General features: G+C 42.2%; 2 protein-coding genes across 3 annotated transcripts in view; one reads left to right on the top strand and one right to left on the bottom strand.

Annotated features, from left to right (window-relative positions):
• Nucleotides 1-10501: 10501 nt before the first annotated feature.
• Nucleotides 10502-34064, bottom strand: GCLM (glutamate-cysteine ligase modifier subunit). Of its 2 annotated transcripts, XM_018559212.1 has the most exons (7): nt 33673-34059; nt 25119-25184; nt 17904-17988; nt 16327-16383; nt 12280-12482; nt 11610-11724; nt 10502-10961 (listed from the first exon to the last, which is right to left on the bottom strand). In XM_018559212.1, exons 1-7 carry the CDS (start codon nt 33790-33792, stop codon nt 10789-10791), a joined length of 819 nt encoding a protein of 272 aa, XP_018414714.1. In that variant the 5' UTR covers nt 33793-34059; the 3' UTR covers nt 10502-10788. The 2 variants fall into 2 exon arrangements, with proteins under 2 accessions (XP_018414714.1, XP_018414715.1); XM_018559213.1 differs by lacking the exon at nt 25119-25184 and having other exon boundaries at nt 33673-34064.
• Nucleotides 34065-50869: 16805 nt separating this feature from the next.
• LOC108789250 (very-long-chain enoyl-CoA reductase-like) overlaps nt 50870-60200 on the top strand; it is a 51429-nt gene continuing 42098 nt past the window's right edge. Inside the window, exon 1 of the mRNA XM_018559214.1 lies at nt 50870-50919. Within this exon, the coding sequence (XP_018414716.1) occupies nt 50893-50919 (27 nt within the window). The 5' untranslated portion in view covers nt 50870-50892. The remainder of the gene's footprint in view (nt 50920-60200) is intronic.

Consider the following 60200-nt stretch of genomic DNA (forward strand, 5'->3'; position numbering starts at 1 on the left):
TCGAGTCCCGGGGGAGTCGCGGGGATTTTTTTTTTTTTTTTTTATTAAATGATTTATTAATTGATGACTGTCTGTTGGATTTCTGAATGTTTATCATTGATACAAATCATAGCATTGGCACGGTAGTTCGAACAAGAACATAGGACAAGGTTAGATTAAAAAGTAGATTTAATATGTGGATTACATGACCAGGACTGTCAAATTGTTGTGTTCTGCTGCTCTGCCTGTGCAGAATTTGTGCTGCAGTTATTGCAGCCATCCTATTTGTGTTGATGTTTTCATGCTTGTTTTGCAAAAAACAAATATGCCAACACACAGAAATATGCATGCCAACACAATCTAGATATTTTATGTGCAATCGGTATCACCATGTATAGAACATTTATAATTTAAAAAAATGTAACCCCACTGCAAGGGGTAAGATTTTATTTTACTGGAGTTTTTCTTTAAATTATTTATGCCATCTGGGAACTAAGGTGACTGCAAGATTTATTTTGTGGGAGAGGCCAGGGGAAGAAGAGCAGTTTGCTATGAAGGGTGCCAAAACTCTGCATCGTAATGAAAGAACCGGACAGCGGTAAAATAAAACACCAAAAACTGTTCACAACCGGACTGGTGGCAACCCTATTCATCAATCTGTATCAATGGTTTTCTATTCAAAGTACAACTGCACATTGAGCTCCTCTCCACACTTGCACATTCTGTTGCAACCCAAACGCACGCACACTCACACGCATTGTGCTAATCCACCGTATTTATTTAGAATGGGCTGCCAGCACATGGCAACAGAATTAAAAAAAAAACATCTCTGCAACAATTTTTAGCACGCCACAATCCAGGATGCATCGCAGGATACTGTACTTGTGTGTTGGGGTGCCAATCTTAAATAACACCACAACACATCATATGTGTTAACATGTAACAATAAAACATGTGAAGGCAGCCTTAGTAAAGTTGTTCTTTAGGGCTTGTTCACACCGAAAGCGTGTGCGCCCTAGAGCGGTAGATGCTGGAACGCACCGCGGTCTTTAAAGGAGAACTATGAGGCGAGTGCTTCTCACTCACCTCATAGTTCTAGCCGACCTGTGACAATGAGACTGTCACAGGTCGGCTCAGTAGATCGGGAGGTGAGCGAACACATACCGGCGTTCGCTCACTTCTCGATCCTGTCACAGCTCTCTGCCGTGACAGGGGAGGGGCTGGATTCCCCACTCCGCCACGGACGGGGGAGGGGGCGGGTACAGCTCCATACGGACGGGGGCGGGTACAGCTGGCTCTGCCTCTAGATAGGCAGAGCCAGCTGTCACTCACGCAGCTGGGCGGATCTCGACATCGATGTCGGGATCCGCTGCGGCATCTCAGTATACCGCGAGCTGTAGCTCGCGGTATACTGAGCTTAGGGTAACAGGAGGACGCTAGTTTGTGTCCTCCCGTTACCCTAAGGAGAACTATGGGGAAAAGCCCTGACCCCATAGTTCTCCTTTAAGAAACTTCCCCCCGGTCCGATTGCCACGTGTCCGATCGCACTGCGGGAAGCGGTGCCATTGAATTCAATGCACCGCCACGACCCCTCCTGCCCCAGAACGCAGGGGGAAGTTTCTTAGCAATCGCAGTGCGTTCCGCTTTGGAACGCACACGCTTTCGGTGTGAACAAGCCCTAACAGTCACCCCCTCACTTCCTGTGTAATCCCCAGTGAAAAATATATATCTGCAGTCCCGCTACAGAGATCTCCAATGTACAACCTTACCCTGTGCTTTATAGCCTTTCATTGTACAAAGTACTCGCCGTGCGAACACTGCGCATGCTTGCTGCTTGCCCCATTTCATACAGTATATGGGTCCATACTCCTATTTATGTCTGTGTCCATCATAAATATAAAACATTTTTTTTTAACTATATTAAGGAAAAATTATTGAAAATTTTGAAAAAAATAAGTAATTTTTTCATTATATGAGAAAACAATGATTATTACCCATATTTTTGGTAAAATATAAAAGATCGGGTCAAGTTGGGTAAATAGACACCAAACATGTCAGTCTTTAAAATTGCGCGCACCAGCGAAATCGCAAAAAAACTATCATACCCAAAATTGACCATAGGCGACGCTTTAAAAGCTTTTAGCACTCATCAGTTTAGTGTCATCAGTGATAGATGGCCCTAGGATTATTGCTCTCATTTTGACATTCGCGACGATATGCAACATGTGTGGCGTAAGGGGGCGCAATCGTCGTTTTCGCATGTATGCGCACCCAACGCCCGTTTGCATGCATGTATGGGGGGGGGGAGGGACTTTAAAAAACAAAAAAGTTTTTTGTAATTCTTTTTTATGTGTAACTTTAAATTTTTTCCCCCTTAACTTTATTGCTATCCCATAGGGGGCTAAGTAACCCCATTATGTGATAGCAAAAGAAGTGACAGGTCCTCTTTATGGAGACATCAGGGGTCTCCAAGACTCCTAATGTCACCTAGGACCCCCCTGAAGAAGCTGATGAAGCGGAGGTCGGCTTCATCAGCTTCTCTCCAGCGTCTAAAGCTGGAGAGTGTACCGACCTCCCTCTGATCCCCTGTCAGAGTGAAGCTGGAGAGTGACACAAGAATGCGGAAGTGATGTAATATACATCAGTTCCTCATTCTGACACCGGAGAGGGGACCGGAGGGAGCTCGTGAACCGACCTCCCTCTAATCCCATTGGAGTGGCACTATGCTGGTCCCGGGCTCGCACCGGGCACAGTGGAGCCCGGGACCAGCGGGAGGGGAGCGCACGTACCGGGACCTCATACAAGCTTGTATGTTAACAGGCATCGCTGCCTGTTTTTAAAAAAAAAAAATCGGCCTTTTCCCGCTCGCGAGCGCCGTTTTTTTACGGCCGGGAAGTGGTTAAACTAAAAATCAGTGTGTAAAGCCAAATGCTTTTCGGTGGTTTACAACTCCCCCTTCATCAGGGTTTGGATGCTAGCAGTGATCGGAGAAAATACAGGACAATGTAAGCAATGGTTCAACAACAGTGGCGTAACCAGAGTTCTGGGCGCCCGGGGCAGAATTTTTTTTTCGCCCCCCCATTATATAAACAACCACTGGAACTGTACGGTGTGGGAGGAAAGACACCGGCCGCACAACAATTAGAATGATCATAGTATGGGCCCCCGTTTGGGAGATAGACTGACTCTTAGGACTGAAAATTGTACCAGATCATGCTTGCCTATGCGACCAGTGCTCCACAAACACCCATTTTGAAGGTAGAGAGCAGTCTCTAAGACTGGCATTATACCAGATCATGCTTGCCTTTGGGTCCAGCGCTCCACCAACACCCATTTTATAGGTAAAGAGCAGTGTCTTAAGTCCTCGTTCACACCTACGCGTTCCGTGACTGCATGCCAAACTTGGGGAAAATCACTCGCTTTGACACGCGTCCACGGAAGGTGTAAAAAACATACAATGCACTTGTGGTGGCATTACTAGTTAATGGCACCCCAAACGCAGCCAGGCAAACACACGGTTTTCCCATGCATTTTAAGCATGACAAAAAAAAGTCCACAAATGCATGTGCGTCACCGTGACACATGTTTATGGAACGTGATGGCGTGAACAGGGCCTAAGACTGGAAGTTACACCAGATCATACTTATCTTTGGGTCCAGTGCTCCACCAACACTCATGTTGTAGGTAGAGAGCATTCTCAAAGGTTGGAAATGACACCAGATCATACCTATCTTTGGGTCCAGCACTCCTCCAATACCTATTTTCTTTTTATTGATTCTGACCCTTGTAGTTCTCTACATGAATAAAAACGTGTCCTTCCTACATGAATACTTTATGGTTTGTATGTAGTGGAGGTGTGACTGGGAACCTGTTCTTTGCCAAAAGATGTGTGTGCCCTCAAAGGTGTTCCTAGATCAGAAATGTGGGAAGTTTGTCATAGATTGACATGCTGCCATTATAGAACAATGATGAACAGACACTTTGACTGAGCTGTTTGGAGAAGCCAGGGGATGGATTTTCGTTCACTCAATCTTCTGACCTAAGATAAGAGCATCACCCAGGGAGTGTATTCCATTTACACATTCACCCATTGTAATAGAAAGCTCAATTGTGTAATTATTATTATGTGGGAAATGGCCATTTATCTGATCATTTGCCGATGTAACCCGCACTTGATGTCCACACTGCAATGGAAGTATAAGGACTATTAAAGAAAAAAAGACTAACTCCAGTTCCCCCATTCAGCAGATTTTTCCTCACATCTATTGCCTGTGACACTCGTACAAGGAATAGAGGGTGCAGGAGTTTTCACAGATCAATAATCCAGCTGTTTTGAAAAATCTCTGAAGAACCGGAGATATAAGATTCCACACACACACTGTAGATTGATTTACACATCAAAGACACATCTCTCATGTTAGCGATGACAGCTCCCACTATTGAGATAAATGCAAAAGAGGCCGCTGCGGAGCTGAAAATGCTGGTTGCCGGCATTTTCCACCAATCTGGACATTATGATTTTCACTCTGCATTTCTTTTCATGACTTTACTGGTTTTTGTTTAAATTGTTTTACTGAAAACAAGTTGTATAGTGCAGCCCGGGTTATCAAATATATATCGCATTCCTTTTTCTCACACCAATGTTCCCCAAGTTGTAGATTCAGTACTTATCAGGGGTTCCTGATAATAAGTACTGAATCTACAACTTGGGGAACATTGGTGTGAGCAAAAGGAATGTGATATATATTTGGTTCCATGACATTCGAAAATAATTTTAAGGGTTCCTCCATGTTAGGGCCCATTCACACCGGATCCGTTGCATCGTGATCCGTTTTTCGACGGATGCTAACGGAAGTGCAATGTTCCAGTGGGTGTTGTGAAGTAGCCACCGCTTCAAGTTCACTCCCGTGATGGCCTACATTCTAATGTATACTTTACTTATTTGTATTGAGATTGTAGTTCATCAGGCCAGTGAGCTTGGAGCGGTGGCTACTTTACAGCACACGTAGGGACCATGGGGAACACAAATGGCCATCCTCCAGATGGAAGGTGTCAGCATGAATTCAGAGATGATTTGAGGATCTACAGCCGAGTGATAACACAAATGTATCTTATTTGTGTAATAGTTAAAAAGGTACTGGATTAAATTTTTAAGGTTTAACTCCCGAGTTTAGTGTCACTTTACATATAAAATATATGTACAAAACTACTACACATTTGCTTTTCGTTTTTTTGAACTCATCTAAAAGTTACAACATACCAGATTAAAGTGGAAACTTGCAAGGTTTAGTGGCCTTTTATTAAGCAGGAAAAAGACACAAAGCTTACAGAACACCAATATTTCAAAATTAAAACGTAATAAATTATTTGCAAAACAATCAAATCGATTTTCTTGGCGACACGTGAGGAAAGAAGAAAATGTTCAAGCTGTAGTCTGCAATAGTAGCCGTATAGCGCTGAGTCTGTAGTCTGCAATAGATGGCTAAACTATTCTCTTACCAGTTTTGTTGCACACTGGCAGGTAACCACACCACCAGCACTAAATGTAATGTGCCCCCTGCTCAATGGTACAGTTTCTGATGACCAAATGCAATGCAACCAACTAAACGTTCAATATTATACACGTCCAGTACAAGAAGCAATCATTAACATCCATTCATCTACATTTAACAGAAGTGTGCTCACATACAAGACATCAGGCCTCATTTCAAAATGTTTCCCCAGACATGCCAAGTAAGGTCCATTTAGATTCAGGAATCAACACTAGTAAATGCCCCCTATCCCCTCCTCCTCATCATTAGGTATACACAACAATAAAACATACCCTTTGTGCATTCTCATTGCCTGACCTGTCCACAGCCAGACGGTGATTTCAGGTTCCATCACAATGGATGATCTCTGGTTATTTCGTTTGAGCAGTACATTCCCATATGAAGGCAAACTTCGACCCTCCAGCTGTGGTGCAACTACAAATCCCATTAGGAATTGCTAAACTGACAACCACGACTCCCAGCGGCAGATGCATGATGGGATATGTAGTTCAAAAAGGAGAATTATGAGGAGAGTGAAATACACTCATCCCCATAATTAGAGCCGACATGTGACACTGAAGTTGTCACATGTCAGCTCAATAGATCAAGAGCTGAGCGATCACACACCGCTGATCGCTCAGTTCCTGATCTTCCTGTAGACAACAGTGACTCTCAGTCTCCGCTCCCCACAGGGATTCCCCCATCCCCTTTCTGTTCCTCCAGCGCTGATTGTAAGGACAGACAGGGAAGGGGGCGGGCACAGCTAGCTCTGCCTCTAGAGGCGCAGAGCCAGCTGTCGATCGAGTGGATCCCAACAATATTGTCGTGATCTTTCCCGGCCACAGCGCAGATCTCTGCTGTCAGCATATAGCAGGCATCAGCCCGCTATATGCTGTCAGCATATAGCAGGCAATAGCCCGCTATATGCTGTCAGCATATAGCAGGCAATAGCACGCTATATGATGAGTTTTGGGTCACAGGAGGACATAGTGAATGTCCTTCTGTGACTTTAAAGAGAACTATGGCCTAAAAAGGTTGGGCCATAGTTCTCTTAACCTCAGCTGGAGGGCCGGAGCTTGCCTACCCCTGCAAGAGGGGGTAATGGTAGTATAAAGGAACAAGAACAAAGTATAGCTTGAAGCACTATAAGCTTGAATGTATGGGCTACAGAGTAGGACTGGCCATACACTGATCTATTTTTCTCGTTCAGTCCACAGGTGCAATGAGAAAAATAGAGCAGATTCTTCCATCAACCCTACCAGCGTGTCAATCAAGGAATCCCGCTGTATGCATTGCATTTTTACAGCGTCCGCTGTCATAATACCCAACCAGAGCCCACAGCTCATTGGCTGCCAGCTGCTATCGTACAAAAAGTTTCCAGCCATCTCCTTCGATCAGCCGATTGAGGGATGTCAACCGAAAGGGTGCCAACAGCAGCGCACACTGCAAATTTCAGCCGGTTCCCCAAAAACTGGCTGAAAATTTGCACAGTATATGGGCACCTTAATAGTGGCCGAGGATTCCACGGCCTTTAAGGACTGTCCTGTAATCAAGGAGCCTGTTGGGTAGTTTAATGTATGGTGAAGAAGTGCAACAGGCAATGGTTGCATCAAAGCTCAATTTACATTGTAAAGCAGAAAACATTTTAAAAACAAGCAGTGGTACCCAGATTTTAATTTTGATTCCCAAAGCCAAAAGACAGATACCTAATGATCTAAAATGGTAAGAGCTACACAAAAACAGTGAACGTACTAGTCATGGTGAGCTCCTCATCTGGAAAAAAGGAACAAAATTATCCATGGATAAAACTGCCACTTTAAAAAGTTTGGAGTAATTATAGAATCAATAAGTTAATGCTAATGTCTCCAGCTCTCATTAGACTACAGGTCCTTTAATGGGTTGGGAGACACTGTAGCTGTCATGCTTTGTGCACTAGGCGCTGTGTACTCGGTATGCAAATATGTCCAATTACCCGCTGGATTCTAATGCCAGAGCAATGACGTTACTCATGCTGTAGCCAAAAACATTGACATTTTGCAGTTCAACCCCGCAGACATTGGCCGCATTTGCATGCTACTCCCATGGCCTCGCCAGAGAGAGGGCTGCAGACAAGCACACAACTTTGACAAGAGTGCACATTACTGACCGCGGGAATACAGGACCTGCTGTTGACTTCTTCCTGAAAATGCTAGCTGCCTACTGTCATTTTATTTTACCCGTAACAAGTAAGCAGCAAGAGATGTCCGAACACGATCTATATACTTGTTGCATGTCAGTGACGTAGAAGGTACTGAATTCAGTAGATCATGTCACCCAGGCAACTAGTCTTGTCAGAAGAAGTAGTCAGCAATAATACCCTAAATTTGTCCTCAGTACAGGTTTCCGTTCATGTGATCACTGGACCATTTGGTAGAATGAATTTTCCTTCATCCCACAACACATCTGCCCAACACTGAGGATGTCTATAAACTACAAGCAGAAACAGATGAGGTGTTGCCTTTTGCAACCAGATTCCAGCTGATTTTGTTCAGTACAGGTCAGATCAACTGAGTGTATGCAACACCTTTACATTTGTCATTTTTAAATACATTAACACCCTTTGTAATAAACAACAAAAACACCTTTATATTGAACAAGCAGCAAAATTACCGAAGGCTATTGATACAAATAAGCACTAGCTTGACAATACATATTTTCCACATATACACAAACAGGTTATCTTTGATGTAATAATAATAAAATACCTTTAACTACTATGGTGCTGCAGGATTCTGGCAGCACAATCAGTTCTCATGTACATAATCTGCCATATAAAACAATTAACATTAATTATATTAACAAGTTCAGACTGAAAACAGGAACATCTGCAGCAGCCTGTGCAAGCCGTCAGACTAGGATATAGTCGTACCCACTCAATGTTCCTTTCTTAGGTGGCTAGATCAACAGGAGAGGGGGGGGTCAAGCAAATCTCTCCAGGATATAATATATGTAAAATAATCCTCAACTGTCTCTATTGCTAATTCCACTCTCAGCATGCAACAGCCACAAACGTGTATTACGTCGGCTTTGTCTAAAAGGTTATAGCAGCTTATTTTCTTTGCTTCAGTTTCTGCCAAGAGAGCTTTTAATAAAAAGAGGTTTAAAGCATATTTTGTTTCCAGTAACTTTTCTTTAGAGTTAATATTGAAGTATTTTGCACTGTGATACATCTGAGTAGATCATTTCGGTATGGATTATCGTAGCTCAATAACTTGACTCAACACAGATGAGCACAAGGTATGAATGCATAAGAAAAAATGTATGTATCGGGTTGGGAAAGTTTGCTCAGTCACTACCTCTCGGACACTCAATTAAAAGATAGGGAGTTCACTGGAGGTAACTGAGTAGGGTTGTTTTCCAGCCAGTATCTGGTAGAGGTGGAGTGATAAACAACTCATACAAGCCAGGAGAAATAAAAGCTAAATTGTCAGTCAGGTCTTTAAATAATCAAAGACTTGTTTTCTAGATAAGTACTAAGGTCATGATAATAAGATTATACAGCTTCGGAGATAAGGACAAGAATACCAGACTAACCTTCAAAACGTAATGTTTACATTGTACCTTAAGGCTTCCTGCGGTAATACAAATGTTAATAGATCTGTTCACTTTAAATCAACGTGGAACAAAAACTGGCCATACACTGTTTGAGTTTGGGCAGAGTCCTGGTGAATCTGACAAAATCTGAGTCGTGTGCCCCGTCAGCACCCTTCCTTCGACAAAACCCAATATATCAATCAACGTTTTTCAAAGGAGGCGGCCTGAAAATCCTCAGCTGTACAGTGACTGCAGTCACTGTGTGGATATTCTGACAGCGGCAGGAGTGCAGCTGTTAAAATGCAAAAGCCCAGGGGGATTCCTCCATCCATGTCATTTAGCATGGATAGGGGGAATCAACCACAGGGCTGAACCATAAAAAAAAGATTTGTATATGGCCAGCTTTAAAGCTCCAAAACCGGATAAGAGATGGGGAGGACCATATTGTTACAAGAAGAGCTTACCATATTTCTTACACTCTTAAACCAACCATGAGTTGTCTTAAAAAGGTCTCTAGCATGCTAGAAAAGCTTCTAATTAGATCCTTAGAGTTAGATCCGTAGAATAACGGCACCCAAAGCAGAATTATTCTCTGCAGGTTAGATGGAGAAAAAAAATATTATATATATATATATATCTATCTAAAATAGACTTTGGAATCCTCTAATGCTGCCCTCACAACTATTACTGAGTATTATAAAACTTTTACCGGGCTTCGCTGATAGATTATAGGGCTAAAGCCAGTTTTATAACTGTTTTTGGGTGCCATTTTCATACTTAAAGAAACCCCCACCTTGCTCATTCAGGGCCCCATTTCACTCAACTCAACAGTGCTCCCTCACAGCTGGCACATAAATTCCCAGTGTCATCTGGTGCCTTAGGTTAAGGGGTGTAGTGACATCACTCCCCCGTCATGTGACAGATGGTCACATCACGGTCAAATGGGTGGAGATCCCATGCCCCCCCCCCGACATACCCAGAAATACCAGATATTGTTGCTTGTGGGGATGCAGGAAGGAGCAGCAGGGGCGCACTGGCAAGGTATCAGTTGCTCGGGGGGGAGGGAGGGACGACAGTCACTTTAATAAAAACCTGGAAATATGGCTACTACGGCTGGCCCTTCTATCTGTAAATCCTAGTTGGCTGGCTTGCTGATATATTGGCACTGACACCTTCAGAAATACTCAGCCAGGCAACTACTACTTTCAGAAGGAGGTCAGCAATGGTTGTCTTCATCTATGCCTCATTACAAGTTTCTCTCTCACTCCCAGTTGAATTTGAGTGTAAGCGAGGTCACGCTTAACATGCGGGATGTTTTGAAGCTATTAAAAACATGGTTGTGACTTGTCACATTATACAAAATCATGGAACAGCTCAGCAGCCAAGTACTGGAGATAAGTAAAAAAAAACAAAAAAAAACAAGTAATGCCCTGAACAATAGGGATGTTCCCTCCAAACAATCATTTAAAACAGAGGCACCTGGTGATATCAATATAAACACAATGGACCCTTTGTCAGAGATAATATTTTTGTAATATTTTTGTTTATCCCTCTGCAGATTGGAGCTTGTAAACATCACTGTGACCGCAGATATTGCATTGACATTGGTGTCCTAGTCATTTGGTCTTAGTAACATCGCTTTCTATGTGTAAAGATGTTTGTGTGCCTCTCGTAAAACATTTCAGTGGTTTGTCCAGAAAAATTGTTAGTAGGGAGCTTTCCTCTTCGCTTGCACCGTGTAGCCTTTTGATTTGATAATCCCACGGGTTTTAACAATGACTGAGTATCTGAGGACCCATACAGGCGACCAAGCATCCGCATCACTTCCCTCAACAGTGTCTCTCAGAACTTCTTGAAAACTTTCTTCGGGGAGGATTTCTGCATTGTGAAAAAAGAAGAAGCAGGAAAAAAACAAATGTTATATAAGAGAAATATTAAGGTAAACCAAACACTCAGCCTTATTAACGTGCAATAACAACCATCCGTTGTTACATAATGGAGAACATGCAGATGTCTTATAGACCTCTGCTCTCAATGAAACATCTCGTTATGTAAAATCTCTTCTGAAAAATCTTGGCAGGTGAGAGGTAAGCTCCAGGTTACAGTAACTGCAAACCTTTAATGTAAAGTCACACTCTGGGCAGAATGATCATTTACACACCACGCTGGGTGTGTAAATCTTCATTAAAAAGTTGGACATTATGTGCAGAGGGTGGCTGCAAAGTAGAAAAATCTTACCTTGCAGCATGGTCTCCCCGCACAAAACACGTAGCTCCCAGAGGGTAGCTGTGATTGGAGGAGATGTTTTACATTTTTGCCCCCCTCCTCCAATCACAGAATATCTTGTATTCTTTAAACAAAATACAAGACATTTTGTGAATGAAGGGGGCGGATTATGTGACCAGAGCGATGTATAGCTCAGGACGCATCTCTACCTCTTCCAGCACAATAGAAGCCAAGCAAGGACATTATATGACCATTGCTTATTGGAGACCTATAAAGCAAAAACAAACATTTCTCAGTTACCTTTAGAATCGCTGTGCGTTAGTAACTGAATGTCAAACTCCTTGGCAAATGCAGTTAGATCAGGAGGCATTATACAGCACGATGCAAGATTCACTTGGTTACTACTTGGCTTTATCTGAAAAAAAAAAAAAACTTGTTTAAAGGCAGAAATACATTGTTAAAAATTAAAAACCATTCATACAACCAACTAGTAATACTGAGCAGCACAGTGCCATGACTACCACATTTGACAGGCATTCAGCCTATCTTCAAAAAAATGAAAAATACATAAAGAAGCCATCCTAACTAATCACTTGTACAAACCATACACGACTGTTACCAACGCCATGCTCCTCCCAAACTTTTTTACTGTCAGAATAGCAGAACTTTTTATGCAAAAAAAATGGATATACATATATGCTTTTATGAACCGATTCTAAGGCAGTTACTGGTTAAATGGTCAGTAAACCTAAAATGATAACTTTATTTTATATACAAGGATTTTGAACATTTACAAATAAAGTGTATACAGTATGTAGAATACTTATTTGGTCCTATAGTGGAACATCTGAAAACTGTATGCAATGGAACAGGTAGCTGCCTCTTTAATGCTATCAAGATCTCCATAAATTATAAAGAATGTGACATGTTCTTTTCACTCTTATGACTACCAGTGGGTGCCGAGCCTCACCTGTGCCCAGAGGTAAAGCTGTTCCAAGAGTGGTTTATCTAAATCCGATGTTCCTATAGCAACAACTTTATTGTCTTGGACGAGACTTTCCAGCTCTCTCCAGTAAGGCTGTAAATGTTCCAAGGTAAGAATGACTCCATCTTCCAGAGGGGGTGGTGCAATGATCACCGAATCCAACTGGGCAACAGCCAGGGTGGAACATGCTAGAAGAACAATTAGAGGCACATAAGCAGATTATCAGGCAGTGAAATAACACAGAACCTTTACACACTTGCTATTGCAGGGGCACATAGTAACTGAAGGGCTGTACAGGAAAAGAAAAAACCTTTTTCAATGGTCTTTCTCAAGCATTTCAGATATCCGAAGAGAAGATTTAAACAAATTAAACCAGGTTTTGTCTCAATGGGTACATAAAGGGTGCCTGCTATGGCACAATGATGGTGCTTCGTGACATTTGGGATCATGTCGGTTATGATTTCTATAGCCTCAACATTACATCCAATGACGCTGCACAAAGTAAATGTTGTAACAAGGAAGAGAGGGTAGTGCATGTAATACAATACATAAAAAGTGCCAGACACTAGTACATACAGTTGTTTAGCAAAGCATAGTAATAACAAGTAAGGGAAGTAAAGGATCTGCTTATGTGGGTGACAGCAGGGTCTTTTCAGACAAGGAAGCAGTGATGGATTAATTACCAAACATAAGACTTTACTTCAGACAATATGCTTGATTTTTTGAAGGGTGCATCTGAAGATTTGCAGGTTACATGTGCGGGGATCCCAGAGAATCACTCACAATGAGCCCTGAGCCTGAGTGTGAAACGATACTACATTAGAGTAGAGATGGTCATGTGCACGAATGAGGTTGTGTTTAGGATGGCACCTGGAAATTGGCAAGGAAATGTATGGAGGGGCCAGACTACTTAGAGATTCACAAGTTAGAGGTATGAAATATCTCAGTAAATGGCAACCAGTGGAGGGATAGACAAACAAAAAGCAGCATTGGTAGAGTGAGAAGAAATAGAGATGAGCTGAATGGGTTACAACAATCAAGCTGGGGTACGATGAGGGCATGCACTGACATTTTAGTTGTATTGAGTTTAAGGAAAAGACAGATGTGGAATACACTTGAAAGTGGAACAACAGGAGTCGGTTAGGGAGTAAATGTAAAGGTTTACATGAGAGCAGAATCAAACATTTGTACGAGGAAATGAGCTGGAATTATTGGAGCGTTAGCAGCCATAATTTATGTTTAATGTGTGAGAGAGAAAATTAAATAAAATTTACAGATTATATTGTATAGAAGTATAAAAAAAGCTAGATGGTATGAACGTTGAGGCATAAGACAGTAGGTACCAGGAGCAATACAACAGCTCTTATTTACATTCATATAAGAGATATCAAAGTTCAAATAAAGGAGAAGATATGGAGTAGTAGAGAATGGTCAACATTTTCCTAAGCAGATGAGAAACTGGGCAGTTTCCATTAGATTTTCCACATATACAGCATAAATACCAGGCTTATCTGAACTTTATTTTAGAATTACTACAAAAGTTATTGTAACTAACTTTATATTGAAAACTTCTTTAATATAATGTGTGCCAAACAAGAAGATGACAATATAACCATGTAAAGTGGGATAACAGAATTCTCAAGATTAAAAGTCTACCTGGCTTGAAATGAGACCCAAGAGCTTTATGCACATTTCCGAGTTCTACTTGTTCCCACAATGCAGATCAGCTTTAAATGCACAACGTTCATAACGCCTGTACTCATTAAGATAAGGACAAGCCTAGGTCATGCCCTCAGAGCTAAACAAAGAGGGATTATAGAAAAAGTGACTTCGGAAAGCCAGTTAGACAAGCATAGCTTGTCTTTAGTGGTTAGCACTTCTGCCTTGCAGCACTGGGGGTCCCCAGGTTCGAATCCTGGCCAGGTCACTATCTGCAAGGAGTTTGCATGTTCTCCCTGTGCTTGCGTGGGTTTCCCTCGGGTACTCCGGTTTCCTCCCACACTCCAAAGACGTGCTGGTAGGTTAATTGGCTCTGTATGTGAGAAGGCGACCTTAAATTGTAAGTTCCTTGAGGGCAGGGACTGAGGTGAATGTGCAACTATGTAAAGCGCAGCGTAAATTGTCGGTGCTATATAAATTCATGTAATAAATAATAAATAGCTGCTCATATGTTTCGGCTGAAGAATGTTATACCTGTACCAGGTATTCAGGTATAACATGTGGTATGGGCTAGAGCCCTGACTTTAGCCCATACCACTCGACCCGCTGCATTCAATTTCCATTTTTTGACTCCCTCCAATTTCGTGTCCTCTACTCTATCAGTAATCTATATTCTTTTCGGTCTGCTCCTTTTTCTTCTTCCTTCTGATTTCCATTTGAAAAAACATCTTTATTTGTACGGAGGTCTCTGAAAGAATGGCTCAGTAAGCCTGAATTTTTGATATCTGTGACATAATCCTGAATCTTATAACAACATTTCTCTCCAACTGCTCTCGCTTTTCTATGCCAAGAAATCTTGTGTCTTTATCTATTAAAGACCCCATGAGCTCATACATCTTCCATAATTCACTATCCACATTTCCTTGGTCTTTCCTTTAGTTTTTCTCTTCAGTTAGAAAGCCCTGATTTCTCACCGTTGCAATATATTTGGCATATGCTAGGTACTGTACTGCTGTATTATGATGCCTTAGGGTTATCCGTTATTTTTCTCATTACATACTCTATAGTAGCCCTTCTCAAACAGAATGAGGGTGACCCTGATGTGAAAGAAGGGGGACTTTGATGTGAAAGGGGGACCCTATTTTGTGTGCGTTTTGCATGGGGTCCCCTCTTAAAATCCATACCAGACACCTATCTTGGAAAAATATATGTATTTTGCACGGGCCACATTTTTTTAACATTTACGGCTTTTACATTTTAGACTGGGGTGCCTCAAAATTTTGCATACTTTTAAAGGGTGCAGTGACTGGAAAAAAGGTTAAGAGACGCTGATCTAGACTAAAGTTAAACAAGGATTGTAGAAATGTGATCCTTTTCTTTCTGTCCTATACCCATTATAAATTCTTCCCTCAGTTTTCCCTGTAAACATATTTTGTATTCTTAGACCGAGTGCAATCAATGTTACCCATTTAATTGGCATTCCCTGTACAATTCTGACCATATGTGCACAGCTGATTAGAGCATAAACTGGATTAAAATCTACAAATATCATACAAAGTTTTATAGATAGAAGTCTTTGAAACTGTTAAAATCATCAGTATTCTGAACGTATCACAATGAGTGTAAAGAGAAAATACTGTTGAAATTATCTATTAGCTTTAAAAAAAGACTAGACATCTTACAAGAATAAAAGACCCTTTACAAGCAAGCTACTTTTGGTAACCATTTGTAAACATGAATGCAGTCTTTAAATACAGCCTATGGTGACCTTGACCTACATAGTATATACATTAGTAAACTTTATTGATTCCCTTTAGGCTATTACATTGCACGGGAAACAATCTGAACTTCTGTTCCCAGTACATCTAACTCAGCAAACGGTTTAATCACAAAGGCTAGGGATTCAATGGCCTCCAAGCCTTTTTGGCAGACACTCATGGAATCTGAACTTGTATACAGCATTACCAACATGTGTTTGCTAATCTTTGCTGCTCTGAGTCTTTAGTGTTGAAGCCAGCCACATGATCTGCCAAATAGCTGTTTATTTTCAACGTGGTTTACATCACCATTTCCATCCCTCTGACCACAACAGGCTTTAGCGTAAAGAGGGACGAAGTTCAAATAAGGTAAGTCTTGCAGCTCTATGTACACGGCAGCACAAGAGAATGCTGTCCACAATAAGATCATTGGCTTCAATGGGTTAGGAAGCTTACTGAAATCATCTAGCCTGCCATAGGTACCACAACAAATTTAGAACCCTTTATAATCTCATGTATAAAATAAAATGATTATGACCAAAGGGCACAAATACATGATCAAATATAAAAAGAAACGTTAAGAGAACTATATAACTGCTCAAAATGATTCACTTACCCATATCTACTGCATGCCTAATTGATGAAAGACCAGAATCCAAAATAAACAGTTTTGCTGTAGAGTATAAAAAAAACAGAAGGACAGGAGGTCAGACAAACATGAGATTCATGAAGAGTACTTTGCTTGTGTATCAGAAAGCATCTAAGGCTCACGTTTCCTTATCAAATGGACTTTCAGCATATGCAGAATTGCACAACAATCTAAAACTAACAGGGTTAAGAAGGTCAAGATTCTGCTAATGGTAACACTTCATACCGATGCTCTCAGTTCATATCTGTTACATAAAGAGCAAGGTCTGGAGGTGCAAAAACATCTAAAGATAATAGGCTTCTCAACAACCAATGACATGTTTTGTGGTCAATTTGACTTTTTTACATTTTCTTCTCTTACTATAGATAAGGCCCACTGCGGACAATGAACACTGACCCCATATAGGCGGTGGAGTACATGATGTAATCTGATTAACACTGCACCTCAAGCATCTCATTTTCTGTTAAAACATTTTATGGGGCAGATGTAAGAATCATCTAGCAAAACTCCTTTAATCCCTTCTCACTGCAATCCAAGTTTTGACCATTTCCCAGCACCAAGTTCCATGCTGGGTATTCATTAAATAAATATCTTCCCTTTCATAGACATGAGATGACATTTTGCATGGCAAATCACTCCCAATCCAGTCTCCAATGATATTCAGGAACTAATAAGAGTGCTTCTCCATTATGCAAACATTATATCCGCTATGACATAGTGACCGCATGCAAAATGGAGACTTCACTTACAAAAAATGCCTACAACCTAGGGATGTCCCGATACCGATGCTAGCATCGGAATCGGGCCCGATACAGGGCATTTTGACAAGTACTTGTCAAAATGCCCCGAAGCCTAGCGTCGAAGCTTGCGCTATGTGTTTTTTTTTTCCTTCTTACTTACCTCGCCGAGCGTCGCGTCACTGCTGCTCCGGTGGGCGGCGCTCCGAGCGGGGTCATCTGGCAGTCTCCGGGTCCTAATTTAGGTGGCCGGAGACTGCCAGATGACCCCGCTAGGCATCGGGACATCCCTACTACAACCTGTTCACAACACTGCAGACCGGTGTCGGGGGAGGGAGAGGGAGAGGGAGAGGGAGGAGAGAGAGTTTCTGGTTGCTTGAGAGTTACTGTTAACTCTCAAGCAACAACCCCGCCCCCCATTCATCTATTGGCTATCTTCATCTTCTGCTATCATCTATTTCAATTTGCCATAGCCAATAGCACATGCCCTCTGCCCATCTGCGGAACCAGATGTAATCAGAGAATCTCATTAGCAACTAAATAAATGTAGTTGCTAACAAAATTACTTAGTGTGCACATGTCTATCAAGCAACTTGCAAAAAAACATTGAGGACATATGATGTCCTCGATTTATTTTTGTTTTGTTGCTTGAATGCCTGATAATGGGGAGTTTACCGTACTTTGTTCCTTGTAAAAGTAACAGCTCTAGGTCAATGCAGCCAGATATAAAAGCCAAGACCATCCAACTCATACAATCAGTAAGGTAAAATAAATCACTTATTTGATACACCTCTTGTGAGTACTTACCGGATACTTTCATCTCCTCTCTTTCTTCAGGGTTTATGGTCTCCATAGCCTGAGTAACAGCACACTCCACGGTCTGTGAAGAGTCCTAAAAATGTGTGAAAATACCAATTTATGACCAGGAAACTAAAAACAATATACATCAACTATGTTTTTTTTAACTTGTTGGAATACCAAATAACATAATACACAATTAGTTGAATTCCTGTTATACAATAGGACTCTGAGGAGTCTAGAAGAAGGGGTAGGGCTGTCACTAGTAGCCAATCAGACTCTGCTGCACATGCAGACAGGGCATGACTGTGCTCCTTAATTGGCCAATCAGCAGGCTGGGTGTATGTTCCTGACCAAACTGTGCTGCTGTTGATATAATAAAATCAAGGACCTAACTATGCCATCTGGCAGGGTTTTGTGGATTTTAAGACTAGATGCAAATAAATACAAATTATTTGACAGGTAAGCAGTTTGCATGTTTCAAATGTGTATTTAATTGTTTCTTATGCATCTATCTTTAACCATGTGTGATTTATACATAAATGCCCATAACATCCACTTCAGGGGTATGTTTCTTCCCTTTCAGTGGGTGAACCAAGTCATCAGTCAAAATATGCCTGGTTCTAGAAGCCAGAACTGGATTTGTAATAAAGCAAAAGAGAGGAAATTGTACAGGCTTCAGATCCATACACAGGCTTCAGATCCATGCACAGGCTTCAGATCCATACACAGGCTTCAGATCCATACACAGGCTTCAGATCCATACACCTCACTTTTGAGAAGCTTTTTAAAATTTGGTTAGAGTAGAGTAGAATACACAGAAAATTGACTAAAGCTGGCCATAGACCTATAGATTATCTGCAGATTTTCTATGGTCAGATGGTAAAAGTGCAACAGATTCCTCCATCTACGCTACACTGTGTGGATGGAGGAATCTCCCACTGGGCCAAGCTTCAGTATCTAGCAAGGCGGCTCCGCTGGCTGTCAAAATACCTGAACCTGGGATTGGCATTGTTCAGGTAGCAAGATACTGAAGCTTGGCCAGTGGGAGATTCTTCCTTCCACACAGTTTAGCGTAGATGGAGGAATCTGTTGCACTTTTTCCATATGACCATAGAACATGTGAAGAAAACCTATAGGTGTATGGCCAGCTTTACCCTAGTAGTCCACCAGTTTTTTGATTGAGCGTGTAGAAGTTCATTTCCTGTGTTTTTGATGGGTGTCAGCCATAACAAGGTGTTCAGTTTTTTTAAAAGTAGATTGGGGAAGGGTTTAAACTTCAGCCTGGTTTGGATTTGTTTTCCCATCCTGTTGGGGAAACTTCCCCCTCACTTTCTGTGTCAGCACAGGAGGCGAGAGGATGTCTAGCCAATGGGGATGCAGATATTAAGACCAAAAGGATATCCTACCAAATTACAAAAAATTTTTTTTGCTGGAGTTGATTTTAAACATGAATTATGCATTTTATGTTTTACTTTAGCACAGTTTCGGTGTTCCCTGGATAGCATTAATACCCCACTGACTGGTTTCAGAAGAACTACTCTTTAAAAGATATCAAAAGCATGTGCATGTAGACTTTGGGTGTTAAGAGTTGACCCCGAGACACAAAAATATAAAATGTGAATTCTGATGGTTTAAACAGTGGACTATAAGTGCAAGATTTGCTTAAATTATTTTAGTAGCATGTCTTTTGTGTAACTTTGACAAACAAGGCCATAAAAATGTGAACATTTTTCACTGGCATTGTCAATTAATGTGTGATCCAAAATAGTGATTACAGTGGCAGGGATGAGAAAAAAAATTCCTTTCAGCTAACACACACACACTGACAAGCCATGCCTGGGTAAAAATAACTGGGCTGAAACAAAAGACCTGTTACATACCAGCTATCCATCACTGCAGACAGGCTATCCAAATACTTCCAACTACAAGACATTCTGGTTTATGAGCAGAAAAACTCTTTGTAATGAAACTAATATGTGGGGTAGAAAATTTAGTGAGAGGTCTATGCAGTGCAGATCAGATTTATGATGCACATAATTAGGACGTAAGCAAGAAAGGTACAATGACACAAGATATATAACTATACTCACACGATGACAACAAGACTCACTTTACAGTGCACCTGTGACCAGACTATCGACATAAAACTATTTACATATTCTTAACAAGCAGTAAAATAACTTTATGATCAGCCATCCCTGATCTCAAATAGCTGCTTTACATGTTACATAGTATTTGCGGTTGAATAAAGACACAGGTCCATCAAGTTCAACCTTTGTGTGTCTGTGTATGTGTGTACACGAGCCCCTGTGAGATCTTGTTTTTAAGTGTACCTGTATGTTACGGTCCCTGAGGAAGGTATCCAACTGATTTTTTTGAATGATTCAATGCTCTCAGCTGATATCGCTGCTTGTGGCAGCGAGTTCCAGACTTTAACCGATCTAACTGGGAAACAAAAGCCCCTACGCCCCTTGTGGTTAAATCTTTTCTCCACCAGTTTTAGGCGGTGCCCTCTAGTCTTTGTTATGGCGTTTACTGTACACAGTTTATTGCTGATGTTGCCATCACCACTAAACAGTTTGTACATCAGAATCATGTCCCCTCTAAATCTCTCTTCCAGCATGAACAAGTTTAAATTAAGTATCCTCGTCTCATAGCTATGATCCTCCAGCCCCTTAATTAGTTTGGTTGCCCTTCTCTTGACTCTTTCCAGCTCAAGGACATCTTTTCTGTGGATTGGTGACCAAAACTGAACCACATACTCCAGATGAGGCCGAACCAATGAACTATAAAGTGGCAAAATTATTGCTTTGTGTACAGTACATTCCCTTTTTAATACAAGACAGCACTCTGCTCGCTTTGTTTGCCGCAGCCTTGCATTGCCTGCTGTTATTCAATCTATGGTCTACTATGACCCCCAAATCTTTTTCTATTTCTGACTTCCCTAGTGGAGTACCCAATAATATGTATTCTTCTTGCCTATTTTTAACCCCAAAATGCATTACTTTACATTTTTCAACACTAAACCTCATCTGCCATATAGTTGCCCACTCCCCTATTTTATCCAGGTCCTCCTGTAATGTTATAATGTCTAAGTCCGTGTCTATTACCCTTCTAAGGGTTATTCTTTCTCAAAGATCACAAATAGGACTCTAAAAATCACACTAGAAGGATGGCAGGATGCCAAAGTTCTGTTATTATAGAAAAATAGCTAGGATTTCAGAGAACTTCTAAAACACCATTCTCTCCAATATCTAAATATCGTTGTGAGGAGAATGGCTCATATTAATACAAGTCGACAAAACACAGGAAGCGGCCACTATCCTCTTCTGATGCCCATAGTGGTCCTCTGATACTTTCCCCCGCTGCACAGCAAAGGAAGGAATCAGTCAGCTTGCAGGAAGTATTTTTCCATACTGTGTCAGTATGTGTCGGAGCTTACACAGGATTACTAGCCTGCCACTATGCACAACATAGGTGTTTCAGCCTGGTGACTGGCCACTAATGGCTAAGCACTGCATGCTTGGAGAAGAGGATATCACATGCTCCCTCATACCCAGACAAGCCGGCATTTCCAAATGATCCAACAGATGAATGGAGAGGAGGGGGAGCGGAGCATAGGAGAGTATCAGTGGATAGGTGGACGCAAGAGAAACCGTCACTAAATGGGCAAAGTAACAGACTCCCTAAGATATCCAGACATGAGAAGAAAGTTGCATGATCCAGCTACTTTCTGATCGATGCAGCAATGATATCATGTCTTATTGGGGGTGGGGTGGGGGTGTTACAAATGCTATTTTACTTCACACAATAAGCCATTGCTTCTGTCTTTTATCCCCCACCCCTCCACAGGGAAACACTGCAGTCTTCATCCCACGCTGTAGTTTGTCTTACCTTCTCTGGCCATACTTATGCTGAATTTACACAGGATTGGAAGCAGAAGTTAAATAACCATGTTGAAGCATTTATTTGGGTCTCAGTTATTATTTTGGCATGCTTTTTGTCCAAAAGCAGAAGCTAAAGTTACAGATTAATAAAAATGCTATGCAGCACAGTGTAACAAAAATCCAAAGGTCAAAGCCTGTCCTTCCAATGTGGAATACGTATACACATGAATCTAGCAAATCTAAGAAATGTCACTTCTGTATAAGCAGCACTCCATATACTGCAGATAACCTGCAGGGAGGTCATTTACATTCCTACAAAAAAAGGTAGAACTAGTTTTGTTTTTTTTCTGCCCTAAGCACCAACTCTCCAACTATAAAAAACACAAATTTGGCAACTACCTGCCCCTTCAAATTGCTTCCATTATTACTCAATGACAAAAATAGTAGTTATAGGACAGGTATTCCAAATTTTCACAATACATACTATGGGGCTGTTCCTCACTCCATTCTGTCTGTGCCTAAAGTTTTTGGGATGGGGAGGAAAGTCGCACTCAACCAGGGAGAAATCACTGCTGAATTCCTGAGATATAAGAAGCCTGTTGGCCACTCAACTCATCAGCAACCATCTATATATATATATCGGTTTTGGTTGGCCCAGTCACATCATCAGGTACATTTTATAAATCACATTTCCAAGACAAAATTTTAAAACAAAATTTAGAGCTGTGAAAATGTGGAATAGACTCCCCCAGGAGCTAGCTCAGTTAACTGTTTAAAAAAAATCTGGATGTATTCCTAAATGCACAGAATATTACTGGATATTGAGTTCTTATAGGTACATTAAGCCTCAGAGATTGTTGATTGATTTTTTTTCCCCTGTTAGAGCAAATTGAACCATGCTTTATAGTGATTTTTTTGCCTTCCTCTGGATCAACAGTGGGTAATTGTGGGCATAGTGTTTTGTTTAGTCTTTTCTTTTTTTCTTCATATCTCTATCGGGTGAACTCGATGGACATGTGTAGAAAAATAAAATGCCAATTTAACCTCCTTGGCGGTGTGATCTCAGTATTTTTTCTTATTTTTACTTTTGAATTTCTCGCCCGGTTCCGCCCGCCTGCAATGCTGGCGTTTGCAGGGAAGGAACCCGGAAGACGCCTGAGTGTGGCTCGGGGGTACCGCTTTTGGTACGGAAAATTTACCCCTGAGCCACACTCGGGATTACCGCCAAGAAGGTTAAACTTTTTTACAATCTAAATCCCACGTATTTTAGTAAGGTCCTCACCATTATTAGCACTAAAGCCCATACACAGCCCTGGAAAACCTAGTAGGAATAAAAAGCGAACACTAAAGAGTGGCCGATCATGAAGGCTAGAAAATAATGCTGTACTTTACACAGTAGTGATCTATGCATTGCCTAGCATTTTCCCTGCAGTCATATAGAGAAGGAATAGGAAAGTAACTTTTGTAAACAAAAGCTTTAGCTGGGCTTCCATCCATATGGAATTGCAAATACACACAGAAGCCAGTTGGAATCATAACTACGCTGCTGGCAAGCGTACAGAGACAACCCACTCTACTCCCTGTCCACCTACACTCAAAACTAATGCTAGCAATATCACATACTATACAGACTGCATGTACCATGAACTCAACCCACTGAGCTGCAGCACTGAATTCTCAGGAGATGTCCCTCAGACTAAAGGCAAAATGCAGATTATTAAATGACAGGTTCTCAGTGCATAATACCAAAGTCTCACTTATGACAACTTCATTGTAGGAATATTTTAAATGCCTATTCATAATCTGATTAAAAGTTAACAGATATCCATGTTTACCATAATCATTAAGCTAAGAAAACAACATTCTTCAGGTTAATCTGTGGCCAGACAAAAATATGCAACAGAGATTGTCATACTGTAGTTGGCACATCCAGGTCCTGCATCTATTCAATATGTTTTCCCAAAAAGTTGGGGGCTCTTATGATGATGACAAAGGCCAGCAACCGGTTGATGACTTTGGCCCACCCCCTCCCAGCACACTACTGGTTGGGTTGTGAAGCCACACATTGTGATGGGCCAATAGAGACACACCAATAAGCACCTGCATTCAGGTCTGCATGCCCTGTACAGTACCTAGGTGCACCAAACCCCAGACTGCTATTTTTTTTTGTGAATCTGGAGAGGCTCCTGAGATTGGGAGTTCTGCCATGTTACTTTTTAGTATCTCTCTGTTGGACAACTAATTTGTCCATCACAAGTATAATCCTGAAGGAAAACATGGCAAGAGGTAAGGGGCTGAGCTATTTGCTACATTCGCTCCCTTCTGGGTCTGTCTGTACTCAACAGATATGGTAGCACAGATATGGTAGCACCTGGTACCAGAAGAGGTATACTGGGAGATCAAAATCTGTATTTTGTAAACTGGAACTTGGCATTCCCAATCACGATAGATCTAGGAGCATATTGTTTACTTTGCTGTAAAACAAAGGAGTGGTTATATCCAATAAAACTATGTATGTGGACATGGGGTGAATGATCAAACCAAACCTACATCTATGAAGTGGGGGGCGTGGCACAATATCCGTTACAATCTAATCACTCCTCCTGCATTTAATCCAAGTTATACAGGTGGAATAAACTTTACATTTGCGCACTTTGCATCCAGGAATATATAATGTAGTCATTACATTTGCATGCATATAAGTGAGATTGTGGGACTATGTACAATAAATTAAAGTCACTTTCTTTATTTTCAGGGCTTCTTGGAAATATTTAATGTGATCGAATAACACCCCCTGCAAATATGCAGGCAAGCCCCCAATCACCTGCAGGCATTGGCAGCAAGAAGCGCACTCCAACTGTAGATGGGGATGCCGTTTTCATCTAAGGATTGTTTTGCGATTACCTGTACAGCTTCCACCATTGTGGTTTCTAAAGCTCAAATTTCGGCAGAGCCAATAAGCTGCAGTCACTCTTCGGGTATTCCGACAGCTGCGGGGCCCAGTGTTTTTTTTTTGTTCAGCCCGCAGGGTATTAAAAATACTCCCAACATATGGCCAGCTTTAGGAAGTGTCTGAATCATTTTATTTTGGAAAATCATTATTTTCGGACTCCACTGTACTTTTCTATTCTTATCATGATGGTATACTTATACAGGCATTGCGAGTATAATAATGAGTATCTGCAGGGGTGGTGAGCCACCAGGAGAAAGAGACAATTAAAACTGTAACCCGCAGCAGTCTTCAGGGTTATGGGGCAATGAAACAGTTAAACAGAAAAAGCGACAACTTGAACCATTCATCCACCAGATAAGAACATAGATGTAAACAAAGTACCTGTACATGTTCTGGGCTGGCTTTCAAGCTCCATTCATTCAGTGTTATCCTGATGCTATCACCCAACTGTAAAGAAAAATACTTTATTAAATATTTATAAAAAGTAGTCTTTTATGCTGTGTAATAATGTTCATTACATACCATTGTATGAATACAGACAACTATACATTTCATAAAATCCCAATAGCTTGGTTTGTGGGAGTGCAAAAGACCACAGCAGACTCCTCTCAGGCCTTGTACATACAAGCTTCAGCTTGTCTACATCAGGCTTTTACAAAGCATTTGGAAGGTCTCAACCAATTTCAGACAACCTTAAAGTGGAAGCTCACCTAAGAATTAGTCTATAGACATTGAAAAGCCATATAACACATCCATGATGTCAGTCAATACATTATGTTTTTAAGTCAAAGTGGACCTCTACCCCCCTTTGACTAAAAATCACATCAGCATTCTGCATGCTGATTTGAAATCAATTTTCATTAGTTAAATAAACATTTTTTGCTTTTTTCTTTTTCCAATTACAGTTTTTTCCACTTCCTGGTCCTCTTAGGCGCCCATGCCTAGAGATGCATCCTAGCAAGGTTACCCCACTGTGCATTTTTGGGAAATCCCATATGTAATCTCATAAGATCTCAGGGAAAGGTAGTTTTCCTCTGAGATGATGTTCATGGTCACATGTTCTAGTCACATGTGCCAGAGTTCCAGGAAGTAAAAGTACCGATCTTCCCTTAGTAAAAATGGCCACTGTGAGAAGAATGGGGAGCAAAAGAAAAATATGATATGCAAAGAATAAAAATTCGGCAATTATCTAGAAGTATCTGTTTTGCTGTCATTTTAAAGATTCCTCCTTAAATAGATTGATGAAGAATTATAAACCTTGTTAGGTTTTCACAGGTATACGAGCCTCCTTTAGGAGAGATTTCCCTCAGTCCTGGTGAAAATGGTTTCAACAAACAGGAAATGAGGATAAGGCCTCATTCACACGGACGTGCAGAATGCAGAGACCTGCACCTGGGAGGGGCAGGTGATGCTGTAGCCATGTACTCTACAAGATGCGGCTGCACACCGACCCCAACCTGCACATGTGTACAGGTACAGAAGCACGCCCTTGGACACAGGTCTCTACAAAGTAGTGCAACAGCAAGAAAGAAAAATAGAATTGCTTTTTTTTCTCCAGTGAAGTTGGGGTAGGCTAGAATCCCATTGGCTTCTTTTTTCCATCTGTGTCCTTGCTGTAGATTTTCCCTCTCTTCCTTTCCCAGGCAGCATGGTTTTACCAGACAGGAAGTGAGGTAAACAAAATCTGTAAAACATTCCCTGGATAGCAGGATTGTTCTCCAAGAGAAGGTAACACCGAGCTGTCTGCTGTGCACACAGGCATGCAAGCTTCTACAGTATAAAAGGCTACAGTTTTGTTTTTTAAAGATATACACAAGAAAAGGATAAGAGTAATGTAACGGCTCCTAAAAAGCTTTGTATGAATGGTGTGTGACGATCTATTTACATGTGGCCAGCACTTTTCATCCCCTTATCTCATTGTTGATTAAAATCAACAGAGTCAGCAAGAATGAGTGACAGCCAGAGAACACATGACCTGGGACACCCGATCTGTATATGTACATAGTGTTTTATTCATGACAAGGACGTTACATTCTTTTACCCAACATAAGAATGAGATGATGTAATGCTGACACGTGTCCCATTTTATCCCATGAAGCATGATTTTCACCATAGCTCTACTTGAAGATCCTTGCATTGAATGCTGTGCTGCACTAGGACTGGCGATGAACACCCATCAGCTAAATTAAAAGTGACACTAAACACAGGAGTTAGATCTTAAAAATGCATTCAAGTACCTGAACTGTGGGCTTGACACATTTTCTTGAAATCCAGGTGCCAGCTAAAAAATGTAGGCGCCATGTATTTTCCCCGGGGACATTACATTTTTTTTGGTATTTTTCTTTTGTTACTCATTGGAGATGACATATTCTCTCTAAGTTGACATTAGGGGTCTATTAGACCCCTAATGTCACCTTTCCACTTCAATAGCTTTTACCTGGGGAAATGACAGCTGTCTGCTGAGACAACTGAATGTAAACAGAGCAGGCAGTGGCTGGGAGCAACAGCCGGCCTGCTGTTGGCTATTTATTTCCCACTGGAACTGAAGGAGAAAGTTCTCCTTCAGGTCTTCCTCTGCTGATTGACAGCAGGCAGTGGGCATTTGCAATAGTCAGCCTGCATTGGCTATTGCAATTTAAAATAGCCAATAGCAGGCTGGTTATTGCTGCTGAATGGGAGACTTATCAGCAGTGGACAGTTGATTGTAAGAAGAGTGGGCAGCGGGGGCACGGCAGGGGGGTCATGGAATGCAGAGTCACAGTGGTCTCTCCTCCCTTTCTTCTGCATTAAATGACAAAAACTGGTTGGAACATCCAACCCAATATTATAACTCTGCATGTTTAAGCATTAGACAAGAAGCAGGGATGTTCTTTTTTAGAAGTAACTCTGTATATTAACTGATGCATATCAACCCACAGTTGTCTTCCCCTGGATGCTATAGTACCAAACCCTAGATGTCAGGAATGTAATCTCTGTATGCACGTCTGATTACTATAGGTCACGGCATTATGTAACTCTCCTTGCAATGCCATATCATCATGACAGCACAGTTTTGGCTTCCTGTATTTGACATAACTACTTCTATACTTTACTACAAACTAAGGGTTACAAGCAGCTTCCTAGTGTACAACAACAAAAACTGCCATTCACAAATACATTGATAAAAATAAACCAATCAGCTTGCAGCTTCGTATGATTGTGTCACCAGCCAGCAGTATAAACAGCACATGGTGACTTGCTAGACTTGAACTTAGGCCATTCTCACTAGTGGGTTGTAGTAATGCACAATACACAGCGTGGTGAAGTCATTCATTTTGATCTAGGCAATGTTTTATTTTCGACACATCGGTGTGTTGGGCACACTACATTGACCAAAATGCTGCAAGTCAATGAGAACCTGTATTGTGGTGCATTGGCGGCCCATTCAGAATGGAAAGGTTACTTTACTGCAACACACGTTAAAGGGCATCTATATTAAAAAAATAAAAATAAATGTGTATATTGCATTTCTGTGAGTTCTATCCCACTCCTAATAACCATATCCATCTAGAAGTTTGTAAACTTAATACTGAAGATGCCCACAGGATTGACTTCCTCAATGCACTGACACAATTTCACTCAGCTCTGTGAATATGCATTTGCTTATGTCACAACTCTAAGCTCACTGACTGAACTGCAACTCAACCTCCGAGCTTCCCATAATGTAACGTTATCATTGCTTGCTGGAAGCAATGCATGATGGGATATGTAGTCTTGAGAAAGCCAGATTGCACCACATCAAGCAGTAGAGAAAGAGACACAAAGCACACTAGGAATCCAGGAAGTTGGTGAAAGTGATGAGCAGATAGAAGGCAACACTCACCACATAAAAGGGATTTTTTCATGTAAGCTTTGATTTCATTATCAAAAACAACTCTACTATGTATTCCTAGTACAATGCTGATGTTATAACAGGATAGTAAGTGCTGGGAATTTGTATTTGCACTGGTGGAAGTGCATGTATAATGAAGTGCATGGGGTCTTATCTTGAAGCAACACAGGGGACTGGTGAAATCCGAGGGTGGACAAATGAAAATACAATTCAGGAGCCAGTCTGTCCAATTTAGATGCCAGCTGCACCGACAACTAGAGAAAACGTTAAAAGTTCAGCACTAGGTGCACGGACTACCTGGTTCCTGGGATTTGTCCAGCCCTGGTGAAATCTTCCTAAAAAATGATAACTGTTGATCATAAAATCAAGAGGGACTCCTCATGGTGAAGCATATTAAAACCATTAAAAAAAATATATCCAAACTTACATTTAAAAGTCAAACGTACATGACTTTTAAATGTAAGTTTGGATACCGGTATATGTTTTTTATTAAATGGTTTTAATATGCTTCACCATGAGGAGTCCCTCTTGATTTTATGATTTCTGGGTAACATCATTCGGCTAAACACCTGGAGGAAGTACCAGAGAGATATATCTGATCCTATACCTGCCTCATACTGACTGCAAAAGTTCAGAAGGATTTGTATGCGGTGAGTGAGCACTGCCTAGGGGGTTTTGTTCGTGTGAAACACTCTGAAGATCATGTTATGCACCAATAGTGGAGACACCAGCACGTTATTTAAGAGATTGGAGGACGTTTATAAAAAAATTTTTTTATCACTATATGAATTCAGATTGAACTGATTGTTGTTTTTTCAATTGATCACCAGTTGTTCACGGTTTCTTTGTATGTCGAGAGGTCTGTATAATCAGACAACACATCACTATCACTTGCAAAGTGACTGTATATTTTAATTTTTATCAATTCATTTAAGTCATTAAAGGAGAACTATGACATGAGTGATTTCCACTCACCTCATAGTTCTAAGCCAACCTGTGACAATGAGACTGTCACATGTTGGCTCAGTAGATCGGGAGGTGAGCGAACACATACCGTGTTCCCTCACCTCTCGATCCTGTCACGGCTCTCTGCCGTGACAGGGGGAGGGGCTGGATTCCCCTCTCCCCGCTCCGATCTGCCAGCGCTGACTGGCGGAACGGACGGGGAGGGGGCGGGTACAGCTGGCTCTGCCTCTAGATAGGCAGAGCCAGCTGTCACTCACGCAGCTGGGCGGATCCTGTCATCTAAGTCTGGATCCTTTCCAGGTGCGGCGTCTCAGTATACCGCGAGCTGTAGCTCGCGGTATACTGAGCTTAGGGTAACGGGAGGACGCTAGTTTGTGTCCTCCCGTTACCCCAAGGAGAACTATGGGGGAAAACACTGACCCCATAGTTCTCCTTTAATGTTTTTGGTCAGTGTTCACACTGTTTATTTATTCATTTAGTTATCACAATCTCAAGAGACCACTTGGTCTTTTGGTTCTTTTTTCCACATATACAATTTTAGATTGACAGCTCTAGAGGAGAGGTTTTCACTGATATAGAATTTATATTGATCACAGCACATATGAGTCAGTTGTTTTGTTTAGATAATTACTGGTAGTTTGACACAGTAGGGGTTTTCAGCGCCACAAAATCTCTTTTTAATTTAAATCTTCCTGAAGCCTCTTCCCCTTGGCTGAGATCAGTCAGCCAAGGGATACCTGTACAGATAGGTGGCTTCCAATACACAATCATTTCCCAATCAATCCGGCAATGATTATGTTTAGATTTTTTTCCCTGTAATTTTAAATAACATACATTGAAGAAAGCAGGGGGAATATTGTGGTATTTCTATTTAAGAACATGTCCACGTGCCAATAAAAAAAAAAAAAACATAGGGAGAGTGTAAAAGGAACCTGTCTTCACTGAAATAACGAGATTGCTTCTGCCACCGCCTTCCATTTTCATGCCAGGTTAATGTAGGATGGGCACAGACAATTATCCTGGCTCTCTGGATTAGGAAATCAGCCATCTTGATTATTAGCCAGTTTGAATATTAGCCCACCCTGCTTTGGAAACTGAGACAATTTATTCCATATAATCTATTTAGAGACCTAAACAGCTTTCCAGTTAGAAAACGTTCCAATCAAGAGTTCTTCTTTAATTGTTTAACATATAGAAGAATATGACAGCGTGCATACACTACACAGCATATCAACATAGAAAAAAAGCGGAAGACAAGCAAAAACAGCAAGTCATCCTGACACAGGAAGTAACTAAGGAAAGTAAAAGTAAAGTTTCATCCAGTGTTGTTTGTATATGTATCACTGAAACATTCCTCAATCACACATTCCTTGTTAAAGGGAATAAATTAACCTTTAGAAAAGCCAATGTCTAGTAAAAGATCTACAACATCTATCACGTGATTAACTACCAAATCCTTTTTTTGCTTTTACACTTCATGTGAAAATGTCTTTACTGATCTTGTATGCTGCCTCTTTTTTTTTCCAAGTTTGCCTTTACAACGGTCCCTGCCGGACCCATAATTGCTGCCCCAAACTTTCCTGTTTTCTAGTGTCCCCTATGATTTGCTGGTAATGTGTAATTCACAGCACTGCTGACCGGGATCCCATAAGATAGCTGGGTTGGGTGCTGGTACTACCTGCGGATGGCACCGTGTTATCACAAGAATGTCCAAAAAAGTCACCTGCACTCCAAGATCAAATGTGTTGAACGACCCTCTTTTATTCAGACGTTATGCAAACATGGTGGCAGTGTAAAAGCAATGTTTCGGGACCGAACATGGTCCCTTTATCAGGTGACTGTGTGTTGCTTGATGAAGGGACCACGTTTGGTCCCGAAACATTGCTTTTACACTGTGCCACCATGTTTGCATAACGTCTGAATAAAAGACACATTGGACCTTGGGATGCAGGTGACTTTTTTGGACATTCCTATGATTTGCTGGGTCCCACAAAGCCACCCTTACGTGCATGGATGCACCTTGATATTATGGCACTAGGGCAGGGGGTGGATATATTCCAGAAGTCAGGTAGCCAATGCTCCTTAAAAATACCCATAAACATCGGGCTTCCGATCAGGTTTACCTGACAGGTGGACCTAAAATCGGAAAGCCTGTGTGAAAGGAGCCTTAAGGTGCCCATACACTGCACGATTCTCGTACGAGAATCGCGGGAAATGCAGTGCAGTGTGAATGAAGGTGTGTGACCGTTCCTACTATATGGTCGCACGTCTTTTGTCTAAGGAGCGTGCTAGAAAACCAGCCGAAAATAATTTCTGATTAAATACCAAATCCAACTTCAGGCAATGACAGTCAGTAACGTTTTAGAGCCCTCCGTTCAATCAGATCCACATGTCAGTATTTCATACAGATCTGATCGGAAGCTTGATGTTACTCTATGGGCTGAAGGTTCTAAATGGAAAGGTGTCCGTTTACATCTGTATACCCCCCCGGCTCTGGCCAGGTCTGGAAAGACAAATGGATCAGGGTTCTATTTCACAGGATCCGACTGTGCCAGATTGGGGGTAATCTGATGTAAAGTGACACATGTCTGTTTACATCTGCCTCTCCATAGACCGACATGGGGTCCGGTAATTTCAGTTTTTCCCCTTCATCGCAAGAACAGCAGGGGATCCGTGCACAGATACCCTCCTGATCAGACTGAGATTATAGTAAGACAGACAAGAGGGCTATAGCCAGGAGATGGAACACACAGACCCAGTAATATCTGGCTACAGTAAACCTGTGCTCTTTACATATCATTTAATTCCACTATGACTGTCCTATGTTGATCTGCAGATGTCAAACATCATATAAAACCGCATACTCCTTTCATCTCCACCGTCTTCTGTTATTTCTACTGCTGAACATCTATAAAGCCGGGGATTACCCTTCTGTGAGCACACACTTACCCATACATTGAAGGTGTGCCCACTGACCGGCCAATGAGAGTGTCCTCTGACACATGGCACCGCCCCTCTCATGTGTTGTGTAATTGGAGATATACAAACCACATACACTACACTATCTTCTTGTACAATTTTCTTTGTCACCAAAACAATGTCATACGAGGTCAAACCAAAGCAATCTATTCAATTAGTATCAAATCAGACAGGCTCTTGCATCACAAAGTTGATGTTAGATCAGGCTGGGCAACTCCAGCTGTTGTGGAACTACAAGTTCCATGATACCGTGCAAGACTGACAGTTGCAGGCATGACTCCCAGAGGCCAAAGCATGTTGGGATTTGTAGACAAAGCACAGCTGGAGTTGCCCACCCGTGTGTTAGATCTAAAAGGTGACCATACACTATACAATCGGATAGTTTATGGTAGATCTAAATGGGATTGTACTATGCAATACAAGGTCTCATCTGATTTAACACTAATGCAATAAAATGTTTAGGCTCGCCCTCATAATATATTGTTTTGGTCACCATGCACATTACAATCTGGTAGGTTTACCAAACGATGTAATATAAAGATCTACCTAAACTATCCATCAATGTGTATCCAGGCAGGCTCTTGCACTACATAGATGTTGGTAGATCATACAATCAAATTGCAGCATGTGGTGACCTTTAAGAAGATCATGCAATCACTGTCTAACTAGATTGTATAGTACATGGCTAACTCTAAGAAGATTGCACAGACCATAATGTGTGGCAAGCTTAAACTGTATAGTATATGGCCATCTTTAAGGCAATTGTACAATTAGATTGTATAGTGGAGGGGTTGGCAACTTCAGCACTCCATCTGTGAGACTACAAATCCCAGCATGCTTCTGCCTCTGGGAGTGATGCCTGCAGCAACTCAGTCTTGCAATGCCTCATGGGACTTGTAGTTCCACAACAGCTGGAGTGTCAAGGTTGTATAGTGTATGGTCAACCACCGGCTGCAGCCATATCTCTTGATGTAAACTCTCAATACTAAGAGATCAAAAGCGGGAAAGTCACAGAAATTGCTGCCACCATCCGAAATGAAAGTCTGACTTTTAGGTCTATTTGCCCTTAACACAAGTACACACACACAGTCTACATAGAAAGGTGATAGGGGGTCTGACCTCCTCGCTGGGGGTGACAGTGCACTTCTTCTTCAGGCGGCCCCAGTTCATCAGGTTGCCGGTGTGTAGGATGAGGGTGTTCGCGGTGCCCAGCATGCTCCTGGCAGTGTCGGTGCCCATGTCTGCTCGGTGCTGTGTACAGTAGGCTGAGCTCCTCTTCTCTCCTGTGCCGTGCACGGTCTGCTCACCGGTGTCTCTCTTCCTTCCGCTATAAAAGCTGCAGCACGGTGACTCCACAGTAAAAGTGCTGCGTAATAATGACTCACCACCAGCGGCCCCCTCTCCCTGCCAGCCCCGGGCACCGCGACATGTGCGCCTCACACTGATACCACACACCGCTTGTATTAGAATGAGGCGGCAGAGTGGAGCGGCGCCCCCTGTTGTCCGGGAGTGTCACTTACATCATCCTCACCGTGCTGTACAATTCTAGAACGGGGCTGACCAGGATTATAAAACTGTCCATGTCCCGGGGAGGGGGATTTACACTCACTTCCTGTTCAGGTGACAGAACAGGAGAGAAGACAACATTTAAACCCGGACGGAAACCCTTTCCCATTCAGATAGGCTTTAAAATGGGATTGAACCTAAAGAAGAACTCTGGCCATATTAAAATTACCCCTTGTAGTGGGGCTACTCCTGCACTGCAAGGGTTAAGTGCTGGTTTTGGTCTAGGTCTAAAATAAGAAAGATCTACTCATCCGATCCTCGATCCCAATTAGCTGCTAGACTGATCCCCACAGCCTCTTCTTCCCCGGGCACCGGTGGTGTAAGGACCTGTGATGTCATCACGTCCATTGACTTGCATTGGAACGTGAGGACGCAGAGGGACTTTCCACAGCTGGAGAGGAGGGGAAAAGAGCAGTGGTGGAACTATTGCCATAGGGACCTAGGTGGCCGCTTTTGGGCCTTGGGCACAGGTGGGCCTGGCCAGGACATGAAACAAAGGGGTCCCCCTGACGCCGTGCTGGGTCGCTATGGCATCTCAGGTTGCTGGCTGTCACTGGCGGCTGTAAGGAGGAACTGCCGAGTCAGTGACAGCCAGCAGCTATGGTGGAGGAGGCCAGGGCCTGGCAGCGGTGGAGGAGGAGAAAAAGGCCAGACCCGGTGGAGGAGGTGGGGTCCACTGGCGACCGCGGCAAAGGCTGGGGCCCGGCGGTGGAGGAGGCTGACAGTGGAACGGGGCTGACAGGTAAGAGGTGTGCCCAGCCCACCTGAGACTCTGCAGAGCCCACCATAGAGACTCTATGGTGGGCTCTGCAGGGTCACTCTCAGGTGCGCTGTGTGGGATCTCAGGTGGGCTCTGCAAGGGGCGTAACTAGAAATTGCAGGGCCCCATACAAAATTTTGCTATGGAGCCCTGTGATTTCTAGTTATGCCCCTGGGTTAGACCCTAGACCAAAAAAATGAATCCTTGCAGGGCAGGGGTATCCCCACTTTAAGGGTTAATTTTGTACATACCCAGAGTTCTTTAAAAAGTGAACATTTGCTTTGTTACAGGAAACATTGAAAAACTACTGACCACCAATGAAAGGAAGCACTCACCACTGTGAAAGACAGCCGTTACCACTGACCACCAATGTAAGGGTCAGGGACACTCATCACTGAAAGCCAATTAATACCAATGAAAGGGAGAGCTTAACACAGACCACCTACACAAGGGGCACATCAAACTGACCAACAAAGGGGGCTTTGTGTAGAGTGGCCTGACCACTCTACACAAGGCAAAGCAGGGGCGGACTGGGCCGGGGGGCAGGGTGGCAATTGCCCCCCGGGCCTCTCTGATATGGGCTAAAAGTTGCCAGTCAGCCCCTGAGGCAAAGCCTTGACATACTCCTGACCGCTGCTGTGCTGTACATTACATGCTCCTGACTGTTGCACTCACAAATGGAATACACATGAGAAAGGTAGTTTAGTTTAGAAATTAGTGAAGCTTTCCAGAAGACAAAAGGATTGCTACGAAGCAAAAACATTCTTTCTTTCTTTCTTTCTTTCTTTCTTTCTTTCTTTCTTTCTTTCTTTCTTTCTTTCTTTCTTTCTTTCTTTCTTTCTTTCACAAAGTAAGTAATTATATATAAAATATGAACTAAAGAAGAAATACATTTCATTCTGTGCTTAAGAATCAGTTAGTCATATTGTTCTGAATATAGGATATTAGGAGTTAGACCTTCTTAATAATGGAGAGCCCTTTGTATATAAAACAGCACTCTACAACGTGATTTCATTGTGCCTTGCTTCTGTTACACTGCCTGGTTTAGTATTAATACAATGGCGTTTATTTATTAAAGGAGTAGAGAATTGTAACTTGGCAAAGTAAATGTTCTGTTAGGTTAATGATTGGAAAGCTTATGTGAAAATAAGATGTTATTGTATTGCTCGCTCACATTTTTTATCCCAAGCATGCTCCCATGTTAGTCACACAGTTTAAATGTGCTTTGCCACTCAGTATATCCACAATTTAAATTCAGGTCCAGTCACTAGAAAACTGGACTTGTACAGTTTCTTATCATATAAATGTTTGTATGCATTGCATATGTTCTTGTGAAATCTAATAATGTGTCCCAACTTGGCTGCATTTCACTTTAATATAAGATGACCTTTAATATGCTTGATTCTATGGTACGTGGTACACACTAGAATAAACAGCTGCTAGTACGCTTTATGATATCTGCTCAGGAAGTGGATTATGTTTCTGAGGAAAATGAAAATGTTATAGAAATTCTATGTCACAGAAATCTGTTCTATGAATCACTACTGCTGACTGCGCTGCATATAGAGATTGAAAATTTATTTAAATGGAAAAATATTTGCAGCGTTATATTGGAGACATTTGAACTTCTTAACATGGTTTGATTGACTGGACCTAGTGTAACATAATGCATCTTATCCTCTCTTCCTAGAAAGGTTTTAATGGGATGAGATAATTCACTGACTCAAGCTGGCCATACACTCAGGATTGCCAATACCAATCATTGGGCCCCGTACAGCATACCTGAAAGAGCCCACCCCCCAGCAAGAGGGCAATAAAGCTAGTCGGTTGATCTGTTGTGGATTTACCGCCTCCCCCCGGTCAACTGTTGCGACACTGTGAACAGTGCTGCATACAATGCAACTGCCGTGATTTTTTTGCATCTGTCACGCCCAGGTCTAGCGAGTTTTAGGAGTAGGATCGCAGCTGCGGAGCTAGAGGGAGCAAAGCTCAGGGTGAGTAGTGTAACGGCAATTCAGGCTTGAACCTCTGGCGTCACTCACAAGCTTAAGGTGAGTTAGAGGTTCGTGCTTCATAGGCCGTACATAAAACAAAGTCCTTAGTAGTGGCTATTACGTCATAGACCACAGCTTGGTTGATTAAACAAGTTGACGTAACTCAAATTTCTAGATGCAACCTGAAGGTTACGATAGTTCGTGTAACAGGATAGTTGACAGTAATGAATAGGTAACGTAGGTAACAAAATAACGTCAAGTAGTCCTTTTAGAGTAACATAGGCAATGAACATGCACAGTGATAATGGACTGCAGGATCAGGTGCAGTGTATTTAATATAGAGTAACATAGTCAATGAACTTGCACAGTGATAATGGACTGCAGGATCAGGTGCAGCGTACTTGCAGTTTTGAGAAGGAATGGTGCTGAAGACAGTCCTCCTGGTAGAGAGAGATGTGGCTCAGATGTCCTGAGGTAAATATTAGGGCAATATGCTCCAGATCGCAGGTTCTCTTAGGGAAGTAGCAGGGCGTTTGATCCCCAATAGTGGAACCCCCTGCTAGCATTATAGGTTTGTTTAAATAGCCTGCAGGCGCGGGAAAAGCGGCATAACGCCAGTTCCGCTTCCACGTTCCACCGTGGAACGCATCGGATGGCGTCCTAGTGAGGGGGCGTGACTGCGGTACTTCTCTTCCTTGTGCGTTCCACGGTGGAACGCACTCTCGCCGCTCGTTGTCCCAGGAACCCCTTACAGCGCCGTGGCAAAAAATATGCAGCTTGTTGCATTTGACGGGCGCTGTTGCTTGTCAAACCAGATAATTGAAATAAAAGTGCCGCAACCTCGTGGGTATGTCTTCGTGGCACGGTATTGCAGTAGAAAATCCGTTACTCTATCGCGTTAGCCCACCAACCACTGAAAACGATCTACCGTGAACCAGTTTTCAGAGAGCAGTGGAGGCTGCCACCCATGTAAACAAGGTCTCAAGGTCTGATCTTACCACTAACTATTTCCCCCTCTTCTTGTACACCAATACTTTGATCCAGGCAGCCCTGTGCAGGCCGGAACTTTCATTTTTATTGTTGGGAACCGCAGTTTCTAAAATTAATCCCCCCCCTCTCTCTCTCTCTGCCCCATCAGTTCAGAAAGGGGGCCCGGAAAGAGGAGGGACTATTTGATCATTCCTCTCCACTCAGGTGCAGTAATTCCGGGACTGCGGCACCCTGCCTGCCCCTAAAGTAAGTTATTCAATCACGTCTTTGACTGCGCCTAAAGTAAGTTATTGAGTCCCCTCCCTGCCTGCGCCTAAAGTAAGTTATTGAGTCCCCTCCCTGCCTGCACCTAAAGTAAGTTATTGAATCCCTTCTCTGCCTGCGCCTAAAGTAAGTTATTGAGTCCCCTCCCTGCCTGCACCTAAAGTAAGTTATATGAACGGTGATGGCCACCAATTAGCAGCTGTCACTGTGCAGGTATTCTTTGTCCATCCACGCTATTGAGTGTGGATGGAAGAATCTGTTATTTTTCTTTTATTCATGCCGCAGTTTGAGTGAAATAATATAACACTGTATGGCCAGCTTCACTTATTGCTACTTAAGTTGCCCATACACTGGTAGACTGAACATTCGGAAGAACTTTCATATGTACAATTTCATCAGAACATTTGATAATGCCATCAGAGACTTGGCAAAATTTAATTCAAAAGTTTGTTTGTTTTTAAAATGCGATTTTAGAAGGACTAAAGTTTCTCGAACAGAAACCACATTCACTGTTAGAATTTTGTTCACAAAAAAATGTCCATCCTGCTTCTTTCATTTTTTGGGTCAAACTGATCGCCAATTTGACCCCATTAACTATTAGAAAATGAAACAAACGTTCTGAAATTTTTTTTTTTTCGAATTAAATGTTACTGTTGTATGGCCAGCTTCATAGCTGTTAAATGGACACTATTATCAATAAAACTATTATAATTTACCTGTCTTAGAGGCCTCTGATTGAAGCTGCCATTGCTAAATTCTGGACTGCCTAATAGTTTCAGTATACTGACCCAGGAAAAAGGAAAATCCTGACATATTGCTTGAGACCACGAGCTGCATGTACCCAAATAAGATCCTTCGGGTGGACCGATCCATTCTAGAATTCAGTATTTCCATCCTATTTTAGTATATCCATTTAGTGCATCTATTTAGTACATTCAGTAATGTGTGAGTGAGTAATGAGTAATGTCTAACAAACTCCAAAGGGTGGAGATAGGTTTTACGTTTTGGATGTGGGAGGGGTGTTAGTATCCCTGTTTATCCTTTTTATTGCTGTCATCAATTTCCCTTCTTTCCTTGTTCTGGTCATTGGGACAGGAAATGAGGGGGCATGACCTGGCAATGAAAAGTTTAAAAAGGTTCTAACTTTTTCCCACTCCGTTTGAAATGAAAAAATGTTCTTTATATTCAGACGGAGTGGGAAAGAGTTCTTTATATTCTCCTTCCTGTTTATCCTATCCTCTCACCCCTGGCCATATAATATTTCTTTCTCTTCTCACTAGTTTTTCTTTATCTTAATCTTGTGTTTATATCTTATCCTATAGTGATGAATGACACATTCCACAATACTACATTTTACTCAATGTACTGTATGTCACTATTATGCCTCCCACCTGTCATCACATGATCTATTTGGTTTACATACCTTTTATTCATGGTAATCCATGTACCTTTATGTGTGTTAGTTCTACTTATCCTTTCCTTAGCCTTCTGTTTTGTTTAGTGACAACAGCTAAGATTTTTTTTCAAAGAGAACTATCGCTCAACGCTTTTTGGCCACAGTTCTCTTTAGGGTCACAGGAGGACATTTACGTTACTTTGCTGTGTCTGGGAGAAATCCCGACAATATTGTTAGCATTTACCCCGCCACCTGAGTGACACCTGGCACTGCCTCTCTAGATCCAAAGCCAGCTGTGCCTGCCCTCTGCCCCGTCTATCTCTCCAGTCAGTGCTGAAGGATCGGAGAGGGTGGAATCCCAGCAAGGAGCGGTAACTGACAGTCACCGCTCTCTGCAGGGAGAAGATCGGGAACTGAGCGATCGGTGGTATGTGATTGCTCAGTTCTCGATCCATAGAGCCGATCTATGACAGCTTCAGTGTCACAAGTCGGCTCTAATTATGGGGATCAGTATATTTCACTCTCTCCATATCCTTTAATATCCTTACTATTGTTTGGTTAACTAGTCTACAAAATGATTATGCTAAGCGTGCACTGGGGTATTTCTCTGAAGAAAGATGTGGGAATGTAAGCGAATATAATATGGCCGCCACGCGTGATCACATAGAGATTGATTTAAACTAAGCCGGAAAAATCTGATTATTTTAAAAATAATACAAAACTGGAAATTTGCTTTAAAATCCTAAATACCATAGTAGAGAGGTTTCCCTTTGAGTATCCCACCACTTCTCTCATTATGGCCTGCAAGCTAAGAGTCGTGGGTGGCCGCATAAAGTTTGGACTTGTTTCATTATCGCTTTTCTTTTTTACAATACTCAGTAGAGGGAAATTATTACATTAGCATTTCATATTCTTACATATTAATTATATAAAATATTAACCCCTTCATGACTGAGGCCCTTTTTTCCATTTTTGCACCATGTCACTCTAAAATAATGCAAAGCCTGACAACTGTAATTGGAGACACTGAATGCTTACCTCTGTGACGGTTGGTGAGTCCAAACTCTGTTGTCTTCAAGCAGTAAAGAATTCATCATTTCACCCCCCCCTTGTGTGTTGGGATTCTTCCCACTGGCCCCTATGGATCCGGATGTGACATAGGGGCTGGAAGTAACCATTGATATGTTGTTAGCGCCACCCTAATAATACATTTCTTACTCCACAGTAAGCCCTAGGTGCTGGTACCAAATCTTTTCCACCAGAACATCTTACAAGATTGTATATTAAGGAATATCATCTCTCTTCGAGGAAAAGGAGCGGGTGACCCTCCTCTGAGTTAATCCGCTGAGTTTAAACTAAGATCTTGCTATTCAGGTCTGTACAGTACAGCTGTAGACTGGCTATCTGAAATATTTGAGAAGTAGACTCACGCCTCTTTTCATAATTGCAGCAAAGGGTAAATGTGAAATACATAGTGCAATATTTGATCATCTAAATAATAAAAACAATGTAAAAAAATGTAAACATTTTATTTTTTACTCCTGAAAAGGGGTGAGCAATTTTAGTGGAACACACTGTAGTCAATTAGAACAGAAGAGAAGAGAAATAAGACCTTGCCATTGTTCTGAAAAATATTATTTTTATCATTTATATTTTTATTTTTTTATTTTTGCTACTCTGGCTTCAAAAATCAAAATATACAGGTGAACATAAATATGCAGTTTCCAGACACATGAACCAAAGAATTTCCTTAGAGAAGCACGGCACAATAATATAATAGAATATAATATAATAAACAACTATTACTAAATGTGCTAGGGGGGCAGTGTATGTTAAAACACTGGACACAACAACGTGGCAATAAATCTAATGATTTCTATATTACCCGTCCTGCAGACCTACTCCTGACACGGTTTCAACATATTGGAAGTCAGCACAAGGCAAAGTGGAACAGTTGCAAAAAAAACTGTTTAGTAAAGAGGCAAGAGAGAAAAAGCCATTTAAAAGAAATCACTGCCTTGCTTAGTATGGACGCTGGTAGTGCAATAAAGTAATATCAATCAGCATTAATATTCCCAAGAGACACCCCGTAGAAGGCCTGCGGCTAACTTCTGATGCAGGAGAAAAAATGTCAAAGTATATTAAAAAACGAAAATTACTGCTTGTATGAATTAGAATGATGTGAATGGTCAAAGCACTGTAAAATATGTGTACTTGGTGATATTAAAGTGTAAATTGTAGCCAAGAACTTCTCTTTTTTGCTCCCTTTTGGTCATTTAGATTTACTATTGAAAGAATTTTGTTATATCTGTTTGATAAGTTCAACAAAATACTTATTGATTGTGTAGTGCACAAGGGGCGAAGGGGGTTCTTCACAGTAAGATCAGTTAGGGTCTGGAACTCACTGCCACAGACAGTGATTTCAGCAAAGAATGTGGAATTGTTCAAGAAACTTTTGGACGATTTCTTAAGGGACCGTAATATACAGGGGTACGGGTACTCCTAGAATGAGATCCCAATAGGTTGGACTTGATGGACTAATGTCTTTATTCAACCTCAAATACTATGTAACTATGTAACTAGTGCTCACCCCTGAGGGAGCCGCCGTATCTTTAGGGTTCTTCTGTGCCACACAGAAGAACCCGAAATCACCCAGACTAGATCCGCAGCACATCAACACGCCTTGTAGGCTTCTTTGATAGAACTTGTACTGAGTAAACTATGGCTTGAAGGTACAGTGAGCAGATACCTATACCCAGTAGATTCAGAATAGGATATACATGTAACATAACACATTCATGCAGTCAGATTTCCACTCAGCTGTGGCTGTCTAATCTTAACCACATGCAGTACTAAACTGACTAGAAGTAACTCTGTCAGACTATAGCAAACCGTGAAGATGAAGTCTCAGTCCAATTATACTCAGGCCTCTAAGCTACTGGCCAGTGGTATTTGAATTGGCTAGCCAGCGTTGGGGCCCAAGGTCTTACTTGCGAGAATAAGTCAGACTCGACTGATGACCTATCTCCACTCCTGCAGCAGATGGACCTGGATGGTGATTCCCTTGCTGGCCAGTGAAAGGGACATCCCGCTTTCCAGCAGGCTATTCCCTGGGCTCTGGAGGTGGTCAGGGTTGTTGAAGCAGCCAATCTCTATCTCTCCAGCAGTGACAGCCAAGTGGTCTCTGCAATGTTCGTTCATTCAGGAAGGCAGCGTTGTCTGTCTATGGTACAGCAGGTAGCTTCCCCACAACAGCAGAAATGGTAGTCGCAGTTCAGAAGATCAGGCAGTCTACTCACCGATGTCCACAGCTATTTCACAGCAGCCACTGTTATAACAAATGCTAGGTCTCTCTCTGGAGTGACAAATCAGACAGCATCCAGCAACAGGTCTGGACACTTTCAGTATCTTCCTCATTCTCCCCCAGCTCCCTCAGAGTCCACACCTCCTTCAGGTTGTCAAAGCCTCATGGGAACTGCAGTTTTTTCTGTGCAAGTCAACATGATCTCTTTCAATCTTAGCACTACATGCCCCAGTCACTGTCCAGCGAAGGAATTCGTCATCCAGGTCCATCTGCTGCAGGAGTGGTGAGAGGCCATCGACCATTTGTGTTACCCAGTCTGACTTATGCCTCACAAGTCCTGATGGTGATAATTAACTCTTTACAGGACAAAAAAGGCTTTAGTAATGTAGCAACTGTACAGGGGCTACACTTGCATCAGAAATTTAGAGCTGGCCTGTGTCATTTTCACACTCCCTGTTTTATCTCAAGGAGTCCCCAAAGTTCTTATGTTAATGCATGTCAACACAATGTTTGTCTTGTGTTTTGATAGAAATCTTTCCTATGACTGTGCATACACAGCCTGTCACCAGCTATTCCCTGTAGGGTGCATAAAGGCAACATATCTTAAGTTATAAATAGAGTGGGGAAAGGTTAGACCATCTGTTAAATTTTTATTGCTGTTTGAGTCCCCACTGAGGAGATGTATCCCTCTGTTTGTCCTGGTGATCATTTTTACCAAAAAAATTAAAGTGATGGGAAACACAACATTGTAAAATACCCCAAAATGAGATGAGTGAAAATCATGAAAGAAGGACTCCTGCTCTGGTGACATCTATAAAAAAAGGGGAAATTCTGTAAATGTTGGGAGATTTCCTCTCACTTCCTTTTGCATCTCCAAACAGGAAGAGAAGGGAAATCTCTCCAATGGAATACAGATGGCAAAAAAATTACCTGATTTGGTTTTAAACTCTTCTCTATCCACAACTGGGGAAAAAAATGTTGTTTTTTTTTAATCTTGTTAAGATAGATAAGCATGGCATGGGTGCCAGATGCCAGCATTCTGTGATCAATTGTCGGGTTGGTAGCAGGGCATGTACCATGGATTGGAGGATGGAAGAGATTAATAGTGGTGAAACATGGAGAAAATAGAGACATAGTTTGATAGTGATAAACCTTTGGGGAATTAAATTAAGGTAATATGACCCTCTCTAATCAAACAGCACTGTCTTGACAATATGTAAACAAAAAATTACAACCCTTACAATATATCGGTATATAATATGTGGGCTATGAATGGGTAATCGGTACAATACATTGGCACAAAACAGCCAACATGTGGGTAAAATCTAGCAGGTTCCAAGCTTTGAACATCAATTTCATTTAACCTTTGCATTTATCTGTTTGCATAGAGAAGATCCAAAACTAATAAGAGGATATTTATTATCCACCAAAAAATAGTGGTCCACCACATTTTATCCACCACAAGGTGGGACTATCTGCAAAGGACATTTTAAGAAATTCTCCTAGTACTAGTAAGGATGTCTAGTACATATTTTTACTTACAGTGAAACTTTTTTTTTTAACCAATGTAACATATTCATGCTGATAATGAATTAACCACATCCTGGGAATCAGAGCTATATTTAAATAGGAATAGTAGAGGCATTTCATTGCACACCTCTAAGAACACTTGTCAAATCTTGTGCTGAGCTTGTGAATTAGAACATATTTTTGGAACTAATGTATACACTGTGATTGCCAAACACATTTGCAGCACATTTGTGTTATAGGCAGAGTGAACTTGTCATAACAAATTATTTTACATGTGTATGTCCTTCGAGAGGGCTTTCTGTGTAATTGTCAAAAATGAACTCCACGTGTAAATACAGCTTCATTTTGCACACAAAGGAAAATGTAAACCGACTGACGCTTACAACCTTATTCTATAAATAGTGCAGGGAGCAAATCACTTGCTACAATAACCCATTGGAAATGTTTGTATTACTGAAGCATGACCAGTACAAAATGGATTCTGCCTTTTGCAATTAGCTCCCTGCTCTATTTTATTGAATTAGCCCACATGTATAAAACCCGGAGAAACCGGATATTGCAAACCTTCTGTGTGAAATATTTGAAGTAAACAATACATGAGGAAGTATTTTTTTAAAGAAAGAACTAATGACATGTCTACCCCTAGTGGTAGGTTTCTGTCCCTACATATCATTTCTGGTTCCACCTTCTGCTATTCTGTAGTTGACAGTTATGAAATGACAAGAAAGATCTTGTGAACACCCACTGGCTTGGTTTCCCATAAAGAACTAAGAGGATTTCAGTATGCCTGCCTAGTACTGCCAGTATTACGTGCTCTCATCTATGTTGGAGCCTGGATCCCTAAAGCTCCCCATTTAGCTCTAGTTTCCAATTGCAAATACAGAGAGTGTAGTGTTCGGTATGCTTTACCTTTTAGGTCAAATTGACAAATATTTCTCATGTTCATGCATCAGTGATCTTTAGGGTGGCATCATGAAACACAAATATGAAAAAACACAATAGTCAGAAACATAGATAAAGTGTATGTAAAGAAATTTCTTCTTTTTTTTTTTAGTTTTGGATAATATTTGTTTAAAAAAAAACAATTTTCAGTCTGAATAGCAACTTGAACAATATAAAAAGACAGTATACAATTTGTTTTTCTTCTTTTTTAAACAAAAAACAATAAAATATAAAAAAAATTGTACTCTCTTTTAATTTTTTAGTTGCTATTTGGATGTTTGAAAAACAAAAAAACACCCAAAAAACATAAAGAAATTCTTGAAAAATGCCCCCCCTCTCCCAATTTTGTAGACATTTCTAAATTAATTTTAAGATCACACTGCGATTGAGCTTTTGAGCTGTTTGTGTGTTTGTTGCGCATTTCTTCTTGCATAATTTTGCTTTAAAATCGCGGTCATATAGGGATGTCTGTGGGACCACAACCACGCGATAACCCGCCCAAAAATTGCTCCTGCACCTTTTTTGCACGACAGGTGATTTTGCCCACGCGGCAAAACACAAAGGTGTGAATGGCCTCCATTGAGTTGAACACGAATCTGTGTTTTGCGTGTGTGTGAACCAGGCCTCATTCTTTTTTCATCACAGCATTTGTAATCATGATGCTGTGATAAAAAAGTAACATAGAAATAAAATACCCCAAAAATGTTTCTTTTTTTTGTTGCTTTGATTGTTTTTAGGGTTCTATCTATACATGTTTTCACACAAGATTCATACAACCAATTAAAGCCAAATATAAAAATGTGTGAATCTTGTGTGAACATTATGCAAATTTTGTGTGAAAAGATTTATACATAGACCCCTTAGTGCATTTTGTTGTTATTTGAGGTTTTTCAGACATTATGGGAAAATAGGATGAAAAATAGCAGTCTTTGCACTTTAATGCTGGATGTGTGCTTGTGTTCTATCTATATTTTTCAATTTGCTATTTAGAATCCATTTTTCTTCTTATTCCCTAAAAATCTTTTTTAAATATTTTATTTAAAATGAAAGAAAGGTCAGTGTTATGTAAACATTCATGTGGTGCTCTTCAGTGACGTGAGGACATTGGTGGGTCATCAATGTCCTCACTTAGAGAACTATGGGGTTAAGGCTTTTAAAGGAGAACTATGGGGTTAAGGCTTTTCCCCATATTTCTCCTTAGGGTAACGGTAGGACACAAGCTATCGTCCTCCCGTCACCCTAGGCTCATTATACCGCGAGCTGCAGCTCGCGGTATACTGAGACGCCGCAACATCAGAATCTAATAAATGAATTTTGTTGTAATTCCGGATCATTCATAAAGAACTGCAATTCTTTAGAATATGAGTCAGGACCTAAAGAACTCTTTTCACAAGTGGAGGTTGAACTCACTCATCAGAATGAGCACACTGCATTTATAATAGGACAAGAGAGCTCAATGCTAAAGATATGTGGCAGAGCTTTTCTCACAAGCATGATAAATGCTTTGTTAAGCATTTTGTAATCTGTGAATGCACTTATGACCGCAGGACAGCAATGTAACAAATCTAACAGCATCTGGTACATTTTGAGACAAATAAAAGCCATTTCATGTTATTCACATGGGAGAAGAACTTTTCCAAAATGTGATGTCCTGGTAAACGGCTCAATAAAGAACTAAACCCGTGAAGAGCAACCTAAAAACTATTTGTAAATATCCACGGGTAATTTATAAAGGGCTCACTGGAAAATTAGTTTATGTTTGTAATAATTCTCCCATATGAAAATCCACCATATTTGTCTATCATTGCACCATGCTCATGCCAAACCCATCGAAAAAGCAGTACATTGCAAACTGTAATCCAAACCCTATTGAAGTCAATGAGGGGTGAATCCTGAAAATCAATTCTGGCCATTTTTAGGAGAAATGAGAATGGCATGGCGTGCCACCCAACTTCTGTATTCTCCTTACTCATTTTGGGGTTCAACGGACCTCATTATTGTTACCCATCATCTTCTTCCTCCTCATTCTTAGAGGGTGCATAGCAGCCATGTTTTTTGGCCTGCTAATGCATCCTTTTCCTCATCCTCCCATACAGACGTGCATATCAGCCATTTTATATAGACTCTTAATGTTGGCTGCCTCTTCAAGGGTGCATAGTAGACATTTTTTTGAGGACTGATAATATACCTTTTTTTTCCTCCTCCTCTTTTTCTGCTACTCCCGCCAAAGGCACAATGGGAGGAGGAGAATTGTAAATTGTTGGAGGAAATTTGCGGCATCTTCAAGGGGATGTTTCCTCCCTCCCTGATACAAGTGGGAAATCTGGGGATCTACTGCCATCATCACAACGGGAGACAACATTCCCCATTTTGAGGATGTGATCTGCGACAACCTCTTTTCAGCATTTCATGAAGGTGCAAAGATCCTTCACACTGCAGGCATTTCTGCAAGGGCAAAACCTTTAACCATAGGCTGGGAGAAGTGAAATCATGCTGGCAATTTGGAGGAGGAATGTTGGGGTGCTTCCAGTGAGAAGCAGGAGTAATTTTGGGGGAGCTTCAAGGGGTATGTTTCATTCCTTCCAGACACATGGGGAAAATTATGTGGGCATCTTCTCTTACCAAACAAGAGGGATCACGAATTGTACTAATCTGAGACAATCTGGCAAATAAACTTTGTGCTGCATTTCCTCACCATGGCTGCATCCATCCTCTGTGCAACAGTGGTGTGTGCACAACTACCTCCTATTTGGACCCTCACCCCACCTCATTTACCATAGATCCCATTAAGTTATTATATCTCTGCCATGAGGAAAACACTGGCAGGGACAGCGATGCAACCTGAGCCCTACCTTCCAAAAAAAAACTAACAAGCCTAAGCAGCACCTTGTCCCTATGCAAACATTCAAACAATGTGTTCCTTGGAAGATAAGGCTACCAGCTTAGACACCAGCCTTTCAGAGGTGATGATGGTGACAAGGCGTTCTCTTGGTGCCATCTGCACATGGTTTTCTGACATAAAACTCCTGCTGAATTTAGCCTTAAAAGAGAACTATGCGGTAAGTGTTTTTCCCAATAGTTCTCTTTAGGGTCATTGGAGGACATATACTAACCTCCTCCCGTGACCCAAAGCTCAGTATATCGCGTGCTATTGCCCGTGACATACTGAGAGTGCCGCAGCCGGGACGGATCCCAACAATACTGTCGAGATCCACCCAGCTGCATGAGTGACATCTGGCTCTGCCTGTCTAGAGGCAGAGTCAGCTGTGCCCGCCCCCTCCCCCGTTCAATCCTCCAGTCAGTGCTGGAGAATTGGAGAGAGGGACGGGAAATCCCTGCGGGGAGCCGTGACTGACAGTCACCGTTCATTGCAGGGAGACGATCGGGAAATGAGCGGATCGGCGGCATGTTTCTGCTCACTTCATGATCGATAGTGCCGATCTGTGTAGTGGATGCAGAGTACATAAACAGCTGTATTAAACGTTATTAGACTGCAATTCAACAGGGAGGGAACAGGCATGATTTATCATAACAAAATTACAGTATTTTATTTTAGAGGCTATGGCTATAAATACTGCACTGACTTCTTGCATAGTATGTAAGCAGATTTTACTAGGCTGCAATATCCCAGGAGGACAACATGGATTAACCCTGGAAGTGATGATGATTTTATAACTTCCGGGTTTAGAGCTGTCACTACCTAGCCATAGCGGACATGGAAAAAGCTGATCAAGCATGATCTGTCCCTAATTAGCTTCACTGGAGTGCAAAGGTGACATTAAGGGACCCTAATGTCTCCTTAAAACCTGTCATCTCTAATGTGCTATCACATAGGGGGGTTGTTAGCCTGGGTGAGAAGAGGTTGCAGAGATGGGTCTAGCAGCCAGATCAAGGATCAGGTAAGTATATTTGCTTTATTTTTCCCCTAGACCAAAAGGAGCAGTTAACTCTTGCAGTGTGGGGTTAACTTTTTAAAATTCTGGAGTTCCTCTTTAACATTACTTTAACCGATTGCTGTCCGTCTGCTGTAAATAAATGGACGGATGGCAAGCTCGCTCCAGCGAGTGACTGTAAATATACGGCTTTTTTTTTCTGCTCGCACGTGCCCCCTAGCATGTGCACTAGCAGAACACGTTGACAGATGTAAACAGCTGGTAACTGATGTTACATATACAAGCGTTCGTGCAGCTCTATAGTCGTCCGATCACTTGTATGGTGCTCAGCAGTGTGCGCCCCCCCTCTTTCAGTGCTGACCCCCCCCTCATCCTCCACTGCTGTTACTGGCTTACCCGGGCTCCGCCATCCCCTCTGCAGGCCTAGGACCAACTGGGCGGGTTTCTGCTATAAGACTGCAGGGAGATCAGCACTCTCCCACTCTGATGTCTTCATAAAGAGGTTCTGTCAGTGTGCCCCTTTGCCTCTACATAGGGGGCTTGTTATCCCCCTATGTGATAGCAATAACATTAAGTGTAAAAAAGAAAAAAAAAGTCAAAAAAATTAAAGTCACGTATAAAAAATGTAAAAAATTTTTTTTTTAAAGTCTCCCGCCCTCACGTATATGCACATACAAACGTAACTATGTGTCGGGTGCACCTACGTGCATAAACGGCTATTGTTCTGCACATGTTACATATCTCCGCGAACGTCAGAGTGCGAGCAATAATTGTAGGGCCATCAATCACTGATAACACTAAACTGATGAGCAGGAAAAGCTTTTAAAGTGTTGCCTATGGCCAATTTTGGGTATGGTAGTTTTTTACAATTTCACAGGCGTGCACTATTTTAAGGCTTGACATGTTTGGTGTCTATTTTACCTACGTGACCCCGCCTTTTATATTTTACCAAAAAACTGCAAAATAATAAATGTTACATAACATAACGTAGGAAACACTTTTTTTTTTTTCAAATTTTTTTCGGTACTTTTTCCATTTATATAGTAAAAAATGAAACCCCCCCCAGTGGTGATTACATACTACCAAAAGAAAGCTCTATCTGTCCCCAACAAATGGAATAAAATTAATTTTAGTACAGCGTTGCATGACGGAATACACGTCAGTCGAAATACCGCAGCTCTGAATACTGAAAAATGCCATGGCCAGGAAGGAGGTCATCAAAGGGTTAAACAACGTTTTGCCTTTAATATCCCTTTAAATTCTTGGAAGAGTACCACCTTCCATGCTTGCCAGCCCTTTGATTTGGGATGTAGATGGATGTGTAGACATCATGATGATGTGATGTGACTAGTAGAAAGTCTTATAAGTAGAGGCTGGGAGCCGGAACATCCATTGAGTGTATTCCTCGCAGTCAGAGGACTCAGTCGTATCAGTCAGGCTCCCCAGAGCTGGCTGACTTCCCGATCCAGGCTTGCTATGATAAGCTCTGTGTATCCTCCCGGGATGAGGTGCAGTGCTGCTGATGCTCATCACTTTCCGACACGAAACACGAGAGCTGCTGCTGTGTAACCCCCGGCTTCTCCTGGCAGGGATCCCCTTATTCTGGTGTCCCCATTGGCTGCATAGTCCTCGGGCTGCGCTGTGCCTACACCGGCTGGATATGCATGGCTTGCTGGCGAGGACTTCCCCACAGAACGATCATGAGCAGCAGAATCAGTTTCTTTGAGGTGAGTGCCAGGATCTGCAAAGCACAAGCTCTGTGCATTCTGCCTGATCATTTCTAGGGCTGCAATAAGTACATACTGCTACTGGCATATGCCTACTGTTTATTGATGCCATGCATATAATTGTACTTCATTGTTTATTGATGTCATGCATATAATTGTACTTCATTGTTTATTGATGCCATGCATATAATTGTACTTCATTGACTGCAGGAAAGTTTTTTTGCTGACATGGGTAAGAGAAGGGGGTGATTCTACTTTTGCAGCTGCATTCTTCCAGTTCTGCAGCTCTGCAGTAAATCTGTTTTATAAATAAGTGATGCTACATATAGTCAGTAAGGGATTCTCTCTGTGTTATCACTTGTGCAGCCAGTGTTCCTAAAAAGTAAAAGCTGCTCTGCCCACTGCGCTGGCAGTGACAATGCTGCTGTCCATTTGGAATTCTGGCAAGCTGGCCGTTGTTCAGTTGTAACATCCTAGGTGCTGCAGAATGCTTTATAAGATGTTTAATACTCTGCTCTGCATCTTGGAATGGCTGGCAGCTGTAAGCAGGGCTTCCAGCGATAAATTGAATGAGCGCAGTTTCGGTGACGCTGCTCGTCGTAAAAAAGGAAAATGCTTTTGGAAGTTTTCAGCAGCTGTGTGGTCCTGCCACTTGATCAGACACAGCACTTTTGTTGGATGTGGGGCTGGACCGCTGAGCTTACAATTTACAATAGCTGTGTGGTCCTGTTACTTGAACAGACACAGCACTTTTGTTGGATGTGGGGCTGGACCGCTGAGCTTACAATTTACAATAGCTGTCTGGTCCTGCTACTTGAAAAGACACAGCACTTTCCCTGAGAGTGGAGCTGGACCACTGATCTTAAAATTTACCGCCGCTGTATGGCCTTGCTCCCAGGAAAAGACACAGTACTTTTCCTGGGAGTTGGGCTGGACCGCTGAGCTTACAATTTACAATAGCTGTGTGGCCCTGTTACTTGATCAGACACAGTACTTTTCCTGGGAGTTGGGCTGGACCGCTGAGCTTACAATTTACAATAGCTGTGTGGTCCTGTTACTTGATCAGGCACAGCACTTTTCCTGGGAGGTGGGCTGGACCGCTGAACTTACAATTTACAATAGCTGTGTGGTCCTGTTACTTGATCAGACACAGCACCTTTCCTGGGAGTTGGGCTGGACTGCTGAGCTTACAATTTACAATAGCTGTGTGGTCCTGTTACTTGATCAGACACAGCACTTTTTCTGGGAGTGGGGCTGGACTGCTGAGCTTACAATTTACAATAGCTATCTGGTCCTGCTACTTGAAAAGACACAGCATTTTTCCTCAGAGGGGGGGCGTGACCACTGATCTTAACATTTACAACAGTTGTATGGTCTTGCTACTTGAACAGACACAGCACTCTTCCTGGGGGTGGGACTAGGCTGCTGAGCTTACAATTTACAATAGCTGTGTTGTCCTGCCACTTTAAAAGACACAGCATTTTTCCTGGGTGTGGGGCTGGGCTGCAGAGCTGACAATTTACAACAGCAGACACGCCTACATGACAAATCAGAAACTGAATCAGAAGTACTCTTGGCTGGAAAATGTACCCTTAAACGCATAAGTTGGATTCTGTCTAGTCCCCACATGAAAAAGGTCCACAGAAATACAGAACGCTTCATGTGTACATTGCAAGGCCTTCCAAGGGATTCTCCTACACTTCCAGCAGCCCTTTAAAATCTTGAATTGGCAGGGCTTGGTAATAAAGAATAATAGCTATGCCTGCCTAAAGGCAGATATGTCTATTATTCTCTAAAGCCAGGTCCAGTTGGAACCCACTTCCTTTGAGACTAGGTCATCAAGACTTTGTCTCCCACCCTGGAATTACAGAGAGCCACTTCATCATGCTCTGTAACATTTAGGCTCAGTTCAGAAGAAGAGGGTAAGAGAACATGTGCTGTCAACAGACTGGACCAAAGAAACCTGGATAAGGTTTCCACTCAGTCTTCTCTGTGCAGAAATGTTCTAGCTCATGAGACAACAATCAAAGCACCAGAAGACTGAGAGGTATTTGCCGCTGGGGCAGGTTAACTGTGCAGTTAACCTTTTACACAGACATGAGGTAGCCACATACTTTAACAGGAAACATGTACCGTTTGCAACATCTGCTGCAATTCTGTCCTGTAAATATGTATGTATTACTCACTGCCATGTCCAGACAGGAATGTAACAGAGTTTACACTACAGTAGCTGCTTCACAGAGGCACAGAGGCATAGCTTGTAATTTCTAATTAGAGCATTTAGAGATTCAGCTAAATTATTTTTAAATATAATTTTAATGATTAGAAAAGGAAAATGGTGCAAGAAATATGTACAGAAAAGATTTTACAAATTTGGATTGCTTACAGAGTAAGTCCAATCTGATATAGCAGAGCCAGTGGCCCTCAGAAACGTGACTCTTTATCCTTTGTAGTTTCGATGATAAATGAGAACCCAGAGCTGTTGAGGCACACAAGGCCTATAAATATGTATTTCTCAGTTGCATACCAGACTATTTTTTAAAGGACCTCATCAGAAGTCCTTTGCAGATGATGCCCTGCATTACTTCTAAGTATGTTACAGTAGGAATGTCCTTTGTTAAATGTGTCACCTTCCATTAATGCCTAGCACAGACATGATATTGTTTTACTGACCTGCAAATTCTGGGGAAAATGTCAGTCTTCAGTGCTATTCCTCCATTTTCTCCACATAGTTTGGGGTTCATCAGATCTCACTATCATCATACTTGTCATTTAAAAAATACATACAAAATGATAATTTCCAGTATTGCTGTAGATGAATGATGCATTCATAGTTCATTCAGTATAGGGAGGATTCAATTACATGAATATTCCAAAGAAATTGTGTAAAGTAAATCCAGTCGTGCATAAGACATTTTTTTTGTCATAGCTGACCACAGAATCACTATGAAGTTAGTTAGTTATAGTTAGAAATTTAACCTTGAGATGTATAAAGGGAGCAAAACCTAGCTTCTCAGTACCTCACTTTTTTCTTCTAAGCATTGCTATTTTACAACAGTCCATGCCATTCCTTTTTGCCTGTGATTTGGTGATTTGAGGATACCACATATTAATGCAGGAGAGCAATTCTGAACACACACTGCAGGCTACTTGGTTTATCTTCCATTTAAAAAAGCCTTGTGTGAAAAGAAAACTGTCAGTGCTAAATTTCTTGCAGCTACCAAATCTAAACTGGCCCCGGAAAGCTGAATCTGAAAGGTGATGTAGAGGTAGGCCCAGGCTTCATGGTGTACACTCTTGGTGCCCCTCTGAGGTGAAATGTGTAATCTGGCAGCAGTGGATAATAGAACCAAAATTAAGTACAATGAAGTGTATGTAAAGTTAAAACTTTATACTTTGGTTTTAGTCATGTCATGTTTTGCTGCTGTGTGTGTCTGCTGGGGAGATTCAAACTCACTATAGATACTGGTGCCCAGTGTCTAGTATGAAAAGTTATGGAAAATCCATAACTCAATATATCCAATATATCCATATTTATTATTTTTTATTTTGACCGATATATAAAAACTGGAGAACAATGAATGGAGCTGCTGCCAGAAACAACCAATCATAACCCAGATATCATTTACCAGTACAGGTTAGTAGATGAAAGCATACCCTACAACAGCAGCACTCTTCTTCGCTCCAGTTCTTTTTGTTCAGCTTAAACGTGGCGTAAAGCAGACGTATGCTAGTTTAAATGTGTTAAAGAAAATCACAGAAGAAGGCTTCTGACAATCAAAGGTGTGATGAAGACCAACTACTAAGCATAAAAATGTGATAATGGTTATATAACTGTAGGACAGTGAAAGCTTTTGTTAGGAGCAACTAATTGTTATTGTGCTTACAATAAGACATTTGATTTTTGCTGATGGCTGTCTTCACCTCCATGTCCCCAGGTTAAGTTTGTGTCATACCCTATTCAGGTAGAGAAAAGAGAGTTAAATCAGGGCAGCACAGAGGACAGTAGTGATCTGTATGCTAACAGATGATCTGTGCACACCTGGCTTACATAAATTAGATGGCAGAGAGATATAAAGACTAGTATCCATAGGATTCATTTTCTATGAGAACAGTGGGGACGATTCAATATAGCATTTGCAACAGATTTCTGGTGGTACTGCAGTCATAAGAAGGCTATTAGACAAATTAAAATATACCACCAGAGGCGGCTCTAGAGTTTGCAAGGCCTTAGGCGAAACCTAAACATGAGGGCCCACTCAGGCCTGTGGGGTCTTACCAGGGCTCTGTGGGGTTTAACCAGGCTGGTGAGACCCCGCAGAGCCCTGGTGAGACCCCACAGAGCCCTGAATAAATTAGGGCTCTGTAGGGTTTTACCAGGGCTCTGTGCGGTTTCACCAGTCTTGTTAGACCCCTCAGTGCCCTGGTGAGACCCCAAATTTATTGATTTAATCAGGGCTCTGCAGGGTCTCATCAGGGATCTGAAGAGTTTTGCCAGGGTCTTGGCAGGGTTATGTAGGCTCTCACCACCCTGGTTAGGCCCCTCAGATCCCTGGTGAGACCCCACAGGGCACTGTAGGGTCTCACCAGGGCTCTGTCTGGTCTCACCAGGGCGAGATGTGGTCTCACAAGCACTAGGGCTCTGTGGGGTCTCACCAGGGCTATGTGGGGTCTCACCAGCCTGGTTAGACCCCTTCAGGGCCCTGGTGAGACCCCCTCAGAGCCCTAGTTAAACCAGGGCTCTGTGGGGTCGCACCAGGGCCTCACCAGGGCTTGGTGGGGTCTCATCATGGCTCTGTGGGGTCTCACCAGCCTGGTTAGACCCCTTCAGGGCCCTGGTGAGACCCCACATAGCCCTGGTGCTGGTGAGACCCTACACAGCCCAGGTGACACCCTACTGGTTAAACCAGGGCACTGTGGGTTCTCACCAGGGCTCTGTCTGGTCTCACCAGGGCGAGATAGGGTCTCACTAGCACCAGGGCTCCGTAGGGTCTCACCGGTGCTCTGTGAGGTCTCAAAAGCCTGGTTAGACCCCTTCAGGGCCCTGGTGAGACCCCACAAAGCCCTGGTTAAACCAGGGCTCTGAGGGGGCCTCACCAGGGTAGCAGGGTTCTGTGGGGTCTAACCAGCCTTGTTAGTCCCGCAGAGCCCTGGGGAGACCCCTCAAAGCACTGGTGAGACCCCTTTAGTGCCCTGAAGACCCCCTTAGTGCCCTGATGAGACCCCCTTAGTGCCCTGATGAGACCCCACAGAGCCCTGGTTAAACCAGGACTCTGTGGCGTCTCACCAGGGCGAGGATTGGGTCTCAACAGCACCAGGGCTCCACAGGGTCTCACCGGTGCTCTGTGGGGTCTCACCAGCCTGGGATCTGTGGGGTCTCACCAGGGCTCTGAGGGGTCCTCACCAGGGTAGCAGGGTTCTGTGGGGTCTCACCAGGGCTCTGAGGGGTCCTCACCAGGGTAGCAGGGTTCTGGGGGGTCTCACCAGGGCTCTGAGGGGGCCTCACCAGGGTAGCATGGTTCTGTGGGGGTCTCATCAGGGCGAGATCCCAAAGAGCCCTGGTTAAACCAGGGCTCTCCACAGGGCTCTCACCTGCTTTCCACAAGGCTCTCCAGGCTGCCACTACAGTACTGTGTGTGTTGTGCTGGCCGTGTCTTGCGGGCGCCTCCATCAGCTTCTGCAGTTAAACTCAGCCCTTACAGCCAGAGATCCTCGTGTGGTGGATGGGAGGGGTGAGGTCTCTTCTCATTGGCTGGTGGGCGGAGCTCCGTGCAGAAGACCGAGCCGATGGTCCGCACCAACGATCGAGGTAACGGATGAGCTCTCAGCCCTGCCACTGTCAAACTGAGAGTCTCAGTTTGACAGCTACAGGGATGAGAGCTCACAACGCTACCTGGCTGCCTTTCTGACAGGGCAAACTAGGCGCCCGCGAGGCCCTCGGGAGCGCGAGGCCTTCGGCGACCGCCTAATTTGCTTAATTAAAGAGCCGCCTCTGTATACCACCATATCAGATTAAAAAAAGCTGGAGGTAAATAAGTCCAATGTCATGTTAGCCTGGGTTCACACCTAGGCGTATTGCAAAAGCGCGACCGTCGCGCGGTTTTTTTACCGCGATTCCAAAGGCTACTTGGCTGTATTCCAATGTAAAACGCCCTACAAAACGGCCCAAAGTAGTGCCTGTACCTTTTCAGGCGTGGGCCGTTTTGTAGCGCGTTCGGGACGGGCGGAAATACGGCAAGGTGGGAACAAGTCCATTGACTCCAATGCAATTTATATTTTTGAGCGTTTTGTAGAGCGTTCTTCGAGCGTAGAACGCGCTACAAAACGTTCAGGTGTGAACGAGGGCTTAGGCTTATTTACCTTCAGTTGTTTACCCCCCTCCCAGTTGCTGATGTTTTTCAGCTAATTTATTGTTTATTACGCAATAAAGCTTATTGAAGGCTTATTGTAGATTTGCCCATTTACACTAGATGTAGATCGTGCTGGAGCTGGGATCCCCTTCTGGGATTCTTCTACCTGTCATGTAGACCTTGCCATTGTTCATTTCTAGGAAATATTCTTCATGATGTCCTGATCATGCTATTGGTTTGTATTATCCGAGTGGTGTTGGGCAGTGAGAACATCCTTTAACACCAGCCTAAATACCAGTGAGACATGTCGGATGCTTCTCCTATTTCTTCCTGATACCATTTGGCCTAGAAATGAAAGTGAGTGTTTGCTGTTGCATGTTATGAACCATGGAAGAGTTCAGGGTACTGTAAAGCTACTCTCCATCTGCATGTATCTATATAGCTACTTAGCCACCTGCTAATCTATCTATCTAGCACTGTGAATCAGCCAACCTGGGCAGTAGTTGAATGAGGTGCCCAAAACTATTTTTGCACAGGGGCTTTGGTGAGTATATCTTCCACTGCAGAGATCTTAATAGAGTCCTTTCGGTTACCAGCTTCAGTAGGCTTTCAGCACTACTTCAAAGCTCCGAAAACCTGCTGAAGCTTGCTAGAAACCTTTTTGGAAAGAATAGGGTTTTCTGAGCAAAAACCGCATTCACTCTTAGAATTTCTTTCTTTCGAGAAAAGAGATATTACATCCCTGCGGTCAAAAACGATCATCGATTTGACCCCAATATCTATTAGAAAATCAAACATTTCAAAAAACAAATTTTTTGAATGAAATTAAATTCAACTGGTGTAAGGCTAGATTTAGGGTCCCCACACACCTTACGACTATCGTACGATAATCGCGGGAAATCCCGCGATCGTACGATTATCGTAAGGTGTGTGGAAGCCGTGCGACCTCTACTACTGTAAGGTCGCACGGGGGCGTGGCTTGCGATCATCGCAAGTATGATCTGCCTATGCAACATAGGCAGATCGTACGTTTTTTTAAGTACCTTACAACCATCGCAAGACTTTTGATTGTAAGGTGTGTGCCCAGCCTTAGAAAGAAAGTCTGAAGAAAAACATTTTCTGCCGTACTCTCGTTAGAAAACCTATAGTGGTCTCTGACTCCTGCTATGGGTGCTCTCTGTGTAAAAGCTGCTTTTTTATTTGAACACATTCTGGAAAATGAAATTTGTATTTATTTCAGAGTAAAGGTTTAAGAAAGGTAAGAGCACTTGTTTCTATTATAATCAGCCTTTGCGCAATGACTGCTAATTTCTTTGTTTTTTTGCAGGATATAGTTGTTAGGTGTGATTTACTATTTGCAATGCTGATTTAACGGTTTCGCGAGGGAAGAAATGGCAGCGATCCAGTCAGTTGTTTTTTTTCTTGTCTTTTTTTGCACATATAAATCCTTCCAAGGATGGCACAGCGGTGCCAAATTTTTCTTAAGCACGAATATAGACCTCACAATGAATACGTCAATAGAAAGCTGCAGCCTGAGGGGAGTGTGTAGAAGAGCTTACGGGCAGTCATAGTTTAACAGTAGGTGGAAAGATCTTCTGGCTCTCTTTGTGTAGCCATAAATAGCAAGTGCAATATTTTGACAATAGCCCTTCTTTAAAGAAAGGTTCTGCTACAATGTATTTTTATCGTAACTACTAACAATGCACTTTCAGAAAAACAACCCTTTCTATGAGATAAAAAAAGGTGATTTAAAACGTCCGTATGTCTGTAATGATAAATTATGATAAAATGAAAACAAGAACCTGTGTGTTGCTACTTCTCATCCTTAGTATTTCATAGCTTCAATTACAATGTGAGTGTACAATCTTCTTTACTTAAAGTAGAATTGTTTAGTTCTACCTAGAGTAGAATTAGGGAGGGTTATAACACCTGTCTTTATTTTTATTTTTTTGCTCTCCGTGTCCCATTGGAGAGATTACCCTTCACTTCCGATAGCCACAACAGGAAGTGAGAAATCCCTCCAAAGTCAGGGAAATACCTGGTGGTTCCCTTTGCTTCCTGTCCGATACCAAAACAGGAAGTGAGAAATCCCTCCAAAGTGAGAGCGATCCCTGGTGGTTCCCTTCACTTCCTATCCGATAGCCACAACAGGAAGTGAGATATCCCACCAAAATGAGGAAAATCCTTGCTGGTCAGCATTGCCACAACCCAAAATTTGGTATTTTCTTTCACTTTCAGTGATAATGGTCACCAGGACAAATGGAGAGGGAGAATTTCCCTAATGGAGGCACAGACAGCAATAAAAAACCTGACTGGTGTTCTAATTCCTCTCTACTCTATCCATAACTTAAAAAAACAGACAGCAATAAAACTCAAAAGAGATTCTAACCCTCCCCACTTTATCAACAATATTAAAAAAAAGTTCTGGCTGAAGTTGGTGGCCATTTAAGGGAAGCTTAATGCTGTCTGCTTCATGATCATGCGATTGCTGTAACTGACTGTTACGGTGGTCATATGTTCATGAAGCCATCCCCACCAGCTCTTGATCATAACTAGTGATCAGGGGTGGTTCATATTTTGGGTCACTGTGCTGGTCAGTCAGTGACATAACCAGAGTTATGGGCGCCCGGGGCAGAACATTCCCCCCCCCCCATATTATATAAACATCCACTAGAACTGTACCCCCCACCCCCACACATATATATCAGCTAAGGAACTACAAGTCCAAGCATGCCATCATTGTCCCTGTACACCCCCCCACACACATATCACACAGGGAACGGTTATATCTGGTTGTTGTACAGGGGCAATGAGGGCATGCTGGGACTTGTAGTTCCCTAGCTGATATCTTATAAAGCTGTATTCCACCTGAAAGTACTACAATGCCATTATAGAACTAAGAATAGAACATAAAATAAAACTTTTTTTTTT

Source organism: Nanorana parkeri, unplaced genomic scaffold, assembly GCF_000935625.1.
Source record: "Nanorana parkeri isolate BGI_ZX_2015 unplaced genomic scaffold, ASM93562v1 scaffold382, whole genome shotgun sequence".
Taxonomy (NCBI): Eukaryota; Metazoa; Chordata; class Amphibia; order Anura; family Dicroglossidae; genus Nanorana; species Nanorana parkeri.

Excerpts from the sequence above, each read along its gene's own strand:
- GCLM (XM_018559212.1), bottom strand. The coding sequence starts at position 33,792 with ATGGGCACCGACACTGCCAGGAGCATGCTGGGCACCGCGAACACCCTC. Across the intron at positions 17,989-25,118 it reads CCAGCCCAGAACATGTACAG|GACTCTTCACAGACCGTGGA; the intron begins GTACTTTGTTTA and ends ACACATTTTTAG. Across the intron at positions 11,725-12,279 it reads AGCTTTACCTCTGGGCACAG|ATAAAGCCAAGTAGTAACCA; the intron begins GTGAGGCTCGGC and ends TTTTTTTTTCAG.